Source organism: Podarcis filfolensis (genome assembly GCF_964270895.1).
Source record: "Podarcis filfolensis genome assembly, chromosome: 4".
NCBI lineage: Eukaryota > Metazoa > Chordata > Lepidosauria > Squamata > Lacertidae > Podarcis > Podarcis filfolensis.
In genome coordinates, this window is record NC_139607.1 from 84,764,576 (window position 1) to 84,836,255 (window position 71,680).

Genomic DNA, 71,680 nt, shown 5'->3' on the forward strand with positions numbered 1-71,680 from the left:
GTGTTGTGCATTTAGTGAACTTCTGACACATGAATGAAGGTTGGAAATTCCATGACTAGACTCCAGGACTTCCACTGTCAGGATTCTACCCTTCCCTTTAAAGCCCTCTAGTGCCTGGCCTCTTGTGCCTTCCAGTTCCTTGAGCTATTTCTTTCTAGGGTTGGGAGAGATAACTTGATTTAGTTCATATTTAAACGTGAATCTGCTGAATCCTTACTTTCTGAAGCAGTACGTGAATTGAAACAGCCACCCTTTGAAATTTGTGCTTCTCCGAATATGTTGCACTTTTCTGAGTGTGTGTGTGTGTAAAAATAACATACAAAAATGCATTCTATTGGGGAAATCACTTTGCAAAAATGTGTATATTAGGAAACCCACATTAAAATGCTGACAAATTTTCACGAGATTTCAAAATAATAAATAAATTGCATACAGTGGTACCTCGGGTTAGGTACTTAATTCGTTCCGGAGGTCCGTTCTTAACCTGAAACTGTTCTTAACCTGAAGCAGCACTTTAGCTAATGGGGCCTCCCGCTACTACTGCACGATTTCTGTTCTCATCCTGAAGCAAAGTTCTTAACCCGAGGTAATATTTCTGGGTTAGCGGAGTCTGTAACCTGAAGCGTCTGTAACCTGAAGCGTCTGTAACCTGAAGCGTATGTAACCCGAGGTACCACTGTACTAATATGGAAATGTGAAGAACTGAACTGATCCCTAATCACTTTGGGGATGAGACTAATGCTTAATTATGCTCTCTAAAACCCCAATTAAACATACGGTCAGGATGAGAAAGACAGAGAGCAGGAGGCACCATGGTAAAACATCTGCCTTTTGTCCCGGTAGTCTTGGGTTCAATCCCTGGCATCTGCAGATGGGCCTGGGAGAGACCTGATGTAAGTGGCCTAATTCAGTGTAAGAGAGCTTCCTATATTCCCAATCCCACTCAAAAACAGCCACAGCCAGGAAGCATCCTAATTCGTCAGAATTACATTTCAATTTTTCATTTAGCCTAAATCCAGGACAGCACTACATTCCATGTGGCTGTGGTAAACGCCAATGCTTTCTCAAGTTGCCCACTGCAATTCTTTATCTGTATTTAGGCAGTCAGTTGAATAAAAGGGAGCTGGGATATACTGTACACCATCCTGATTTTAAAAGGTCATCCCAACTGCTGGGTGGGATCACCCAGAGTTCTGGAGTGTGTTGCCAGCGATATGCTGATGATTCACGGCTCTGCTTCTCCTCTACATCTGCAGGTGTGGCAGTGGACGTGCTAGACCAAAGTCCTGCCTCAGTCATGGGCTGGATTACAGTCATTCAATTGAAGCTTATTCTAGATAAGGCTGAGATGCTGTTAGTAGGTGCTTTCCTTGGCTGGCTGGTGCGTGGCCTGCCTTGAATAGGGTTACCCACCCTCTGGAGGAGCAGGTGCCAGTGTAACTGGATATCCAAGCTGCTCCTTCCATCAGCTTCAGCTGGTGGTGCAGCTACTTCCCTGTTTGGCCAAGGATAGCCTAACTTCCATTGTCCATGCCCTGATAGGATAGATTACTGCGATGGCTTATATATGGGATTGCCTTCAAAGATAGTTCGGAAACTGCAGGTGGTGCAGAATTTGACAGTCAGTCTCCTGAACGGGGCAAAACAGTCCAAGCATAGAGAACCAATTCTGGCAGAACTGCGCCCAGTTCAAAGTGCTGGCTTTGACTTCTTCTTCTTTAGTTCTTTTCATCAGTTTGTTTGTTTATACATTTTATTTTCTGTTTTTTCATTTTACAATTGACATAGTCGTGACAGTTTTTGTCTTTTACAAACTAAAGAGAGAGAAAAGAAGAGAAAAAGAACCCCTCCCTTCTGTGGTTTCATGTAATATATCTTATTCCTACTGCACCTCCAAGTTTACCCAATTTATCATTTACTCTTTCAATTTTATAAAAAATTAATTCACTGCGAATGTTCGCGTCAGTCCTGCTAATGTTTTTAGTTGTGTACAACAGATTTTCAATTGTTCAATAAAGCATTTCCATTCCAAATCAAAACGTCTCTTTTCTTGATTTCTCAACCTTCTCATAAGTTTTGCCATTTCTGCATATTCCAATAGTTTCTGTTGCCAGTCTTCTTTTGTTGGGTTTGTTTCTTCTTTCCATTTCTGGGCAAACACCATTTGAGCAGCCGTGGTCACGTATGTAAATAAAACCTTTTTTTCCCTCTGTCAAAAGAAAGCTTCTGGCTTCTTTACCAAAGTTATTTTAAACATTTTTTTCAACTCATAAACCATTTCCCAGAATGCTTTCTTCCTCTTACATAGGAAAAAATGTATCTTCTTTCTCCTTACATTTCCAACAAGTATCTGATTGCGATTTATAATTTTTTGCTAGCTTACTAGATGTCAGGTATCATCTATACATCATCTTCATATAATTTTCCTTTATTCCAAAACAAGCTGTAAATTTTAAGTCTACATTCCACAATCACTCCTATGCTGACAATTCTATATAGTGTCCAATATCCATTGCCCAATGTATCATTGTTGACTTTTGTTTGCCATAGCATTTTATACATTTTTGACATTACCTTCTTATTGTTATCTAGTAGATCTCTTTCTCTGTGTGTGTTTTTAACTTATAAAGCCTCCCCCTTTTTTTCTTTTTTTTTACTGGTGGCACTGGTGCTATGGAATTCACTCCCAACTGGAATATGAGAATATTCCGTCTGTACTGGCATTCTGCCAGCTTTTAATGCCGTCTGTACTGGCATTCTGCCAGCTTTTAAGCTTAAATGCACATGTATTCCCTTAATCAATCAAGTTGAGTCTCCTGTTTTAATTGCTTTGTTGTTTTAATGGGATTGTTTTATTGCATCTTTTACTTCTAGAGCTTTATATTTTAAGATTTTAATGGGACAGTTTTATTGTGCTTTCTAATTATGGATGTTTATAATTTAATGCTTGTCTGATTGATTTTTTACACATTTAAGAACTCTCTCTCTCTATGTCAGGATGCTGTCCCAGCTGGTTGCCCAGAAAAGTATAAAGACAAGAAAAAGTTTCTTACCACCCTTTTTAATCCAATAATTACAGAGAGAGGCTATAGAACCCAGCCTCTTGGACAATGGCATTGTCCCAAGTGACTCTCCAGCCGCCCGTCTCTCCCACTTCCTCATTCGCCAATCTCAGCGTCTCTCCTATGGTTGCTGCTATGTGCCCTCTGCCTTTGAGTTCTTTGCTCTCCTACTTTTAAGGCTTGCCAGGTTCTGGGAGATGAAGGGTCTGGAATGCTTTCTAAAGACACTATGTTAGTCAGCTGCTGTTCTAGTCCTGCCTCCTCTTCTCCAATTATTTCCCAACTTTCCCCCTCATCTGCCTCTGATCTGTGACCTCCCTCAAACCCCTGATGTAAATCTATACTGTCTTCCTCTTCCTCCTCCCTGGAAGGGTCAGGATGGGGAGGCAGTCTCCACCATGCCTCCTCTGCCCAGTCCCTTACAATATATATAATTTATTATATGGGGTTCTGGTTTGAATGGAGTGCACCTCTTAACCCAGCTTAGCCAGGAATAAGCCCCACTTAGTTCCTTCTAGGCACAGTTGGAATTTCATTGTAAATCTCCCCACCCTGCTCTAATCAACCTTCTCTTCTTTCTCTTGACTGGCCTTCTTATCATCTTCACTGTGCCAATACATTTCTCGTCACTAAACCTATCATAGTTACTTATTCAACGGTCCTGGAAAAACCAGCACATCCTGTTTTTTCATGTGAGAGGACAGTGGCCATTTTGGGTGCCTCAATCTCTCGTGATTTTGCACCATGACACCCCCCTCCCCCGGAAAAAGTGATTTTTTTCAGGGCTGCAATCTTGCACAACATCCCAAAATGTGCATTTTAAGGCACCGTGACAATCAGGTGAAATTTACATGAGACTATGGCACCCCAAATGGCTGCTGTTACCTCGTGAAGAAAAAATGGGAAAATGTTGTCCCAAAAGATGGCGTCCTGATTTTTCCCTTCGGCGTGTTGGAGGATATATTCTAAGTTTCACACCTGCCCCAACCCCATTTTTTCAATTTTGCTGCCCTTTCTCTCTGGGGCTTACTGCTTCCCAGCATCCATACCTCTCTCTCCTGGCACTTGCCTAAACTGGCCAATATTTCTTCAATTTAATCTAATACCTACACAGATGTTACCTGTTGATGCATGTAAATATGATGATGATGGAGATGTTTCAAAGCTTTGGATATTTGGTTTAAATCAGCTATTGTTGTCTGCTAATCCACCTTGGGCACTGTGACCAAAATTTGAGCATGAGTTAAACTGAATTAACGAATTAATGGAACCAAACAAAACACACCACGATACCTGAGGCACATGGGTATTTCCAAGCATGGAATTATTTTAATGAATGAATGTTTCTGGGCCTTTTCTGGCATTTCCCAAACCCAGCATCATAGATCAGATGTCTTCTTTGGAAAGGATTTTGGCAGAAAAGACCCTGTCTGGCAACCCTTCTGGAACTTGACATGTTACTCAGATGCTGATGACAAAGATTGGTTCTCATTAATAACGGCTCGCTGGATGTCTAAAATTCTGTCGGTTACTAAATTGTCTGGATTTTTTATCCTGCAGCAATGACACAAATCATGTCTCCTTCACCTGGGTCCTACAGAAAATATTTTCCCTTTTCTCAGCTGGTAGAGCATGAGACTCTTCATCTCAGGGTCGTGGGTTTGAGCCCCACATTGGACAAAAAGATTCCTGCATCCATTGAAGGGAGAGTTGAACTACATGACTCTTGTGGTCTCTTCCAACTCTATGAAATAGAGTTGCCATCCAGCTCAGAGCTGGTGAAGCTGAATGCTGAAAGACCTAGGACTGGCAAGAGAAAGTACTTTTTGAACAGTGCATAAACAAGGGGTAGTGCTGATGGCCAACAGTTTGGAGGGCTTTAAAATAAGATTAGAAAATTTGTGGATGTGAAAGCTATCAATAGCTACAAGCCACAATGGCCTATTCTATCTCCATCACTAGAAGCGATGCGATTCTAAATACCAGTCACTGGAAAATGCAGGAGGGGAGGCTGGTGTGGCATTCAGATCCTGTTGCGTGTTGAGGTCCCCAAGACCCCTTCGCCCCTAGGAGTTGGCTCCTATGATGGCTATTGTATCTCCGCTCATCCTCTTTTGCAGACTAAACACACCCAGCTCCTTCAACTGTTCCTCAAGTCTTTAGGGGAGAGAAATAGACTTGAATTTCTTTAGTTACTTCAAGGAATTTCAGGGAGAAGCACCCAACTTCCAAGGCGCTGTTGTACGTGGTGAGATACTGTGCTTCAGTATTTATTTCTGTTGTCTTAGTAAGGTACCTCTCTCTGTACCTTTCTTTACATGACTACCGGCAGATTAAGATTGCCAGCTTCTGAAGGGGTGTGTGTGTGTGAGGAAGAGTCAAGGCTGCGTTTTCCAGTCCTCCACACCTTGCAAACTGCCTCACCTGCTCCCTCACCGACTCCCTCCTTGGCACCACAGGTGTGCCAGGAAGAGGCATGAGGGGATTTTTGGCCCTATCCGAGCCTCCTGAGCAGTCAGAAAGGGGTTCCTCTGAGTCAGTTCCTGCATGAAGAGGCCTGTGTTTACATGCTGCCATCTGTGAAATGTTGCAGGCGGCCACAACTATGCTGACTGTAAACTGCGAGGCTCTATGTGTGTATTTGTGTGTGCCGCTTCATGAGTATGTTGTCATCTTTAGGTGACCTTTTCATGTACGAAATGGATGTGTAGAGTGTGGGCATGCACTTCTGGTGTCCTCTTGGACTGCTGCTTGAAAGGCTTGCCAATTGTACATTATCTATTGGGGGGTAAATTACATTTGATAGGCTTCAGCTTGTACCCTTCTAGACAAAAACAAAGGGTGAGATCCAGAGCTTTGTCTCAGCTGGAACTCAGTTCTGGCACCTCTCAGGTGGGAGCCATTGCCATTAGAAGAGAACAAGGGAGGTGTTTGTGGTGAGTTCCGGCAACTCTTTTTCTAGAAAAATAGCACCGGCGAGGTCCAATGTCAAGCAAGTGCCTAAAGCAAGAGAGTTGGCGTTGTTGTGCAAACTACTTTCATTGTGCCAGCAGTGACACAAGAGGAAGTAGTGGAAGAGTACAAAACAGTACAGATGTTTACACTGGTTCAAGCTGTCCAATGGATTTGGCTGTTTCACCACACTAAGAGAAAAACTCCGGCTAGTATAATGGCTGTTGCATTAGTGGACTGTCCCAATTGGTTCTCCATTATTTCACAAGGTAAACGCACACAGAGAGACACAGACACACCTCATAAGGGGGCCTAATTTGACCCAAGGCTCAGCTCTAGAACGCAGGACGTATTTTTGTTTTTAAGTCTTCATCTGAGCATGTGCAGAGTGCATGCCCTTCCCCATTTTCTCATCTTCATGAATTTGGCATTAAGGGGCTTCTAGCTGGGTCCGAGTTCTGATATTTTTCTTTTTACCGATTCATCTTTGCTACACAATCTTTCTACAGCAATGTTTGGAAGGACATATGTAGGGAGACTAGCTGGGAATCACAGACAGCCACTATGCTCAGGTCCTGCTTGCCGGTTTCCCATAGGCATCTGGTTGGCGACTGTGAGAACTAGAGAGATGTTTGACCTGATTTAGTTCAGCTCTTTCTTGGGTTCTTATCTCCTAATCGGAAGTTTCTATACTGCCTGTGTCTGGAATTAGTCAGATCCTCTCCTGACACTCTTTACAAAGTGCAGCCGTGGGTGTTGCCAAAGCCTTTTCAACCTTGGGATGGGCGCATTCAGGTTACTGGATTGCTGGACATGAGGCATGAAAGTTCTCCAGAAACAGCCTGAGGGCAAAGTACATATTCCACAGAATGAGTTCATGGAAAGCAGCCAAAATGATAAATGGGTTGGAGCAGCACTCTTATCAGGAAATATTTGTGGCCTTTTAGTTTAGAGAAAAAGCAAGTAAGAGGGGACATGGTATGGATGCATAAAATTATGCCAAAGATTAAAGTGTGTGTGTGTGTGTGTGTGTGTGTGTGTGTGTGTGTGTGTGTAGTGATAGAGTCCAAAAGCAAAGAAAATATTTGCCCTCAAACTATGTCACGACTGTCTATAATACATTTCAAGACAACTGAGTATTCTTTTCATGAATCTGTAGTGGGTTGCCTCCAGACTAAGAGAGACAGTGTTGTGCCACAGTTAAGTTGTTGGACTAGTCCCTGTTAGACCAGGAGTCAAATCACCACATGAAGCTTACTTGGAACTCAGCTAGATTGGTACAGAAAAGGTGTTTATATGTGTTGTATATGCATTCTAACACTAGTCACACTTCCTCAGTCTAACCTAGGTTGTTGTGAGGATAATATGCAGAGGGGCAGAATCATGTATGCCACCTTGAGCTCTGTGGAGGAAAGCTGGGATATAATTGTAACAACATCAACAAGTCAGTTGGAATTCAGTCCCATTGAAACCCATGTGAAAAGTGAGTCATGATGTATGCTGAGGTCCATTAATTTCAATGGGAAATGAATATTTACAACTTCCACATAATGCAACTGATTTAGCCTGACCTCTCGCCACCAAGCTACTCTGTTACTTACTGGTAAAAGGGGGGAGTGAAGGAGGAATTGGCTTATTTGCAAAGCACACCTAACGTTTCTTGCCTTCCTCAGGTGAACCAGGTGTCTTATTGTGGTAAACGGCAAATCCTGTTCTGTACTGGAAAATGGTAAACAAGGCCACCTATTTGGCCTTCAGATCCATGGGTCAGTGTCAAAATTACTCTAACCATCTCTGCTTGTTTCCTAAGAAGATTGTGTAAAATTTCCAAAACCTGCTGCAACGGAAAGGCCTATGTTATTTATTTCAGCATATCTTATATTTACATATTAATGTTTTGTTCAGTTCTTCATACAATTGCTCTAATGATTTCTAATTTATATAGATCATAAGAATTCAGTCTGTCGGTCAAATGTGAGCCTGTCAAATACTAAATAGCAAATGGATGGGTAGTATTCAATCCTAGTTATGCTCAGAGTAGATCTATTGATGGATTTATTGATCTAACTAATTCCTTAATTTCAAATTTCAGTGGGTCTATTCTGAGTAGGACTTAGTTGAATGCAACCGAATGTCTAGGGAGGATTGATAATACAAATAAGCATAGTATTTGAGTCGTGGAAGGGTTTGTCCTTATACTTTGTTTATCTTTATAAAAAGAACTACTCCCCCTCCCTTTGGTGAAAAAGTCCCACTTGACGAATCTCAGCCACCTTCATAGTAATTGCCAAATCAGGGTTTTCACACTTGGCAGCTCCTGCTGTGTGTCACACTGCTAAAAGGAGCATTTTCTGTGTTTGGCTAGTCAACGGATGTTATAATGTTGTGAGTCATACTTCTGTTGATTTTATAGAACAAACACGGAGTATATATAGAGGTCAATTGGGAGCACACAGGCAGATCCATTGACAGAGGGACCGAAGTGTTCTAAGGCTCCAAGGCTGAGACGCAGAAGCGAACGAGACAATGAAGAGCTTCCTACTGGCGATTGCGCTCTGTGGAGCACTTTCTTGTGCTTTGCCCTTAACCCAGGAAGCTGATCAAGTTGCAGAAGCAGACCTGAATTTTGCCAAGGTAATGGTTGATGGTAGCATAGAGGAGAAACAGAATTCTGCTGGTAGATTGACTAGCAGAAAAAAGTAGACAGTTGCTAAATGCCTTGTGCAAAGTGGAATTCAATGTGATGCTTGTAGCCTGGGGAAATGTAGATTCAATCCTCTCCTCCTCAGGGCTACTGGATGGGTTAATTCTCCATGCATAAATACACCTTGGAGCAACTCCCATTCAGCTGAGGAGGCATGCCTAGGATTGCATTGTTAATGTCTGTGAGCTTCAGTTCCTTTGTCAGTAACATGGGTGCAATGGTGAATGACCTTCTTCGTTGCGAACGAAGGCAGAAAGTATGAATGGCTAATTTTAAAATGCGAATGGATATATGTGAAAATAGTTCTATAAGCAATCACATATATCTTTTCTTCCAATCAGAAATACATAGAAAACTACTATCCTGATTCTGCATCGACGCCTGTCATAAGAAGCAAAGGAAGTGACGATATTCCTGCTGACAAAATAAGGCTGATGCAGGAACGCTTTGGGCTGAAAGTGACAGGCAGATTGGATTCAAACACTTTGGCTTTAATGAGGAAGCCCAGGTGTGGGGTTCCTGATGTAGCAGAATACAGCACCTTTCCTGGGGATCCAGCATGGAAGAAAACAAAACTGACATATAGGTAAGGTTTCAGTACACTTAATTGATTGGAAGATGCCATTGGAAGATGCTAGAAATGTTGGCATTCCTCAATAAGAACAGTAATGGTCTTTCCTCAAAGTTGTTTAGTCCATCATGATTGATCTTTCTGCATAATGAAGAGTTGGGGCACAATTAATTACAGTGCTCCCTTGGTTCTCAAATGACTTGGAACTCAAACACCTTGGTTCTCAAATGCCGAAAACCCGGAAGTAAGTGTTCCGGTTTTCAAACGTTTTTCAGAAGTCGAACATGGCTGTAGCTATTGTTTCCAGGGCACCTGCACCAATCAGAAGCTGTGCCTTGGTTTTTGGACATTTTGGAAGTCAAATGGACTTCTAGAATGGATAAAGTTTGGTGGTTTTGTTTTTGCTACTTAATTTGCTTTTTTATTTTTGAAGCTTTTTTGGTTAATTTGCTTTTGCAACTGTGTGGAACCCAGTTCAGCAAGTGATTGATTGATTGATTGATTGATTGTGTGACTGTGGAAATGGATAAAAGCCCCCCATCCAAACAATGACTACCATCAGTGCAGGTAAGAAAAAATAATAATTTTAATTTTAATAATCTACAATACTATCTTATTTATTTTATAGTACAGGACATTGTTGATTGCTTTCATTTTATGGATCAATGGTCTCGTTAGATAGTAAAATTCATGTTAAATTGCTGTTTTAGGTGTTGTTTTTAAAAGTCTGGAATGGATTATTCCATTTTGCATTACTTTCTATGAGGAAAGCGCTCCTTGGTTTTGGAACGCTTTGGTTTGGGAACAGACTTCTGGAAGGGATTAAGTTTGAGAACCAATGTACCACTGTAGTTCATAATTTGCAAGAAGCATAAAAGCCTGCTCATCATTTCATCGCTTTGATGCACCTAGAAATACATGGATTTTGTGTCAGATGTGCTGATATGTAGAAAGCTGTCTCTCTTTCACCAGAGACTTCGAAAGCTGTGTGGTGCCATTTCTTTCATACGTCCATTTTCTTTACAACTCTGTGTTTCACAGCGTTCTGAATTACACGCCAGACATGGACCGCGCTGATGTGGATGTTGCGATCGAGAGAGCTTGGAAAGTTTGGAGTGATGTGACTCCCCTGACCTTCACCAGGGTTTATGGGAAACCTGCAGATATTGAGATCTCTTTTGCTGCTAGATGTAAGTAAACCACACGCAAATAGATATAGGTAGTTTTACTCAGGTTCCTGGCCGGGCGACTTATCCACATGTTCTTTGATTTATTTATTTTTAAAGCTCATGGTGACTATATCCCGTTCGATGGACCAGGTGGGCAATTGGCTCATGCATTTTCACCTGCTTACGGTGGAAATGCCCATTTCGATGAGGATGAATCCTGGGTGCGGGATTTAACAGGTAATTTGTTTACTTTTGTCTCAATATATTCAGCTGTACACTTGCTTGTAATGGCTTTCGGTGTGACTCTTAGTTACATATGCTGCAAAGTAGTGAGACACGGATACCATTCTAATCCTAGGGTATAAAAATGCTTACCGTATTTTTCTGTGTATAAGATGCCCCCATGTATAAGACGACCCCTATTTTTTTTAACCCAAAATTAAGAAATTAAGTTGTTTAGCTTTTTGGGGGGTGGGGAGGTCACTTCTGCCAATCGCTCACCCACCTGCCCGCCACTGCCAATCGTTTGCCACAGCCACTGCCGATCACACACCTCACTGCAGCCGCCAATTGTCTGCCCTCTTGCCGCCACAAACAGCCCACCCGCCCACTTGCCGCAACCGCCAATCGCCTGCCCGCCTTGCCACAGCCAATCACCAGCAGGCCTTGCCGCAGCCACCAATCACCCACCCAATCGCCGCTGCCAATCTCCTGCTTGCTGTCGCCATTAATCACACGGCCCCCCTCTGCATTCACTATCTGAGTATAAGACAGCACCCATTTTTTGCCTGATTTTTTTTAGCAAAAAGCATCACCTTATACATGGGAAAATATGGTGTGTGTTTAGGGGCCTTCCTCTATGTTTCTGACATACAAAAGCAACCTGTCTTCAGATGGCCAAGTTATGGGAGTCACTGCTACAAGATGCTGCAATGGCCCCCGTGTGGGTGGCCTTAAAGGGGATTAGACAAATTCATGGGGGATGAGCCTATTAACGGCTTCTAGTGCATCCCAACTTCATGACTCTAATAGCAGTTGCTAAGAATTGCAAGTGGAAAAGGCACTGTTGCTCTCAGATCACGTTTGAGGATTCTGAAGACTGGTCCATTAGGACAAATGGAGTGCTGCCTCCTTCAGGGCCAACCTTCCTTCCTTTTGACTTGCGACCATTTGACGGGTGGCCCTGCCTTTCAGCTTCCCACTCCTTAATCTCAGTGCCTTGCAGAACTCAGCAGGGAGGTGGATGGGGACAACCCTGGAATTAGTGAGCTCTGACTGTCGTTGGCGCTGGCCGCGTCTGCTGCTTGCCCTTCTGACTCCCACTTTACCAGTCCCAATGAGTGACAGTCACCACTGCCACTGTGAGCACAGCATGTGAGTTTAGATGGGTCTTGGGTGCTTATCTAGCAGGACTCTTCTGGTCTTCATGGTGTTTATTACTTCAAAAACTATGTCTGATAGGAGCTTTTTCTTCAGAAGCCTAATCTGTAAGGATGGAGAAATGTATTCTGGTCCATGTCACTTACACATTTGTTCACTCATGGGGCTGTTCCATCCAATATTTCTGTTCTTCTCAAAAAATATTAAAGCTACAAATACACACACACATACACACACACACACACACACACACACTTAAATGCATATATTTGAATGCGCTGGTAGCAGTTTAGTTATGATGGCCACATGCCCCGGAAAGCTGTCTGCGAACAAACGCCAGCTCCCTGGGCCTGAAAGCAAGATAAGCACCGCAACCCCACAGTCACCTTTGACTGGACTTAACCGTCCAGGGGTCCTTTACCTTTACCTTACCCCTGTGGGACGCAGGTGGCGCTGTGGGTTAAACCACAGAGCCTAGGGCTTGCCGATCAGAAGGTCGGCGGTTCGAATCCCTGTGACGGGGTGAGCTCCCGTTGCTCAGTCCCTGCTCCTGCCCACCTAGCAGTTCAAAAGCACGTCAAAGTGCAAGTAGATAAATAGGTACCGCTCCGGCGGGAAGGTAAACAGCGTTTCCGTGCGCTGCTCTGGTTCGCCAGAAGTGGCTTAGTCATGCTGGCCACATGACCCGGAAGCTGTACGCTGGCTCCCTCGGCCAATAAAGCGAGATGAGCACTGCAACCCCAGAGTCGGTCACGACTGGACCAAATGGTCAGGGGTCCCTTTACCTTTAAATATATGTTGCAGAACATATTACCTCTCAATAAAACACAATTTAAAATGCAGAAAGGCATCACATTAGAAACACAAAATCTGCTGACTAGATACATTCTGCCACACATTAAACCAGAAGAGGGTGAACTGGGTCATTCCCTAGTGGAATTTGCCAAAATCAAATCCCTAAAGTCCCCCGAGTGATATATATTTCCCTATCTTATACCCAGGTGAGTGTCACAAGTACTCACAATCTTCCTGTTTCCTTTTAGGAGTCAACCTTTTCCTTGTTGCTGCTCATGAGTTTGGCCACTCACTGGGTCTCAGGCATTCTGGCATTTGGGGGGCTCTGATGTTTCCAACTTACCAAGCTACAGATCCGCAAAACTTCCAGCTTCACCGAGATGACATTGAAGGCATCCAGTCCCTTTATGGTAAGTACAGACTCCCAGATGATTGTGTGGATTTATTCCATGCAAGAAGAGCACTGGCCTGGACCCTTAGCCTAAGGACATTCCCAGAAGGGAAATTGCCCATCACTTTCTCCTGCCTGCTGTTCCAGCAAAAGAAACTCTGGAGAGTGGCCTTCTGAACAATATGGTATGGAGAGACTGTGGAAGACAGTGGCAGGAAACTTGACTTCCATGAAATTCCTTGAAGTAACTCCTCTTCCTCCCAGCACCCCCCACATGCTCTTTCTCATTTATTTATTTTTAGGAAGGCCCTTTAAACCTCAAGAGAGGCTTTTCAGGGGCACTGGTGGCTGGGCAAGAGAAGGGATTGGGAACTCTCCTTCTGTGAATTTCCTTAGTTTAGGATTCTAGTTCAGCTCACCACCTGATGTGAATCGGCGAAGCCAACCTGTTATTTCATCCATTATCAGGTTTGGCCATCATCCAGTGAAGCCTCTTGCTCTGAGCTGCATCTTGCAAACCTTGCGTGTTCTTCAGCTCTTCTCTTTAACCCCTTTTCAAGGACCCCCTGAAGGTGGTGAGGATGGTGATGGTGATGACAGTTCGTCAGGAAACCCAGAGCCAGCAACAGAGGCACCATCCACAGACTTGTGTGACCCTCGCCTGGCTTTTGATGCTGTTTGCTCTCTCCGAGGGGAAACCATGTTCTTTAAAAACAAGTAAGTTATCTCCAAGGGATAAGTTATCTCCAAGGGACGCGGGTGGCGCGGTGGGTTACACCACAGAGCCTAGGACTTGCCAATCAGAAGGTGGGCGGTTCGAATCCCTGCGACGGGGTGAGCTCCTGTTGCTCGGTCCCTGCTCCTGCCAACCTAGCAGTTCAAAAGCACATCAAAGTGCAAGTAGATAAATAGGTACCGATCCGGTGGGAAGGTAAACGGCATTTCCGTGCGCTGCTCTAGTTCGCCAGAAGCGGCTTAGTCATGCTGGCCACATGAGCTGGAAGCTGTACGCCGGCTCCCTCGGCCAGTAAAGTGAGGTGAGCGCCACAACCCCAGAGTCAGCCACAACTGGAACTAATGGTCAGGGTTAAGTTACCTACAAAGCACTAGCATCTTTCATTTCTAATTCAAAGTCACGCCCAACCCCTCCAGCTGCATTTCAACCCAAAGCACTGGAAGATGATATCTGGATGTTCCCTTTCGTTTTGTTGGACTTTACTGCTACTTCAGATGGGTTTAATTGTTGGCCTGTCATCTTGGTTTGCCATTCCTTGTCTTCTTTCAATCTCCGGGCTACTAGCATCCGGGCGGCTGTTGTTCCGTACATAAAAAGTCTATGCCGAAATGACAAAACTGACTGGAAAACTCAGAAACCAAGAGGATAAAAACTTTATGAAAGAACGGGGGGGGGGGGGGGATTATAAGTTATCTAGGAGACCACTGTAAGCAGATGGAAACACTGGCAGGATTTTAATTTCACTTGTAGTGTAACAATTACTATGGATAATATGGATTGATATAACACTTAGAGTTTGGAAGAATATGCAGTTTTAAATGTTTAACATGGGACCCCATGGGGGAGGGGTTCCAAAATTCGGAGTAATCTCTGTTTATGGATATATATTTGAATTTTTTAAAAATATATAATTTTGTATTTGTAAAATCAAATAAAAATGATTTCAAAATAACAATAAAAAATTAAAAAAATTGTTGACCTGTCAGTAGCCCAGTGAATTTTATATATTTGTAGAGCTTGTTACAAATATGTGTAATAAACAGAGAAAACCACCTTATACTGAGTCAGACCACTGGGTGACCTAGTTCAGTATTGTCTACACTGCTGAGTAAAAGCTTTCCTGGGTTTGAGACTGGGCAACTCTCCCAGACCTATCTGGTGATGGCAGGGATTGGATCTGGGACCTCCTGCATGCTAAGCTGGTGATCTACCATTGAGGTTATTGCGTTGCACGGGGTCAGACTAGATGACCCTCAGGATCTCTTCCAGCGCTGCAGTTCTATGATTCTGTGTTTCTAAACATCCACATTGTCTCCCCAAGCTTTTTCTGGAGAAAGAATCCCCAGAGAAGAGATGTTGAAAAGGTTCCTATTTCTGCTTTCTGGCCAACTTTGAGCAAGGGCATAGACGCTGCGTATGAAGTTAAGGCTGATGACACAGTGTTTCTCTTCAAAGGTAAATGTTGTGAGTATGAGTGAATGGCAAGTAAAGAAGCTAAGAAGGAGTTGAGTGGAGGGTGTCATGTTATTAAGCAGAAATAGCTGTGCAAGAGGCTACAGAATGTTACTTACCGAATCCTAAGCTACAAAGTGTGGCTGTTAGAATGCCGTATTAAGACCTTGGGAGGCTAGGGCTGAAGTCCTAACTCAGTCCTAACCTATTTTACAGGATTACTGTCAGGGTTTTAAAACTCTTTGAAGGAAAAGGTGGGATATAAGCACAATAATACTGTATATAAATAAAATAAAATTCTGGGCTGCTGTTAGTGAAACTACTTCATGTTTCTTAGGAAATCAGTCCAAGACCTCCTTAATATATTATTATTATTATTATTATTATTATTATTATTTGTACCACACCTATCTGACTGGGTCACCCCAGCCATTTATTTATTTACTAAAACCACATCAATGCTATTTTTGACATACCCATCATGAGGTTTTAAAGAAACATTACGTCAATATGACCTCAATATGTAACTTGCAAAATAAATAGATGAGCAGCCAACATTAGGCCAAAAGAGACGTATTATTATAGTCAAGTGGTATCAATATCCTGGAAAGGCCTAAGGAAATCAATAAGTTTCTTTCAAGGTACACAAATACCACCTGTATTGGTGCCTGCCTTGATTCAGAGGAAGGATGATTCCAAACAGGAAATTTCTTGTGTAAGCCAATAAAGGCTAGTAGATGATAACAAAGGGAATTATTATTATTATTATTATTATTATTATTATTATTATTATTATTATTAAAACTTGTATACCACCCTATACTCATAGATACTTCACAACATACAGAAATCCTGGGCTTTCTCATTCAGATTTGTTCCATCTTCATGCAAAGTTCTCTCAATCCTTTTTCTTTTCTTTCTGTCTTTTGCTTAACAGGACACAAGTATTGGGCCACCAAGGGAAATATTATACAGAGAGGCTTCCCCAAGAATATTCACAGCCTGGGCCTCCCGAAAAGTGTTAAGAGCATTGATGCAGCTGCTCATGACCGCAACTCAAAGAAGACATATTTCTTCTCTGGAAACAGTTACTGGAGGTAAGGGGAACTAACCTAGCTCACGTGGAGCAATCCGGAAAGTTCATTGAGAAGCTCTTTAATTCAGAAATGAGGAACTGGTGGTCCTCAAGATGCCATTGGACTCCAAAACCCATCAGCCCCAGCAAAAGTTGCCAATGGGCAATGCTGAGAGCTGTAGTCTCAGTAACATCTGGAGGACCAACCCTCCTTTAAATCCTTTGGAACTGAAATGCAAATAATGTATCACGTGGTTCTTGCTGCTTTGCCACACATCCCAGAACCATGCAAGACACCTTTGTTTAAAAACCCCCAGTGAAGGAAAGTCCTTACACTTTACATATGTAGGTTCACATATAAGGAGTTTTCAATGTAGCTGTTTCTGCTGGTGCAAAGAGCAATGAATTCTCAACCCATTCATTTCTTTAGATATGATGAAGCCCAGAAGTCCATGGAAAAAGGCTACCCAAGAAAGATATCAGCTGACTTCCATCAGGTTGGCTCCAAGGTGGATGCTGCTTTTCTGAACCATGGTGAGCAGATGGGGCTAGCCTATTAAACAATATTTTCTTCAGTGTGGTGGTGAGATCATAGGAGGACTTGACCACATCTGTGAATGTGGCAAGTTGCTCAATGACCTGAGCATCTCAGGACTGCTCCCTTGGCCGTGGTCCATGTCAGGATCTAAAAAGCAGGTCTTAGCTCAGAGCCAGGTTGGTAGCTGAGTACCAAAGTTCCTAGGGTCAATCCCTAGTGTCTCCTGTTCAGCCTGGGAAAACCTCCTGTCTGAGACTGTTTTCTTGCCCACAAAGATAATTTTCAACGTAACAGGAAAGAAATGGAAGGGGGGGAACATTCTTTTTTAAGACCATTTCACAGATCCCCTGAAGCCCACCCATGGACCCTCTGGAGGTCCACAAAACACAGGTTAAGAACCACTGTCATAGATGACTCTGTGCAGACTACAGTGCTTGCTTGGCATGTGTGCTAGTGCAACTGAGTTTGAAAGTTCCCCAGAGGCAGTACGTTTCCGAGCACAATTCAAAGGATTGGTGCTGACCTTTAAAGCCCTAAATGGCCTTGGCTCAGTATACCTGAAGGAGCGTCTCCACCCCCATCGTTCAGCCCAGACACTGAGGTCCAGCGTTGAGGGCCTTCTGGCAGTTCCCTCACTATGAGAAGTGAAGCTAAAGGGAACCAGCAGAGGGCCTTCTCGGTAGTGGCACCCACCCTGTGGAACGCCCTCCTGTCAGATGTCAAGGAAATAAACAACTATCTGAGTTTTAGAAGACATCTGAAGGCTACCCTGTTTAGGGAAGTTTTTAATGACTGATGTTTTAATGTATTTTTAATCTTTTGTTGGAAGCCACCCAGAGTGGCTGGGGAAACCCAGCCAGAGGGGCGGGGTATAAATAATAAATTATTATAAAATTATTATTATTATTTTGAAAAACGACTGATCAGGCACTGACTCCACTCAGTGGATCTGAATCCTCTTGGTCCTACAATTGGAAGCTACTTTGCTGTTTATGTTGGTATCCATTGACGAAGAAATAATCAATAGCAGAAAGCCACTGAGAATATTGCTGCTGGGTATGGTTCCAAAGGGAGGTATTTCCAAGCTCAGGGGAAACTCAAGGTTTGTAGAAGTACGAAGGAATTGTTGGAGGAGGATGCAGAACAGCCCAAGGCTGACATAGGAAAGAAGGAGAAAAGGAAATTGGCAGGGGGAGGTTGGGTCGGAATGGAGCATTGTGGTGGAGGAGAGCAGTCGGGAAGCAAGTCTTACTGGAAAAGTGAGTACAGTGGTACCTCGGGTTACATATGCTTCAGGTTACAGACTCCGCTAACCCAGAAATAGTACCTCGGGTTAAGAACTTTGCTTCAGGATGAGAACAGAAATCGGGCTCCGGCAGCGCGGCAGCAGTGTGAGGCCCCATTAGCTAAAGTGGTGCTTCAGGTTAAGAACAGTTTCAGGTTAAGAACGGACTTCTGGAATGAATTAAGTACTTAACCCGTGGTACCACTGTAGGCTCATTCTACACTGAGGTGTTTTGTAGGGTTTTGAGAGTTTCCATCATCTACTAGATCCACAGTTTTCACTCTCCCTCATTTTTCTTTTCAGGTCATTTCTATTTATTCATTGGCTCAGAGCAATATCAGTTTGACAGCGGAACCAAAAGATTTATCGGCATCAAGAAGAGCAACAGCTGGTTTGGGTGCCAATGACATGGGACAAAGAGTGATACAACCCAGAAAAAGGGAATCTCCTGGGCATTGTGCTTGTTGGCCTGTCCTGTGGTTGCATGAGCCACGGAACAAGCTGCGTTTTGAATAAGGAGCTTCTAAAATGGAAATTCCCCACTGTTTTTAAACTTACAATTGATCTTAATTTTTTTTAAAAAAATGATAATACTCCTGTTTCTATCTTTGTCTTTTATTTCAACGTTCATTTTACTTTTTGTAAACTGTTTATAGGGTTTTTTTTAAATCAAGCAGTATATAACTTTTGTTACATAAATTAATAGATATTTAATATAAATTATTGCAGCAAAGAATATGTATGTTGTACGCTACTCTGTAATAAAGTGAATTTTTATTATTATTGTTGTTGTTGGTATATGATTACTATTATTATCGTTAATCGTGGTTCATCATGAGGTCTTAGGGCAAATTACAAGTATTTAAAAATACAATTTGAAAATCAGTTAAAATGATTTCATTTGTGAGAATAGGGTGGATTCTAAAATACGTATCCCATGTGTAAAGGGTCAGGGTAAGGTGGGTCTTCAGCAAAAGACAAACTACATAATGAAGGTGTCAGGAAGAGTTCCGCCCAAATGGCCAGCGCTGGCTCTCCTCAATCTCTTCATGGGATCCAAAACTAACTCAGATTTCTAATCTTAAATTTAGTCCTCCACATTCCTCATATTAACTTGACTGTGTGACTTCTCCTTCCCTGTAGGGTCGTGGATGAGCTTTTCCTGAATCATCACTTTATCTTTTTGCCAAAAGAGGAAACTTTCTTTTCAAGAAAAAAAAAGGAAATGTCTTTAAGTTAAAGAAGTAACCCATGAGACCATACCATTTATGGATGTATGAAATATATTACACAGAACAGCCCATAGGCTGTACCAACAGCTACCAGTTACACATATTTTTTACATTGGAGAAAAAGGTGTTTTTCATAATAAAATTTCATTAATTTCATTTCATGCAGATGCTCTACCACAGAGCTATAAGCAGCTAGGAAAAATGGATTAAAACTACGTCAACTTTCTAAACAGCTGGTTAGGCTTATTTAGAGCATAATATTTTTCTCAAGTGCCGACAAGAGGTGCCTGCTTGATCTCAATAAGCAGGGAGTTCCAAAGTCTGGGCACTGCGACACTAAGCGATCAAGCTCTTACAATGCAGAACGGGTATTATTTGGCACCAACTCTACCGATCAAAGTGATCAAGAGTGGCACATGGGGGGTTAAGCCTTGCTTTCCGGACCAGTGACAACACATGGCTACCCCACTTACCAACCTAGCAGCCCCACAATACAGTAATTCAGATGGGAGGTCGCCATAACATGAACAGCTGAGGCTGGGCATCAGCATTTGTGCATATATGTTTCTATTCTTTATGTTTTCATAGTTTTTTTTAAAAAATCATTATTCCAATATTTATTACATGAGCAGAAAATGTGTATATATAATGTGGACTATGGGGTGGTGCTGTGGGTTAAACCACAGAGCCTAGGACTTGCCAGTCAGAAGGTTGGCAGTTCGAATCCCCACAATGGGGTGAGCTCCTGTTGCTCAGTCCCTGCTCCTGCCAACCTAGCAGTTCGAAAGCACGTCAAAGTGCAAGATAAATAGGTACTGCTCTGGCGGGAAGGTAAATGGTTTTCCGTGTGCTGCTCTCAGTGCCGTAGCGTGAGTTGTCAGAACCCGGGGCAAGGAAAGTAATTTGCACCCCTAACCCGTGGATTTGCGCCCCCTAACCCGTGGATTTGCGCTCCCTAACCCTAACCCCCAGATGTTGCGCCCGGTGCGGCCGGGCCCCCCTGCACCCCCCACGCTACGCCACTGGCTGCTCTGGTTCGCCAGAAGCGGCTTAGTCATGCTGGCCACATGATCCGGAAGCTGTATGCCGGCTCCCTCGGCCAATATAGCGAGATGAGCGTCGCAACCCCAGAGTTGGCCATGACTGGACCTAATGGTCAGGGGTCACCTTTACCTTTACCTTTTAGTATTGACAAAATAACCAGTAAAATAGAAAATAGAAGAAAAGAAAACCAGTGCCTCTACCTAGTCCTCTGCTACGTCACTTGCTGGAGTCAATCCTTCTTCCCAAGGAGGCCCTTGCTCCTCAGAAGACCCCTGTCAATAGTGCTGTGTAGCAGCCAACACAGTGCTCCACCTGCAACTTTGGACTTCCTGTCTGGTCCACCACCATCTTTGATTCCTGAGCCTTGGGCATCATGGGGGGGAATCAGGGATCAAAGCAAGGCTTAAGATGGGGTCACTGGAGGAGAGGCTTCTCTAAAATGAAGTTCCTCAGCCTTTGGACCAGTGTGGGTTTCTCCAAGTCTTCAGTGGGAGTTGGGTGTTGTGTGAAGCCCCAAGTCTCTCTCTCTGAAGAGGTCTCTCCAAGGTCTGGGTCACTACAATGCATTAAATGTAAGTCTGCCTTTTCAAGACAGTTTGGAAACTTCAGTTAACACAAAATATGCCTCGAAAGTCAGAGATGATACCCATCTTCAAATATCTAAAGGGCTGTCACATGGAGGATGGAACAGGCTTGTTTTCTCCTGCTCCAGAGTGTGGGATTTGAACCAATGGATCCAAGTTACAAGAAAGTAGATTTTTGACTAAACATCAGGAAGAACTTTCTGACAGTAAGAGCTGTTGGGCAGTGGAACAGACTCCCACAAGAGGTGGTGGACTCTCCTTTCTTGGGGGTTTTTAAAGCAGAGGTTGGAAGGCCACCTGTCATGTATGATTTAGTTGAGAATTCTGCATTGCAAGGGGTGGACTAGATGACTCTTAGGGTCCCTTGCAACTCTACAATTTTATATTTATTTGAAGCCCCTCTTCTCAGGGCACCCTAAGTCAGTGCCATTTTTTTCAAAGTTGGACCTTGTTGTCTGTCAGTATTGCTGAGGCAACTTCCAAGTGTATACGCCTCCCTGGTATACCCTGGGCCTGGTATTGCCATTATACACTCAGTCTCATAACCTAGGGCTACAAGGTTGTTAACAAAGAACCATTATGTTTTCATTGTTCAGTCACATTCGTCTATCTTGTAGGAAGTGATTCATTAACAAATTAAAGTAAACTTCTGCATCCTTTCATTACATCATATTCTTCTAGTTTACTATGAGTCTGAATTTGTCCTTGTTTCTGTTGAGTTTTTCTTCAATTAAAATTGCTACAGAATTTTTATTTATTATTATTTTTTTGTCATCCCACCCCCAGCTTCTGTTTTTAGGAGGGATCATTCCAAATCATCCATTCTTGGCAACTGCAAAGTTTCCTGCTGGACATGGTGTTTTACCCACCGACAGACTCATTTTCTGTATTCAAATAACAGATGAATGAACTAGGAACCAAATTAGGTTGTTTCCCTGCAGTAAAGCATTTATGCGTATCTTTTTGTGTGTACAGAGGGAAAGCCATAAATTGTAAGTGTTTGAAACTTGAGAACATTGTTTACTCCTGTGCTGTTGACAAAATCCCAGAAGAGCCGCATTATAATAATAATAATAATATTATAATAATAATTTATTATTTATACCCCACCCATCTGGCTGAGTTTCCCCAGCCACTCTGGGCGGCTTCCAATCAAGTGTTAAAAACAGTACAGCGTTAAATATTAAAAACTTCCCTGAACAGGGCTGCCTTCAGATGTCTTTTAAAGATAGGATAGCTGCTTATTATAGGTCTACTTCTGTGTAAATTTTGCAAAGGAAAGAACCCCAGGCAAAGGTGGACTTTGGGCTTTAAAATTTCAGCTGCACCCTGTGAGACCCCAAAATTTCTTTCCTTATACTGTAGTGGGAGAAGGCAAATACTGTTCTGTACCCAAAAATGATAAACCAGGTCACTTCTAGGAATTAGATGTGCTGATCAATGTCAGAATTATTCTAACAATTTCTGCTGATTTCCTAGTAAAATTGTCTAGAATTTCCAGAACTTGCTGCATTGAAAAGATCTGCGTTATTTATTTCATCATATCATATGGTTAATGTTTCATTCAGATAATGCCACAATTGCTATAATTATTTCTAATTTATATAGATAATAAGATTTCAGTCTATTAATTGACATGATCCTAATATAATGGGATTCCTTCAACTAAAAAGAAAAAGTTCAGTGGTGTTCACCGCCAGTCCTACACAGAGTAAACACTTAAAGGATATAGCTAATTTGGGCTCATTAATTTTAGGGAGTCATTCTAATTAATTAATTACTTGCAGGCAAAACCCTATGCAATGAACCCCACTCACCTTCTTAGTAATTGCCAAATTAGGGCTTTTGAACTTAACAGACTCTGCCGCGTGTGTCACTCTGCTGAAAAGGACACCAGGCTCCACCTCTATTGAATAAACTGAGAATGATGCCATTCTAATTATTTAATTATTTGGAGGAAATGTCCAAGTCACTTTCTTGGTAGTGGCCAAATCAGGGCTTTTGAACTTAACAAACTTTGTGTGTGTCACTCTGCTAAAAGGGACATTTTCTGTGTTTGGCAACTCAACGGATGTTATAATGTTGTGAGTCATGCTTCTGTTGATTCTATAGAAAACCATGAAGTACCGGTATATATAGAGGTCCATTGGGAGCACATAGACACATCCATTGACAGAGAGACTGAACAGTTCTGGGACTCTAAGACTGGGACGCAGAAGCGAAAGAGACAATGAAGAGTTTCCTACTGACGATTGCGCTCTATGGAGCACTTTCTTGTGCTTTGCCCCTAATCCACGAAGCTGATCAAGTTGGAGAAGCGGACCTGAATTTTGCAAAGGTAATGTTCGATGGTAGCACAGAGGGGAAGCAGAATTCCACTAGCAGAAAAAGTAGTCAGTCACTAATTGCCTTGTGCAAAGTGGCACTCAGTGTAATGTTGTGCATGCTTATAGACTGGGAAAATGCAGATTCCGACCTCTGCTCCTCCATAGCTGTGCTGAATGGGTTTGGGTAAAATAGACTGCAATTCTACATACAACCCTACATCCATACATCTTGGAGTAAGTCCCGCTGAACTGAGAAGACGTGCATAGGATTCACTGTTAATGTCCGTTAGCTTCAGTTCTTATGTCTGTAAAATGGGTGCAATTAGACAAATGACCTTCCTCACTGGGGGGAAAAGGTAGAAAGATCAAAATCCTACAATGTGAAATATTATATGTGAAAATACTTCTGCAACACTCAAATGCATCTGTTCTTCCCCTTCAGACGTACATAGAAAACTACTACCCTGATTCCACATCAACGCCAGTCGCAAGAAGCAAAAGGAGTGATGAGATTCCTGTTGACAAGTTACAACAAATGCAGAAACACTTTGGGCTGAGAGTGACGGGCAGACTGGATTCACACACCTTGGCTGCAATGAAGAATCCCAGGTGTGGGGTTCCTGATGTAGCAGAATACAGCACCTTTCCCGAGTCACCAAAATGGGGACGAAAAAACCTGACATATAGGTAAAGTTTCAAAACACTTGCCTGAATCGAAGATGTAACTTGATAATGCTTATTATTGGCTCCTGGCTGAGGAAGAAAACTTCTGTCTGGGGAGATAATGGAATGGATGATCTTAAAGAGGGTATGTCTGTCTGGCCAGCTGTCTGGAAGCCTGATCAGGAACACACCAGACTGCAGATTTTGGGGTAGTACAGATCCCACTTGCACGCTACTGTTTTCAACTTCTTTTCATAGGAATGCTAGGATTCCTTTGTCAGATCAGTAATGGTCTTTCCTAAAAGTTGGCTGTTGTTGTTGTTTAGTCGTTTAGTCGTGTCCGACTCTTCATGACCCCATGGACAAGAGCACGCCAGGCACTTCTGTCTTCCACTGTCTCCCACAGTTTGGTCAGACTCATGTTTGTAGCTTCGAGAATACTGTCCAACCATCTCGTCCTCTGTCGTCCCCTTCTCCTTGTGCCCTCCATCTTTCCCAACATCAGGGTCTTTCCCAGGGAGTCTTCTCTTCTCATGAGGTGGCCAAAGTATTGGAGCCTCAACTTCACGATTTGTCCTTCCAGTGAGCACTCAGGGCTAATTTCCTTAAGAATGGATGCATTTGATCTTCTTGCAGTCCATGGGACTCTCAATAGTCTCCTCCAGCACCATAATTCAAAAGCATCAATTCTTCGGCGATCAGCCTTCTTTATGGTCCAGCTCTCACTTCCATACATCACTACTGGGAAAACCATGGCTTTAACTATACGGACCTTTGTTGGCAAGGTGATGTCTCTGCTTTTTAAGATGCTGTCTAGGTTTGCCATCGCCTTTCTCCCAAGGAGCAGGCGTCTTTTAATTTCGTGACTGCTGTCACCATCTGCAGTGATCATGGAGCCCAAGAAAGTAAAATCTCTCACTGCCTCCATTTCTTCCCCTTCTATTTGCCAGGAGGTGATGGGCCCAGTGGCCATGATCTTCGTTTTTTGATGCTGAGCTTCAGACCAGTCTACCATTATTGATTTTCCTGTGCAACACAGAGCTTAATTCTAGTCATCGTTGCATAATTTTAACACACTTAGAAATACAAGGGGCAGGGATGTGGAGATACTCTGAGACGTAAAATGATGTCTCCTCTTGCACACACACTTTGAAAGCTCTGTGAACATTCTTTCAAATGTGCATTTCATCTTCTACCGTGTGTTTCACAGTGTTCTGAATTACACGCCAGACATGGACCGCGCTGATGTGGATGTTGCGATCGAGAGAGCTTGGAAAGTTTGGAGTGATGTGACTCCCCTGACCTTCACCAGGGTTTATGGGAAACCTGCAGATATCAAGATCTCTTTTGCTGCTAGGTGTAAGTAAATCACACGCAAGGAATTATAGTCGGTTTACCCAAGTTCCTGGCTGGGTGATTTATATATATGTTCTTTGATTTTTTTAAAGCTCATGGTGACTATATACCCTTTGATGGACCAGGTGGGCAGTTGGCTCATGCATTTTCACCTGCCTTCGGTGGAAGCGTCCATTTTGATGAGAATGAACCCTGGGCACGGGATTTAAAAGGTATTTTCATTGTTTTGTCTCAATATATTCTATTCACTTGCTTGTAACGACTGTCAAGGAAGCTTAATTACTTTTGCTGACAAACATTGAGACCCCAGCATCATTCATGTCCCAGGGGACTTACTCTGGAGTTTTAAAATAGTATTATTGTTATTAAGAATGACATGAAAAAATACAAACAACAAATAACAAGTGTTGGCCACCAGGTACAAAGCAAAGTATAGTCATGATGTTATAAGGCAGAAAATAATAGCAGCATGTTTACTAAAACAACCAAGCCAAAAATATGCATGAGGTACTGGGGGCCTAGGTTCCTCCCGATGACAGTTAATAAAAGAAATAAATATAAACTAATCCACATAAAATATCTTTTTAAAAAATTTCTCCATGCATCGCTCTACAGTGTTGCTAAAGTTTATCTGGCACACAAAGCAAGTCTTTGTGAAAAACACAGCTCAGCTGTAGAATTTACTGCCGCAAAATGCCACAATGGTCATCAGCGTGGCTGGGAAATTCATGGGTGTTAGATGCTTGGTGGCTACTAGTCTTCATGACTATGTTGCATCCCAACTTCAAGGCTCTAATAGCAGTTGCTGGGAATCACAAGTGCCAAAGGCACCGTTGCTCTTGAGTCATTCTTGGGGCGTCTGATAGACATCTGGAGGCTGATCTATTAGGGCAACTGGAGGGCTGCCTCTTCCAGGGCCAACATGCCTTTGACTTACAACCAGGCCAGTGGGCGCCCCTGCTTTTCAGCTTCCTGCTCCTTAATCTCAGTGCCCTTGTAGAACTCAGCAGGGAGGTGGATGGGGACAACCCTAGAATTAGTTGGCTATGCCTGCCATTGGCCCTAGATCCTTCTACTCTTGGCCTTTCTGCCTTCCAACCCACCACTGGGAGCATAGGATGTGGGTCTTCGGTCCTTATCCAATAGGACACTTCTTGTGTTCATCACATTCATTTATTACACTCCACTTGCATATCATATTGCTCTCTGTCACATTACTGGTCTATTTGATTGTGGTTCTTGTATTTGCATTCTTTCTAAGAGCTGCTTGGAGCACTGTTTGGTGGGATACAAACCTAACAAATAATCAGGACTTGCATTGAAAGCAGTCGTTGCTATAATGAAATCAGTGATAATGATTACGTTTGCTAGGACCACTTATGACGAGGAGAGTGATCTTTCAGTCCCTTCTGACTGCAAAGAATAGGAATGTGGCTGATGAAATTTAATTATGAAAAGCACCATTTTTGTCAACGTTAAAATAATAATAACAACACCCCACAATGTTCATTGGTACATCCTATGGACTGTTCTGTACATCCATAAATGGTATTAGTAAACTCACTCAGGTTATTCATAAGATTAGACTACATTTCCTTGTTTCTGGCGAAAGGGCAAGTGTGCTCTTTTTTTAGAAGAAGAAGAAGAAGAAGAAGAAGAAGAGTTTGGATTTGATATCCCGCTTTATCACTACCCTAGGGCGTCTCAAAGCGGCTGACATTCTCCTTTCCCTTCCTCCCCCACCACAAACACTCTGTGAGGTGAGTGGGGCTGAGAGACTTCAGAGAAGTGTGACTAGCCCAAGGTCACCCAGCAGCTGCATGTGGAGGAGTGGAGACACGAACCCGGTTCCCCAGATTACGAGTCTATCACTCTTAACCACTACACCACACTGGCATGTAGTTGAAATGGTTTGACACAGAAGGTTCCATGTGGAATCCCCAGCATCTCCAGAAAGGGATTGCAAATACCCATCTGAAATCCCAAAGAGTTGCTGTCCTTCTTCTTCTTCTTCTTCTTCTTCTTCTTCTTCTTCTTCTTCTTCTTCTGCGATCACTCATAGCTGAGTAAGATTGTCTTCCATGAACACAGTTTTAACAATGAGTCCGTAAGTGACTGTGGAGGCCAATTCTGGATCCACACATCCTTCCACAGTGGGGACATTGGTTTCTGGGTGGGAGTTGATCATGGTGTGGATTTGCCAAGCATGCCTTCCTCTTAGCATGTTTCTCCTTTGCATCCTGAGTTCGGGTTTCTTCAAAGCCCATGACACCTTTGATAAAGGCTGTTCTCCAACTGGAGCACTTGCAGGCCAGTGTTTCCCAGTTGTCAGTGTTCATACTACATTTTTTTAGATTTGCTAAACCCATTCCTGTTTCCTTTATAGGCACCAACCTTTTTCTTGTAGCTGCTCATGAGTTTGGCCATGTACTGGGCCTCAGGCATTCCAGCAATCCAGAGGCTTTGATGTTTCCAACCTACAGAAATAGAGACCTTAAAAATTTTGGTCTTCACACGGATGACATTGAGGGCATCCAGCAGCTTTATGGTAAGTACAGACTCCCAGATGATTATATGGAATGAGGCCATGTAAGAGCACTGGCTTGGATCCTAAGGTCAGTTAGCTTAAGAATGTTCACAGAGAAGACTCAAATAGATTCTCTGGAGGATTTGGGTCAACCTTCAGAACAAGGTAGGATGGAGTAACAGGAAACTTTATTTCCATGAACTCCCTAAAGTAGTCTTAGATTCTGAGGGGAATTCCAGCCCTTCCTGCTGGAATGCCTCCCATGCCCCATCTGTTTTGGATGCCCCCTCAACCCTCCAGAGAGATTTTTCAGGGGGTACCATGGCTGTGGAATGGGTGGGTGAGAAAAACAACTGAAAATCTTTCTGTGAACTTTCTTATTTGGGGAGCAAATGATCGTCCAGACCACCTGATGTGAATTCGCAGAGCCAATCTATTATTCCATCTATTGTTGTATTTCACTGTCTTCCAATAAATTATTACTCATTTTTATTATTACTATTTATTACCTGGCCTTCACCCTAAAATCCCAGAATGGGTTTCAACAATTAATACACAACATCAATAGTAAAACACAATATTACATGATACTTTTTTAAAAAAGTTTAAAGCAAATTAAAATGAAGTCTCCTGCAATGCCTCTGAACTGCATATTCCAAATCCTGCTTGTTCTTCAGTTCTTCTCTTTACCTCTTTTTCAAGGACCCCCTGAAGGTGGTGATGACAATGAAGCCGGTGGTTCATCAATTAACCTCACATCCACAACAGAGGCACCATCCACAAAATGGTGTGACCCTCACCTGGCTTTTGATGCTGTTACCTCTCTCCGAGGGGAAATCCTGTTCTTTAAAGACAGGTAAATAATATCTAAACACTGAACTTTTTACGTTCTAACTCAAAGTCATGCCCCACCTCCAAGAACATTTCTACTCAAAGAGTACTCTGCAAACACAATGAATCAGCAATGACGTTTCCCTTACGATGCAAGTAACCATCCATACTAAGCTCAACATACTGCTCATTAAATTCATTCAACATGCCCTCCTTGGTGCGTAAGGTAAGAACAATTGCAAATAGTACTAGTCAGTATTGACTAGGCACCCTGTAGTTTTTTGTGGTGTTTCTGGAGATGGCTTTGTCTAGGGTGGCTCCCAGGTTATTGAATGCTCTCCTTTCCATGGTGCATTTGACTCCATTTTTGGCTCTCTTTCCACAGTGGGTCGAGATGCATCCTTTTTTACCCAGGTCTTTGAGGCTGGAAGATGATCTCTAGATGCTCCCTCTTCTTTTGCTGGTCTTTCTTTTTTTCTATTTAAAATAGTTTTAATGGCTGTCTTAGTCATAATAAGCATTGTATGGCTTCTTGTGGGTAACCTTCCCTGGGACTGTTAAAAATATGCATAATAAATAAATAGGCCCACAGGTAGGACTTAAACCTTATACACAAAACATTACCAAGAAAGAATTTTGATACAGTGAAAATAAGGAAACAGAGGGAATTGTCTTACACTGATTCCAGCCATTGGTCCACATAGCTCAGTATTGTCTACATTGACCAGCAACTGCTCTCCTGGGTTTTATACTTGGGGAGGGTCTTTTCCAGCCCCACTTGCATGCAAAGCTGATGATCTACCATGGAGCCACAGCCCTTCTTCTGTAAACATTCATATTGTCTCCCCCAGTTTTTTCTGGAGAAAGAATCCCCAGAGAAGAGATGTTGAAAAGGTTCCTATTTCTGCTTTCTGGCCAGCTTTGAGCAAAGGCATAGATGCTGCGTATGAAGTTAAGGCTGATGACACAGTATTTCTCTTCAAAGGTAAATATTCCAAACGTGAATAAACAGCAAGTAAAGGAGCTAAGAATGATGGAAGGAGCATCTTGCTATTAAGCAGAACGACCTGTGCAAGAGGCTGGAGTTACAGAATGTTAATGACCAAATCCTAGCTGTTCAATAAGTTACACAGTATAGCTACAAAGACTTTATTATTATTATTATTGGTGGTGGTGGTGTAAAATTGAGAAATGAAGCTACAAGGGGGGGGGGGTGAAACTGGACAGATTCTCTCATCTCTATCCAAGCAGATTTTTTATTTTCTTTATCTATTTTTTCTTCCATCATAGAACTCAAGGTTCTTTAAATAAGGTTGTCAGGTAGTTCCCCATCAAGGCACTGACCAGTCCTCAACTTGCTTAGCAGCAGCAAAGGAATCACATCATGTGCTCTCAACGTGCAGGATATTGCTTCCAAATCCCTATTGCCCTGAGCAGAAGGAATAAGATGGATTAGGAACAGCCCTGCCTAATAATAATAATAATAATAATAATAATAATAATAATAATAATAATTTATTTATACCCGCCCATCTGGCTGAGTTTCCCCAGCCACTCTCTGCAATTGTCTCTGCAGGGCCTGGGCTTTCTCATTCAGGTTTGTTCCATCTTCATGAAAGGCTCTTTCAATCTCTTTCCCCCCTTTTTTTCATTTTTACTGTCTTTTGCTTAACAGGAAGCAAGTATTGGGCCACCAAAGGAAATACAATACAGATTGGTTTTCCCAAGAAAATTCACAGCCTGGGCCTCCCGAAAAGTGTTAAGAGCATTGATGCAGCTGCTCATGACAGCAACTCAAAGAAGACATATTTCTTCTCTGGAAACCACTACTGGAAGTAAGGGGAGCTTACCTATCTCATGTGGGACAATTCTGAACGTTCATTGAAAAGCTCTTTAAATCAATGCATTCTCAACCCATTCATTTCTCTAGATATGATGAAGCCAAGAAATCCATGGAAAAAGGCTACCCAAGAAAGATAGCAGCCGACTTCCAGAAAATTAGCTCCAAGGTGAACGCTGCTTTTCTGCATCATGGTAGGTGGATAACCATCTTCATTAAACAATCCCCCTAATCCAGTAGGACCATATATAGTTGTAATGGTGAGATAGAAGGACTTGACCACAGATGTGAATGTGGCAGGTTGCTCAACCACCTGAGCATCTCAGGACTGTTACCATAGCCATGGTCCATGCCAGGATCAAAAATGCAGAAGATGGAACAAACCTTAACCCCTATAGCCCCATAGCTCTGTTCAGAGAACATAAAGATTTGCAGAAGCAGAGAGGAAAATGTGAGGGAGGGGGTGCAGAACAGACCAATGTGGACTGAGCATGCTCAGTGGCTTACTTCAGCAGTTGAGGAATAGGATATCTGGTGTGGGTGGGTGTGGAATGAACCATTGTGGGGGAGCAGGGGTGTTTGACTTAATGGAATGGTGACTAAGAGCATTCCACACTGAGGTACTGTATTTTTTGCTCTATAAGACTCACTTTTTCCCTCCTAAAAAGTAAGGGGAAATGTGTGTGCGTCTTATGGAGCGAATGCAGGCTGCTCAGCTATCCTAGAATCCAGAACAGCAAGAGGGATTGCTGCTTTCACTGCACAGTGATCCCTCTTGCTGTTCTGGCTTCTGACATTCAGAATATTTTTTTTCTTGTTTTCCTCCTCCAAAATCTAGGTGCGTCTTGTGGTCTTATAGAGCGAAAAATATGGTATTTTGTAGGTGTTTGAGTTTCCTTCATGCATTCGATTCACAATTTTTACTCTTTTTTTATATAAAATATTTATTAGAGTTTTACAAAAAGCAGGAATTTACAAAGTAAAAAGAAAACAAGAAAAAAAGAAAAAAAAGGAAAATACAAAAAATACAAAAATGCATAGAAAAAAAGAAAATACAAAATACAAAAACAAAAGAAAAAATTAAGTAAAAAAAAATCCTTTTTTTTCATATCTTTAAGCTCATTTGCTTGTTTCCATGACCTCCTCACACCTCCCTTTTTTGTATTCCCGTTCACATAGTCTGTTCAACAAATCCTTACCCTCTTTCATTTATCTTAACTCTATATCTTAACATATTATAACTATATATTTTCATCCATTATCAATCCATTTTTACATATTCTTATTAGCCTGTTTGCTAATGCCACTTAATTTCAATCCAACATCATTTTAACATTCATTAATTTTACAATATTTCTGCAAATAGTCTTTAAATTTCTTCCAATCTTCTTCCACCAACTCTTCTCCCTGGTCTCGGATTCTGCCAGTCATTTCCGCCAGTTCCATATAGTCCATCACCTTCATCTGCCACTCTTCCAGGGTGGGTAGATCTTGTGTCTTCCAATACTTTGCAATGAGTATTCTTGCTGCTGTTGTAGCATACATAAAGAAAGTTCTATCCTTCTTTGGCACCAATTGGCCGACTATGCCCAGGAGAAAGCCCTCTGGTTTCTTCAGGAAGGTATATTTAAATACCTTTTTCATTTCATTATAGATCATCTCCCAGAAAGCCTTAATCTTTGGGCACGTCCACCAAAGGTGAAAGAATGTACCTTCATTTTCTTTACATTTCCAACTTTTATTATCGGGCAGATGATAGATTTTTGCAAGCTTGACTGGTGTCATGTACCACCTGTATATCATTTTCATAATATTCACTCTTAGGGCATTACATGCCGTAAATTTCATACTTGTGGTCCACAACTGTTCCCAGTCAGCAAACATAATGTTATGTCCAACACCTTGTGCCCATTTAATCATAGCAGATTTAACCGTTTCATCCTGCGTATTCCATTTCAACAGCAAGTTATACATTCTTGAAAGTATCTTAGTTTTGGGATCTAACAGCTCTGTTTCCAATTTTGATTTTTCCACCTGGAAGCCATTTTTTTTGTCCAAATTATAAGCCTCCCTTATTTGATAATAGTGAAGGCAGTCTCGCACTTTGTCTTTTAATTTCTCAAAACTCTGCAATTTCAATTTGTCTCCTTCTTGCTCCAAAATTTCCCAATATTTCGGCCATTTGGCCTCCATATTGAGCTTTTTCTGAGCCTTTGCTTCCATCGGTGACAACCACCTTGGGGTTTTATTTTCAAGTAAGTCTTTATATCTTATCCAGACATTAAACAATGCTTTCCTGACAATATGGTTTTTAAATGCTTTATGTGCTTTAACCTTGTCGTACCACAAATATGCATGCCACCCAAAAACGTTATTAAAACCTTCTAGATCCAAAATGTCTGTGTTCTCAAGAAGCAGCCATTCTTTCAACCAGCAGAATGCTGCTGATTCATAATAAAGTTTAAGGTCTGGCAGGGCAAATCCACCTCTTTCCTTTGCATCAGTTAGTATTTTAAATTTTATTCTGGGCTTCTTGCCCTGCCAGACAAATCTAGAAATGTCTCTCTGCCACTTCTTGAAACAGTCCATTTTGTCCAAAATTTGCAATGATTGAAACAAAAATAACATTCTTGGCAATACATTCATCTTTATAACAGCAATTCGACCCAACAAGGAAAGCTTCAAATTTGACCATATTTCTAAGTCCTTTTTCACTTCTGACCAACATTTCTCATAGTTGTCTTTAAATAAGTTTAAGTTCTTAGCAGTCATATTAACCCCCAGGTATTTTACTTTCTTAACCACTGTTAACACAATTTTTACTCTTACTCCCTATTCTTTTTAGGACATTTCTATCTATTCAGTGGATCAAATCAATATGAGTTTGACAGCAAAACCAAAAAATTCCTTATCATCAAGAAGAGTGACAGCTGGTTTGGGTGCCAGTGACACAAGACAAAGGAAAAAATGAGGAAGCCCAGAGGAAGGGAATCTCTTTTGGTCTGGGCATCAGGCAACGCTCACTGGCACCATCTTTGTTGGCATGACTTGGTCTCTCCTGTGGTTTCATGAGCCATGGAACAAGCATTTTGAATAAGGAAGTTCTAGTATATATTTGTTTTTAACCTATGGTAGATTGCAACTATTCAATGATTCTATGATTCTATTTTTTATATTTTAAATTATTTTAAATATAACTTTTAACTTTGCCTTTATTTACAGTCTTAACGTTTGCTTTACTTTTTTGTAAACTACTTGAGTATTTTATTTAAAACTGAGCAGGACACCATTTTTTAAAACAAGAAAATAAATAGATATATTTAATATAAATTATTAAAGAAAACCATATATTTTTGTACAATACTGTGCAATAAAGTGATTTATTACTATTATGGTCAAGGTTGCTGTTGCTATTATTGTTGTTGCTACCATTATCCACACTTCACCATGAGGCCCCAGGACAGGTTGCAACCGTTTAAAAATACAATATTTAAATCAGTAAAAACAAACGACAATCAAGGAAATAGGGTGGTTCCTGAAATATATCCTGTGTAAAATATATATCTCATAGGCAAAAGACCTGGGTAAAGTGTGCTTTGAGCATATGAGAAAACTACATAACGAAGGTGTCAGATGCACCTCCATGGGGGAACACAATTTGTGGGAGAAAACTCCACAATTTAGGGGCCACCACAGAGAATGCCCTCTCCCTGGCTGCCATCCTGTGAACTTCTGAGGGCTGTGGAACTGCCAAGAGGGTACCTGATGCTGATCTTAACACCTGAGAGGATCCAAAGGGAAGGAGGCAGTTTTTCAGATGGGGCTCCAACTCCAGGGGGCTGGTTGCTTTTTGGGGGGCCCTCCATAATTTTGGGGGGAGGGTTCCCCAGTGTTCCTTACCATCAGTGAGTGGAGGAGGCTGAGTGTGGAGCTGCCAAGCACAAGAAAGGAGGGCCCCCTACCCACAGCATTCGACTTCATCCCTGACTCCTCCCGAAATGTCATGTGACATCGCATGCTGCACACATGACATCACCCGGTCACCTCACTCTTCGGCGCAAGTTGGCGCTTTCAGATATGTGGGGCCGAAGTCATTTAGGCCTTCAAACAAGAACATGAGCACCTTGAGTCGTGCCCAGAAATGACAATCAAACACTGTAACTGTTTTAGAGCAGGTATTATATGAGTTCTAGATGGAACCCAAGGCAGCAATCTGGCCGCTGAATTTTGGGCAAGTCATCTCAAGGGTGTTTGTAAAGTGTTTGTAGCAATAATCCCGTATGGAAGTTACTAGAGTACAATGGCAGCTATACAGTGATACCTTGGTTTACAACCATGATCCGTTCCGGAGGTCCGGTTGTAAACCAAAGCAGGTTGTAACCCACGGTGCGCTTTCATCAATGGGGCCTCCCCCCCCAAAAATAAATGTGTTGTAATCCAAAAAAAGGGGGACACACTTCAGGGTTTGACGTGGTTGTAATCCAAAATGGTTGCAAACCAAGGTACTGTTACGAAAAAGGAGCAATGCTGCTGAGTGCTCCAGATGGCTGGAAAGCCAAACAGGATGTTTATGTTATGGGACTGTACCGTGGGAACCAGGGACAGTCTATTATGTGCACTGAGCACCGGATGTTAGCTCAGAGTGTCACATGACCCTGTACTGGAAGTACATGGGTGGAGTTTTTCTCTCTCTGCAGCTGGGTATCAGAGAGTGCAGACATGTTGTTCTCTGCACTGAGGAAAGACAGAAATAAAGGCATGTAAATACATTTCTGTCTGTCTCTTTCCCCTCCCTGGGGATGGCAGGGAGTGAGGGAGGAGGAGAGTGGCTGTGTTCTTCTTTCACGTTTGAAGAAGGATCGGCCGATAAAGACCTCGCCTTGTCTTGCCGGGAGTCGCTGACGGGGAGGTCAACATGGAATCAAGCCGGGCACCCGGAGAGTGGCCAAATTCCTCTGAAGATATGGCTTGATCCAACATATGGTAGCAGAGGATGGTTATCTGATCCATGGGAATCAGCATGAGAGGTGAGAGGTTGATGGATCGTGTGCCATCCTCTGCACCAAGGAAAGAAGATAACGTCTGCAATTGCAGCCAGAAGCTGAACAGACGGCTGGACACCAAGAGGGGGTGTTTTCCAAGCGACGGAGCCCCAAAAAGGTATGCTGAATATCGGGCTAAAAGTGTGAATGCAGATTGATTTATTCTCTGGTTCACGAGAGAGCTGCGTTTGGAAAAACAAGCTCTGAAAGAAAGGCTTGCATACCAGAAATTCCTGTGGTTAGATAAGGATTCCCGTCCCGGGGAAGGTTGCTAAGCAACGACAGTCGGCAGTGGAAAACTACTGACACCTGGGGCTGGCTCAGTCAGAGCCGGGAAAGCGAAAGTTGTTTTGTCTTTCAGACAGCTTGGAGATTGCCTGCCTGGGAGAGAGGCAGAAAAACAGCTCAAAAGAGCTTTTGGATTTTTACTAGCTCGAGAGTGGAGAGCTGAGACTTGAGTTCAGCATGGATGCCAAGAAGGGGGGAGTGCCCCTGAGTGCCGTGGTTCAGGATGAACACAGCTGGCATGCTGCACTGGAAGTACAGGACAGGGGGAGGGAAGAACGGAGTTCTAATTCCCCCACTGATGAGGCTACTGGAAAGGATGCTGTAGCTTTGAACGTTGTACAGTGCTACAATTGTGGACAGGCTGGGCATCTTCAGCGGAACTGCAAGAAGCCATGCCAGCCGAAAGGAGCGAAGGGCCGCTCAGCAAAGCCTGAGGCAGCAGGCAAAGGTCATACCAAGTCTATGGTGGAACCTGCAAGGGCTCTGATGGCGAAAGGAACCACGCCAGATGTTGGGAACTCGTTTGTAATCGACACTGCAGCGACGGTTCATATGTCCCCGCACAGAGGACTCTTTTCGACGTTTAAGAAGCAAAGCTTCGCTGTGGAACAAGCCAACGGTCAGAAGCTGGAGGCGACTGGGGTTGGATCTGTGTATCTTAAGAGTCTGAACTTGACAATACAAAATGTTTACTTGGTTCCTGAATTGAAGTTCAATCTGCTGAGTGTTTCGCAGATTGCAAAGAAAGGACTGAAACTGTCCTATGATGATAAGAGCTGCAAGATCTTCAAAGATGGAGAGTTATATCTTTCTGCCAGACAGAAAGGTGGACTATATTTGTTGGACTTTGACCAAAGTGATTACATGGAATGTAATTCTGAGTCTAACATGATTTCTCTTGCAGGTGTGACCAAAACAAGCGCCAAGAAGGTGGCCAGGGTCGACAGAGCGTTTCAGCGGGTGTATACTGATGTGATTGGTCCTCTAGAACCATCTAGAGGCAATGCAAGATTTTATCTTGTGTGTGTGGATCATTTCTCTAACTTTGTCTGGGTTTATGTGTTAAAGAAGCCACAGGAAGCCTTAGAAAGGTTTCAGGGGTTTTGTGACAAAGTTAAAGATATGCATGATGCTAACATTGATTGTCTTTTGACAGATGAGAAGCAGATTTTTCTTTTACAGGATTTCCAGAGGTTCCTGCAGAAGAAGGGGATTAGACACAAGGTTGCTGTTTCAGCGGAAGCGTGGAACAGGGGTGTTTGTGTAAAAGTGAACAAAGAATTGCAAAAGGGGATGAATGCGCAATTGCTTAGTTCACATCTGCCACATGAGTTCTGGGCGGAGTCACTCATGTCGTTTTGTCATGCATGGGTGAGAAAGGTTTCGAAAGAGTTGGGAAGTTCTCCTTTTGAGAAACTGTTCCAGAGAAAACCTTCTGTTGCCCATTTCAAGGTTTTTGGGTCTCATGTGAGGACAGAAGCTCCAGGTGGAGTAAAGAATGCCAGAGGCATTTTTGTGGGATATGAAAAGGGTCTCTACAGAGTAATTTTGTCTGAATCTGGTCAGGTGATTCTCACAAAATTTCTAGAGAGTGCTCCTGAAAAGGAGAGAGTGATAGTGCACACATTTCCCACAGAGGACGATTCAGATGATGATGATGATGATTTCACAGAGTACAGTGGTACTGAGAGTGACAGTGATAGCTCAGAGAGCTCAGTTGTCACAGTCATTGAGAGGAAATCTCACACAATGGATAGACCTTCACAGGTGAAGGATGAACCACTGTTTACTGTTGGAACTGGTTCTCCTAAGAGTCCTGAGGCTGAACCAGTGAGCAGAGAGGATCAGCACCTCATACGCAGGTCTGAGAGAGTCACAAAGGGTGAACCACCCAAAAGGTACTCAGAAGAGTATGCTAATTTAGCTGTTGCATGTGTTGCTGTTGTAAACAACCGAGGACAGGTTGGAGCTGTGTCTAAGTCAGAGACAAAGACACAACAGAGAGTTGCTAGCCAAGGGAGTGCGGATGCACTCGTTCCTTGGAAACCAGACAACCAGAGAGGTACACTGGGGAAACCAGTGGCGGGGAGTTCCAAGGGTGGAACTGAAACAACAGGGGAGTGTTATGTGTATAACAACTGTTTGTTTTCTTCTCTGGATCACGCTTTGCATGCCGCAACACGCATTGATTCTTTTGGGGGAGGATGTTACGAAAAAGGAGCAATGCTGCTGAGTGCTCCAGATGGCTGGAAAGCCAAACAGGATGTTTATGTTATGGGACTGTACCGTGGGAACCAGGGACAGTCTATTATGTGCACTGAGCACCGGATGTTAGCTCAGAGTGTCACATGACCCTGTACTGGAAGTACATGGGTGGAGTTTTTCTCTCTCTGCAGCTGGGTATCAGAGAGTGCAGACATGTTGTTCTCTGCACTGAGGAAAGACAGAAATAAAGGCATGTAAATACATTTCTGTCTGTCTCTTTCCCCTCCCTGGGGATGGCAGGGAGTGAGGGAGGAGGAGAGTGGCTGTGTTCTTCTTTCACGTTTGAAGAAGGATCGGCCGATAAAGACCTCGCCTTGTCTTGCCGGGAGTCGCTGACGGGGAGGTCAACATGGAATCAAGCCGGGCACCCGGAGAGTGGCCAAATTCCTCTGAAGATATGGCTTGATCCAACAGGTACCACTGTAGTTGGAACTAGGCACTCCAAGACACCAAGACCACCTGAGTCTGGATCCAGGAGTTTTCCCAAGCTGTGAATCTGATCTTCCCAAGGGAGTGCAACTCATAATCCTCCCAGGGAAGTAGTATACCTCTACTGTACTGGGGGGGGGGGCAGTCCATTTAGCAAGCATGGATGGTGCTGTGGGTTAAACCACAGAGCCTAGGGCTTGCTGATCAGAAGGTCGGCGGTTCGAATCCCTGCGACGGGGTGAGCTCCCTTTGCTCAGTCCCTGCTCCTGCGAACCTAGCAGTTCAAAAGCACATCAAAGTGCAAGTAGATAAATAGGTATCACTCCGACGGGAAGGTAAATGGCGTTTCCATGTGCTGCTCTGGTTTCGCCAGAAGCAGCTTAGTCATGCTGGCCACATGACCCGGAAGCTGTACGCTGGCTCCCTCGGCCAATAAAGCAAGATGAGTGCCACAACCCCAGAGCCGTCCGCGATTGGACCTAACGGTCAGGGGTCCCTTTACCTTTACCTTTACACATTATCACACTGAGTAGTACTGAATTTGGCAATTGCTCACTTCATGTTCACAACCTACTATCAACATCTTCCACTGCGTCTGAAAGAACCCAACCATGGGGACATAAATGAAGAGTGTAAGCAAAAACAACTCTGGATTTTTTATTTTATTGTCAACAAGGATTCTGCAATCAAGTTCTTCCATGCCTGCTTTCTCTTATTTCACAGTTACCTTCTGGTTGCATTTTGGTCTCTGTTTACTGATCTTAGGTTAAAGTCTAACATATCATGCTTCAATGCATAGAATAATCAGTTGCTCCTGTAAGATAGGAGTATCATCCCGCATGAATGAGTTTCACCACTGGAAAGAAAGAACTACATCTGGTTTGGTTATGAGCAAAGGGAAAGGAAAGGAGTAGTCAAGAACAACAGGTTCTGTATTTTACTTTGCATCAAACATTGGTCCTTTTGTCCGTCCACAAAAAGCTAAAACTTTCAGGTGAAAATATTCTTTTGAACTATATACCTATTGTATAGAAGTCAACAACATGACAATGAAAATTGATTCTACGCATTCTAATGGTAGACAAGAGACTGATATTGATGAATTGGAAGAATAAAGATATGATCCCCTTTAATAAATGGACTGACCATATGATAACACACACAACTTATGAATGGACAGCTTACAGATGTAGACTTTGACGGGATAACTATGACAATATTTTGAATGAGTTTATACAAAATGTAGCAGGCTATCAATATTTACAAGTGTACTAGGATAATAATATGAAATTTATATGAGAATGTATGGGTTAGGGTATTTTTCGTATTTTGTACATCGTTTCTTTCCGCACATTTTGTGCCTTTTAATTCTTCTTTTCTTTCTCTTTTTTTTCTTTGCATGACTTCATTTCTTTAGAATTGAAACCTTTTGAATAAAATATAAATGGCAAAACAAGAACATTGGTCATTTTGTTGCCTCAAGGCATAACTGAGTTCCCTGAGTTCTCCTGAACTACAGGACAGCTGCATTGTACATTAGAGTGCATTGACATGATAGCTTAATGGATAGGTTAAAAACAAGATATGTAAATATATATAATGATTTATTTATTTTTGCTGTGTTTACTGTATAAATATTTAGAAGTGCACTTAGTCCTTCACAGACTGGAAATCTGAAGAGACATCTTTCTAAAGCTGTTTGGTGCTTGGCAGCTAAGGGATTGGTTATTGGTGGAAGGGCGGGGGCTTTGTCCTTCAAATTTGGTTCCCTGGTGAGCTGTCTGGCTCTGTGTAGTGCCTTCCACACTAAACATGCTTTTTATTGGTCTTAATTTTATTGGTCCTGTTCAGGCATTTGGGGTACGATGATACCCACACCTGCATCAGGGTTACGGGTTAGACCCTTTTATGTCATTCCACTGCAGGATCAACACTTTTAGTCAATTAATGCTCTTTTATCTTTTCACTATATAAGCAAGCATGATGCAGAATTTAAAATATAAGTCACTTTGAGATATTTAGTAGTAAGTGCCAAATAAATACTGCTACAGTGGTACCTCAGGTTAAGTACTTAATTCGTTCCGGAGGTCCGTTCTTAACCTGAAACTGTTCTTAACCTGAAGCACCACTTTAGCTAATGGGGCCTCCTGCTGCTGCCGCGCCGCCAGAGCCCGATTTCTGTTCTTATCCTGAAGCACAGTTCTTAACCTGAAGCATTATTTCTGGGTTAGCGGAGTCTGTAACCTGAAGCGTATGTAACCTGAAGCGTATGTAACCCGAGGTACCACTGTACTACTACTACTAATAATAATAATAATAATAATAATAATAATAATAATTTTTGACATTAGCAGGGATATAAAATCACTGGAATACCCAGATGTATGAACTATGGCTTCTTTGTTATCACATTGACCTATAATTGTTATTGTGACATCACCAATTAGAGACGGCCATGTGGATGGAAAATGCACCCCTTTGTGATTGGGCTACATGGAGCATGAGGCCTCGCACCATTCCTTGAGGATGGCAAGTCATTTTCATAGAGGGGGTCACATGCCCCTTCTTCAGAGAGGCCACAATAACCACCCACATGACTGCCTCTGATTGGAGAAGGGACTCACAGAGCTGATCCCAGGTCAGCAGAGGAATTCTGACTCTGGCACATGGGTTCAGGGATGGACTTTCTGGTGTCACAAGGTCCATGAATAATCCTTTAAGGGTGATGTTCCAGCAGTTGGATGTAAATGATCCCATTTCTCATATTCAGATTCTATCTCTTCTTCATGCTCTTCTGTGTATAAACAAATATCATTTATATGCTATACGCAATCTCTTGTCTTTTCTTCCCCTCACCCTTTTTTGTTGTTGTTGGCAAAATTAAATTACAAATAAATTCCAGTGGTGCAAGTCATTAACACCTTGATGCACCACAAACCTGGATGATATTCCTGTTTTAAATGAGAAAAATGGCTGTTCCATATCTGGAAGCATAAACCTTCCGTCTTTATCCCAAGATCAGTTACTTAGTCATAGAAGATAAAGATATACAACCTAAGGGTAATTGTATTGCAAAATACAAGGAAGCAGGTATGAAGCCAATGGTCTCCAGCCCTGCAGCTTATCTTCGCGTTAATTAAATCTGAGGTCCCTGACACACTTTTTAAAAACAAACCGCTGAGCCATGTGCTAACATTTCAGTCTGTTCTGGCGATGTATTTGATGCTCAGCTCGCCATTTTGCTTTGCCAGAAATCAGCACATAGCTCCTGGTTCCTACTATGAGAAGTGAGTCTGTTGTTTTTTCTGAACATTGACTTTCATGTGCATCCACTCAGCTGGTAAGTTGGCCTGGTCTGCTGGGTGACTGTTTTCAAGCCAGCTGTGGGATATGGGGGCCACAAGAGTCAGCCTGATGTGTAGTGTATGTGTAAATCTACCACATCCTGGATCCATGTAGCTCAGTATTGGGCTGACCCTCTACTGGTGTGGAGTCCAGGGGCACTGAGAACAGGGAAGGCGTGTCTGTGGCTCCCTCATGCAGTGCTTCTCTTTATAGCACTGAGCCTATTCAAAGTCTCCCTTTGATCAGGAACACTGATTGTACAGGAGAGCCAGTGTGGTGTAGCGGTTAAGAGCGGTAGACATAATCTGGTGAACCGGATTCTCTTCCCCGCTCCTCCACATGCAGCTGCTGGGTGACCTTGGGCTAGTCACACTTCTCTGAAGTCTCTCAGCCTCACTCATCTCACAGAGTGTTTGTTGTGAGGGAGGAAGGGAAAGGAGAATGTTAGCCGCTTTGAGACTCCTTAGGGTAGTGATAAAGCGGGATATCAAATCCAAACTCCTCCTCCTCCTCCTCCTCCTCCTCCTCTTCTTCTTCTTCTTGACTACGGGGAGCCCCTGCTCCTAAAAAGTTTGACCTCTCACCCTTTGAACGCCTGTGCAGGGAACACTCTGGGTTTTTTTAAGACCTTTCTTCTCTTACACATCAAATGAATGCTAGAGTCCTCTCCCAGCATTCACACACACTTGCACACACAAAAACCTTACATTGGCCAATGCTAGTTTTCACCAGCTATATTGTGCAAATACTTTCTGAAGAAGCAAATATGGAGGGCAGGTGAGGGAAAAGCACAAATCTGCTTAGTCATAGCCCAATTCACAAGGAGCAGTTGGGCCTGAGGCTGACCGTCTCTTTAGGGAACAGATATTCTTTTCAATGGCGGCCGAGGCAGAGATGAAAGCGTGTTTGGTTTAGTTTGGTTTGGTTGTTTGTTATGTCCTACCTCATCGTTTATAACCCTGGGATTTGTAACCGTACTGCAAAAAAACGGTGTTTAAAAATACTCTTGACTTTTTTATCCCAATATACGTCTAAGAAGTTCAAGGTAGCAAACCTGATCCCTCCAGGCATCCACAAATTCACTCATTTGATTACAAGGGATGAGTGGCCCCAGGCCTCTGGAAAACAGGGCAGCCACACAAGTCCCTACCCCCAGAAGGCTCATTTCCACTACTGTTTTCATGTCGGCAGAAAACAGCAGAGTCCCTTCTGAGAAATTCCTGTTGTTTCTTACCTTCTCTAAATCCTCCCATCAGATGTCAAGGAGATAAAGAACTACACAACTTTCAGAAGGTATCTGAAGGCAGGAAGTTTTCAATGTTTGACATTTTATTATGTTTTTATATGTACTGGAAGCTGCCCAGAGCACATATGGGCAGGGAATAAATTATTATCATCACCATCAACATTATCCGAGGAGAGAGGACTACTATCTCACTAGCAGGACCTCAAGTGCTTGCCAAGGATTTGAAGAACAAACTCAGTGGTGATGACCACAAATAATGGTTGGCTAGGAAGCCAACTCCTAGACCCCTGATTATTCCCCTTTTTCTCCACTCAACAACAACCCTTTGAGCTTTCGAGGATCCACACCAAAAGCACAGTCAACACACATTTAAAGAGCATAGCTTCCGCAAAGAATCCTGGGAACTGTAGTTCGTTAAGAGTGATAGGAATTGTAGCCCTGAGAGGGGGGATTGCAGTTCCCAGGATTGTTGGGGCGGCGGGGGGGGGGACGGGGACAATTGTATGCTTTAAATTAATGGATCTGCCCTTAGGTTAGTGCTGAGGAAGTGTGACTGACATGAAGTCACTCAGTAAGCTTTGTGGGGATATGGGGATATGTACCCAGATCTAAATCTGAACCTCAAATCAATACACAACAGTGCATCTGAGTTTTAAAAGAAATGCTTAACAATGCAGTATTAAAAACAAGGGGGGAAAACTGTCCAGTAGCACCCTCAAGACCAACTAAGTAGTTGGTCTCTAAGGTGCTACTGGATATATATATATATATATATATATATATATATATATATACTGCGTCAGACCAACATGGCTACCTACCTGAATCTAAAAACAAGGAGACAGCTAGTTCCAGCTACATACAAGCTATATCCTGCCTCGTGTGGATGTTGTTAAATATAAGCATCATAAAATGGGGTGCATAATACTTTCTCTACCACTCCCATCCTGCGTATGATTGCAGATGTGTACTTACATAGACTGGCCTCAGGGTCTGGCAGAAACAGTATACAAATTATCAGGTGATGCCAACCACTCTAAGGCAGAAATCATCCCTGGCAGTAATGTGTTCACATTCAGAAGTAACATATATATTATTCATTTTCCTCCTGAAAATTCTTCTGCATTTTACTGCAAATTTATCCTGATAAACACTTTTTTGCAGTTTCGACTGCAAAAATTTGCACATTTTTGCAAGCAATTTCATCTAATAAAATGCATTCCTGTTTGTTGTTTGTTGACTAACAGCATCATTCCGTATCATTTGATAAAGGCACCCTTGTAACCTTTTAAATGAGCTCTTTCTGAGCAAGAAGCCATCTGAGCAGGATCCCATCCTACCAAAGTAACAGAAATGCCTGCTCCATCTTTCCATCCCCCAAAACCAGGAAATGTCCAGAGGAGGTAAAAGCACAGACACTCCCTGTGACCTTGTAGGGTCAGGGTTTGTGAGTGTATGGACTGTCTCTGCTCTTTGACTTTCCCATAAGAATGTAAGAATTGCCCTGCTGACAAAGCCCCAAGGCCCAAGAAAAGTGGCAGCTATGTGAATCAGAGAAATGACAGGATGCAATCAGTACTTGAGACTTCGAAGGAATAATTTTGTAATCGAAAGCTGCCTCCCAGAAAAGTCTCTTGAAAACCATGGTGAAATAGCCTTTTGTAAACCACAAATTTCCTCTTTCTCTCGTGAGAAATGATGGGACATAGCAACGATGATAATACGATTCAATTTGTTTCCGACACTTGGAAGAAACAATTTTGTCACCAAGAGCAAGACACTTTCTAAATAAAATGTCCCACTTTATTTAAACAGTTAAAGGTAAAGGGACCCCGGACCATTAGGTCCAGTTGTGGCCGACTCTGGGGTTGCGGCGCTCATCTCGCTTTATTGGCCGAGGAAGCCGGCGTACAGCTTCCGGGTCATGTGGCCAGCATGACTAAGCCGCTTCTGGCGAACCAGAGCAGTGCACGGAAACGTCATTTACCTTCCTGCTGGAGTGGTACCTACTTATCTACTTGCACTTTGACGTGCTTTTGAACTGCTAGGTTGGCAGGAGCAGAGACCGAGCAACGGGAGCTAACCCCGTCGCGGGGATTCGAACCGCCAACCTTCTGGCCAAGTCCTAGGCTCTGTGGTTTAACCCACAGCGCCACCCACGTCCCATTTAAACAGTTATATGACACCTTTTTCCAACAAGGTCAAGACGGGCCTAACAGCATACAGTGGAAATGAAACAGTAATATAAGAAATGCAACAACCCTTTTTTAAAAGTAGCCTCAGCAGTTAAAGCATATTCAGAAAGAGAGCAAGCATTTAGGGCTTGAAAGGGTTCCTAACGTGGAAGGTTTTTGCCATCTCCTGGAAGGCCCTTAGAGAAATCCAGTGAATATATCCTCTTCCTAGTACTAACTAGCCATATTTCTTAAGACATTGGGACATAGAAGAGGACCTCAGTAGGACAGGTGCATTCAGGAGAAGGTGATATCCTTGTGATATCCTATTAAAATGGGCTTTGAGGGTCATTACCAGCCCCTTGAATTGAGCCTGGAAACAAAAACGAGTTTAATGATGTAGAATCATGAAGCAAGTTCTTCCTAGGTATGTTGTGTGTGTGTGTGTGTGTGTGTGTGTGTGTGTTTCTTTGCGTGTGTTGGGCAGTGCAGTCCTGTGCATGTTTACCTGCCGGATCAACCCAAAGGTCCATCTCATGTAACACTGTTTTCCACAGTGGTCAACCAGCTGCTTCCCAGCCCACATACAGGACATAAAGGAAATAGCCTTCTTCTCTTGCCATTCCATAGAAAATTGTGATGAGAAAGAAGGCCTTCTTGGTGGTGTCCCCCCAAAAAAACCTTTGGAATACTTTGGAAGCTTCTCTGGCTGTTGCAATGGGCAGATCTTGTCAATATCCATTTCTCTCTCTCATTTTCCCCGCGTCTTCAGTTCGACACAGCAAATGGTGCTTTTTAAAAAGTTTTAAGTTTGAATTTCAGTGCAACGTAAGAACATAAGAAGACCCTGATAGCCGTGTCCTCCATGAATTTATCTGATTCCCTTCTAAAAGCCATTCATTTTATTTTTATTTTTTTAAAAAAATCAATTTATTTCTTACACACCCTTTAGCAGGAAAGGTTTTATACAAATACAGAACAAATGAAACAGTTGCAACCATAAAACAAAAAAGTGAAAACAATTAGAAGCGGTTTGTTTATAAAAATATTTCTATACTTCTGTATTGTAGAAATGTATTCCAGTGGTTTGCAGCAACATAAAAACATAAAGTTCCATATATAAAACAGCTAAAGGCAATGTCATCCTTTAAAGACGCAACACATACACTTCTATATTTTTTTAAAAAAGAAACAGTTTAAAAATATTTCCAGTACAGGTGCAGACTGGGATAAAGATCTCCACTTAAAAGTCTTGGTGACTCCAGCGGGCGCCAGCAAGGAACAGAGATGCTACCTGTAAATATTGATCCTGCAAATATGTGGATTTATTTTTTTACTGTAGTGTTTGCAAGCTGCTTTGTAGAGGGATTTGCAATAAAATAAAATCAACAAAGGCAAAGATGAGGGAAAACAATTTACGTCAAGTTCACTGTAAATACACCAGGTATTATTAATGGTGCAAAGCAGAGTATGGAGGGGAGAAGTGGGGAGCAGAGATCAGAGAATTTCCCAAACAGACTGAAGAAAACAATTAAACAGGGTTGCCATGCAAGTAATAAAGAAACCATATAGAAACTTGGTACAGTGTTGTGTTGTGGTTACAGTGTCAGACTTGGAGCTGGAAGACCAGGCATGAAGCTCACTGGGTGAAACTGGGCCAGTCGCTGCCTCTCAGCCTAACCTACCTCACAGGGTTGTGGGGATTAAATGGGGAGGAAGAGAACCACGTAGGCCACCTTGAGTTCCTTGGAGAAAAAGATAGGATATAAATGGAATAAGTAATAAATAAACAATTACCGTATTTTTCACTCTATAAGACGTACCAGACCACAAGACGTACCTAGTTTTTGGAGGAGGAAAACAAGAAAAAAAATATTCTGAATCTCAGAAGCCAGAACAGCAAGAGGGATTGCTGTGCAGTGAAAGCAGCAATCCCTCTTGCTGTTCTGGCTTCTGGGATAGCTGCGCAGCCTGCATTTGCTCCATAAGATGCACACACATTTCCCCTTACTTTTTAGGAGGGAAAAAGTGAGTCTTATAGAGCAAAAAATACGGTAACTTGGAGGAAGAACAAACTCATGGCACATTTCGCACGGTACATTTATATCCCACTGGTCTTCCATCAAAGAACTCACAGAGTCCCAGTTGGGCTCTTATACAGGCACTGAGCAAACCCAAACCCAAACCAGCTTGGCTTGTGCAAGCATCACGAGCACTTCTGTCATGTTCCAGAGGGTTGGATTCAAGTTACCAGAAAGGAGATTCTGACTAAACATCAGGAGGTAAGAGCTGCTTGACATTGGAGGTTTTTAAGCAGAGGTGGGGTGGCCTTCTGTCATGGATGCTTTAGTTGAGATTCCTGCATTGCAAGGGGTTGGACAGAGGACCCTCAGGGTCCCTAGCTTCTGCCAACCTAGCAGTTTGAAAGCATGCCAGTGCAAGTAGATAAATAGGTACCGCTGTGGCGGGAAGGTAAACGGCGTTCCCGTGCGCTCTGGCACTCATCACGGTCTTCCTTGCGCCAGTAGCAGTTTACTCATTCTGGCCACATGACCCGGAAAGATGTCTGTGGCAAACTCTGGCTCCCTCGGCCTGAAAAGCAAGATGAGCAATGTGTTAGAATTCCTGCTCCATGATTGCAGTCATGGGATTTTTGTCTATCACATGACGTGGTATGTTTTGACTCCACAAAGTGGGAAGTGACAGAGACAGGATGTTTGTGTTACTGTGTTCTGTGAAGTGGGACTATTGTCCTTTGTTCTTTCTCTTTGCTGTCTGATGCTAGAGAGAGAGGGAGCCATGTTGCAGTGTTCAGTGTGTGTTTATATGTAAATGAAGTAGATTAACCAAAATGCTGAGTTGCTGAGGTCTGTCACGCAAGCTGCAAAGACTCTGCGGATCCCTAAGGGTGCCAATGTCTGTTGGCATCGGTCGCTGTGATGTTCAGGCAGAAGAAAGCTTTTGAAGCTCCCAAACGATCGACCAGGAGGGAGAGAACATGCCAGTCGGGCATGTGTCTCTGCCAGGGTCCTACTTGAGTGTAGGATGAGCTCCTGACACACTGCATCCCATTGTCACCTTTGACTGGAGGTCCTTCACCTTTACCTTTTTACCAGGGTCCCTTCCAAGTCTACAGTTCTATGATTCCACGCCACTGACAAAGCATGCAGTATGCCTTTACTGTGGAGGCTGGTTCATTAGAGAGAACAGGACACAGCCACCACCATCCTCAATCTGCCCACAGTTAAGTCCCCAACTACCTGTCTTCTTACTTGCATCCAGTAAGTGGTGACTCGTCTGTCATTGGCTCTGGCTCCACCTGCTGTCCCCTTTTCTGCTTTACAGCCTATCAGTCCCAATGGGTACCAGCCATAGCTGCATGCTAAAAATAATAATAAACATTTAAAAAATCCAACCCGTGCCCTCAAAGTGCTGAACACGTAATTAATTTTTACTTCAGCAATTTGATAGGTGTTGCTTGATGTTGCTCATCCAAACTCATTATCTGGAAGAACAGCTTGTGCCAGACGAATCAATCTTTAATTTATTGTTGGGTAGGTGGGTTGAATCAGAGAACATCAAAAGGTGTTACAAGAAGCTCGTGGCATGGAGCAGGTCCCTGCTTGCTAGTAATTATTAAGCATGCCCTGTTGTATAACTAAGCCACAAGTTCTTCGCTCTGTTGCAATTTTTGTAAGAAGGCATTAAAAAACTTTTTGGCACAAATGTCCCATGTGAATGAATAACAGATTTGCTTGGAATGTTCACAACGCTAAATGTTTGTTTTGGGGACATAGATGGGAACATCACCAAACTATGACATGCCGGTTATTTCCTGCCTCTGTCATGTAGGGGTCCACATTACTTGGAAATTCAGGAGTGATCAAGTTGCTAATTTTCATGATTGAAAGGAGAAATTCTATAATGAGTCACCCGAAGCCCCTCTTAGCTATGATTGTGCTATGAATCATGGCCATCGATGATGCTTCTCATGGATCACTGAGTCTCAGCAACATCTTCCTACTTCTTTTAAGCGGTAAGGAGAAATCGAAAGGAGCAAGCAAACAAAACAACAAAAACTTCTGAAGATGGCAAATCCATTTATAAGGAAACATTTCCTGAAGATTCATATTCTATCACATTCATTCTGCATCTATTCATCACATGATGATCCATGATAGGGAAGTGTCCTTTTTTTCTGGGGGGAAAGTGGGGGAGCTAACCGTGAAGTAAGTTTGTTTTTCGCAGGCCCAGTTGCAGTGCCACACACCATGGGTAGTGCCTAAATGTAATATGTGATTAATAAACTCAGGCAGACAATGATCTGGATTAGAAATGGCCACAACTTTATTTATTACAGATATAGGTGGGTTTTTGGCACAGGCATTGAGTATATATTCATTTCAGCCCGTCCACCTGCCCCCTGGCAGACAAATAGTAACAATAATTTCATTTTTTAAAGGTTTTAAAACCCTGTAGGTTGTCAGATCAGATGTTTACCCACCTCATATTTCGCCATTCAACAGAGAATTGAAGTCTCCAAAGAAGGCCAGAGGATTTAACGTAATATAGCTATTAAGTTATATAAGCAGAGCATGGTGCAGTGTCTAGAGTGTCAGACTTAAGACCCAGAAGGCCAGGGTTCAAATCCCCACTCACATAACCTCCAACATTTCTCCCATGAAAATAGGGACGTCCCATTCTATAATGGTAATTTTACTATTTATGCCCCACACATCTTATTGGGTTACCCAGCCACCCTGGACAGCTCCCAACCTATATAAAAAACATTAAACTTTTTTTAAAAAAAACTTCCCTATACAGGATTGCCTTCAGATAACTCCACACCCTCCAACATTTCTCCAATGAAAAGAGGAGCATCCTAAGGAAAAGCGGGACATTCTGGGATCAAATAAGAAACTGGGACGGCTTCTCTAAATCAGGGACGTCCCTGGAAAATAGGGACACTGGGGTGGGGGAGAGCGGGTCCTGCACTCATCCAGAAAACCCAGTCACTGTAATAAAAATAATAATAATACAGTGGTACCTCGGGTTAAGAACTTAATTCGTTCCGGAGGCCCGTTCTTAACCTGAAACTGTTCTTAACCTGAGGTACCACTTTAGCTAATGGGGCCTCCTACTGCCGCCACTGCACAATTTCTGTTCTCATCCTGAAGCAAAGTTCTTAACCTGAGGTACTATTTCTGGGTTAGCAGAGTCTGTAACCTGAAGCATCTGTAATCTGAAGCGTATATAACCCGAGGTACCACTGTAATGATATTTTTTTATTTATACCTCGCCTTTCTGGGTGGGTTTCCCCGGCCACTCTGGGTGGCTCCCAACAGAATATTAAAAACACAATAAAACATCAAACATTAGAAACTTCCCTAAAAACTTCTCTCAGCCTAACCTGCCTCACCGGACAAAACGGGGGAGGGGGAGTGTGCGCTTGAGCTCCTTTGCAAAAAAAAAGCAGGATATAAATGTCTGTATAAAAACACAAATAAATAAATATAAACAGACATTCCCACTGCAGTCAGAAGATTCCTCAGAGAGTAAGAAACAATCTTCCTGCCTCTCAATTCATCTCTCTTCTCTCTCTCACTCACTCTCTCTCTCTCTCTCACACAACTTTCTCTCACATACACAAAAACCCACGCACTGCCCATTCCAGCAGTCTCTCAGTCTGCTCTCACTCAAGTGCTTTGCCTCTGTATCGTTTATTATTTTTTTAAAAAATAGTCAGTTGGAGGAGGGTAGTAAAGTTGGACAGTTGCATGACCGAGGGAGGTTTTATTCTCTTGCCCCCACTGAGGTCCATTTGGAATTAATCGTCTTTGCCCCCTAGCTGTCTGCAACTTATCATGGGAGGAAAACTCTCCCCACCTCCACACCTGACACACAAATCTGCAAAGCGTTTGCCCAGATTCTACTCTGGTGGTTGAAGGGCTCGTTTAGAGCATGTGTAGGCAAACTAAGGTCCGGGGGCCGAATCTGGCCCATTCGCCTTCTCAATCCAGCCCGCGGATGGTCTGGAAATCAGCGTGTTTTTACATGAGTAGAATGTGTCCTTTTATTTAAAATGCATCTCTGGGTTATTTGTGGGGCATAGGAATTCGTCCCCCCCCCCCTCAAAATATAGTCCGGCCCCCACAAGGTCTGAGGGACAGTGGACCAGCCCCCTGCTGAAAAAGTTTGCTGACCCCTGGTTTAGAGAATGGGTAAAAAAAAAAATTTTTTTTTCATTCTGAGGGCCACCTTCCAAGGCCCTTATGGGCAGGAAGGCCAACGGGGCGGAGCAATGAATACAGATTTCCCCTTTGCACAGTGGACTAATTTCATCACACACTGACAGAACCCTCTCAATACTCTGTCCAGGGACAAATCCTGGCCACTCAAGGCAAAGCAAGGCCCATGAGGGGTGTGGCCTGGAGAGAGTTCCAAGGGCCATATAGCAAAGCTTGGAGGGCCACATGCAACCCCCCTGAGATTCCCCACTTTTTGTTTCAGTGAACTAAATCAGTAATCAGAGTAGTAGTCTATTCATACTTATTTGGGAATAAACACAAACTGAACCCAGTGAGACTTGCGTCTGTGTACAGGTACAGGAGTGGCCTGGAGAAAATCTCACCATTCTTTTTTCGAAACACTTTAAGGCAGAAGCACTATGCCCCATTCACAGGCACAGTAATCATGCAGCAAACATATAACACTATTTTCTCTCCCTCTCTCTCTCTCTCATTTCTGAATTCACTCGATATTTTGGTGTTATTTTGACAGTCCTTTTGAGCTGCAAATGCATTTGTTCCAGCAGTCTGGATTCATCTGATCATTTTAAAATAGCCAGTCGTTTCAAGCTAGGAATTGCTCCGAAATGAATAGAATCAAATAAATTTGTGGGCCTGTTTCTGGATTATAAACAAGAGCCACCTTGTCTGTGCCCCATGAAATAAAAGTCTCAGATAAAAAACGAAGACAGATTCGTCACCCTGAAGCATGCTGTCAGCGTCCTTGCGGCTAATTGACGGACAAACGTAGGCAACCATTTCCTAAAACAAAATTATTTAAGATTGCAACATCTGCCAAGGTGAAGAGTGAAGCAACTATCTCCAGGCCAAAACATAACTCTCTCTTTTTCCATGCCCTCTCCTCCTGCTGATTGGGTAATATTCTTAACTGAGTCAGAACGCAGCTTATTTTATGAAGCCCCAAAAGTGCTATATAAGCAGGGACGGATAGTAAACAGGAGCAAAGACTGAGCTTTGGAAACGGAAACGTGCGTAAAGGAACAACTGGATTCAGAATGAAAACCATCTGCTGTATGCTGCTGTGCCTGGCCGTGGCAAATGCAGCGCCAGTCAGTTCACAAGGAAGAGAAGAAGAAAACTTGCGGGTCGTTCAGGTAATGGTGGTTACGTGAAGGGTAGAAACAGTGCTTTTTTCTGGGGGTACCAGTGGCGTAGCGTGGGGGGTGCAGGGGGGGCCGGCCGCACCGGGCGCAACATCGGGGGGGCGCTCGCACTTGCAGCTCTCTGTCCCTACCTGGAGGGGGCGCAAATTACTTGCCTTGCCCCGGGTGCTGACAACCCACGCTACGCCACTGGGGGGTACACAGGGGTACTCATGCCCCTAAACATTTTGTGAATCTTTGTACTTTTGTCCATTTACTGTATTTATTTTTCCCGATCTGAACCAAAAAATGGTGGTTTTCTTAAGTCAAAATGAGAGTACCCCTAAACATTTTTTTTAGGAAAAAAGCACTGGAAAGAAGTCATTTGTCCATGAATAGCAAGGAGGCTCGAATGAAAAGTGATCACTGGTTCTGCAGCTTATTGGTTTGGTCTGCATTATTTGGAGACAAGTGAGTCTCCCCAGAATCCCATGCACTGTGCGCTCTGTTGGACTTAGGGTGCTTTTTAACAAAATTTTATTCAGAGCAAACCCACTGAAATTAATGAACATTGCCCCATTAATTTTAATATGTCTACTCTAAGTAAAACTTCATTGTTTATTGTTTAGCATTATGGATTTACTTTACAATCAACAACAAACTTTATAATGGTCGCAGACCAGCATAAGATACTTTAGAATCTAGACTGCAGAATTATAAGGGATTTTCTGCATTCTATGTGATTGAGCCGGGAAGAAAATAGCATGTAAAACCTAGCAATGGAGAAATATGTCAGTTTCAGATTTCTCTCAGTGCATTTCTTTCTTTCATTTTTTTCCAGTCTTAAATTGCCCTTCACATTTTCACAACAATTGATGACACTTTAAAAAAAAAAACCATCAAAATTTAACATTTCAGTGTGAATTTCACATACTATGGTACAGTCAAGCCTTGGTTGTCGAACGTAATTCATTCCAAAAGACCATTCAACTTCCGAAATGTTCGATAAACGTGGATCAAAGGGTGGTTAGCAATGGAGAGAAAAAAAGAAAACTCCCCGGAAGCCGTTCAACTCCCGAAAATCGTTTGAAAACCGGAGCAGTTACTTCTGGGTTTTCGGCATTTGGGAGCCGAAACGTTCCAAAAGAGAGGTGTTCGGGAGCCAAGGTTTGACTGTATACAAATCTTTGTTTTGAGCAATATGCACATCAATCAATTAGCAGCCAAAATTAGAAAGTCGCCCGGCATCATGTGTGGAACATCAATTTTATATCTGCAGAAGCTGTTTGTTCCTAGCATTTCTTGAAATGGTTTTTATTGTTTCTGTGTTTCATTCTGTGTATCTTGTACACCACACCAGTGGCTTTATGCTATGAAGCAGACTATACATTTAATAAATGTGCGTGTTTCTCTTTCTTTATCAGAAGTACTTGGAAAAATATTACAACTTCACATCAGATGGGCAGCCAGTTTTTAGACAGAAAGCCAACAGCCCTTTGGTTAAAAAAATCAAAGAAATGCAAAAATTCATGGGGCTCCAGGTGACGGGCAACCTGGATTCTAATACGCTGGAGGCGATTCAGAAACCCAGATGTGGAAACCCAGATGTTGGGGATTTTGGCTTCTTTCCGGGACAACCCAAATGGGAGAAGAAAGACCTGACCTACAGGTAATCTTTCAGCATCAGGTCTTAAGGGTGAAATCCACACATTTTATAGTGATTAACCACAGCCTGATAACCCGCTTCTGTTTTGATTTGTGCTGCCTTCTTTTTCGAAGGATCGTGAACCATACGCCAGATATGGACTCAAGCGATGTGTACGAAGAGATTGCGAAAGCGTTTAAAGTGTGGAGCCGGGTTACACCCTTGACATTCAAACGTGTTTCAGCCGGCGATGCAGATATTATGATCACTTTTGCTGAAAGAGGTAAAAAAAGGGGGGGGACACAGGTTGAACCATTAAATATATTAAAGGCAACCTAGAAACGCTGGACACATATGACATTACTACTACTACTACTACTACTACTACTACTAATAATAATAATAATAATAATAATTTATACCCTGCCAATCTGGGTGACTCCCAACAGAATATTAAAAACACGATAAAACATCCAACATTAAAAACTTCCCTAAACAGGGCTGCCTTCAGATGTCTTCTGAAAATCAGATAGTTGTTTATTTCCTTGACATCTGATGGGAGGGCATTCCACAGGGCGGGTGCCACTACCGAGAAGGCCCTCTGCTTGGTTCCCTGCAACCTCACTTCTCACAGTGAGGGAACTGCCAGAAGGCGCACGGCGCTAGACCTCAGTGTCCGGGTTGAACGATGGGGGTGGAGACGCTCCTTCAGGTATCCTGGGATGAGGCTGTTTAGAAAGGAAGCTGTCTGACCATTGGTCCATCTAGCTCAGTGCTGTCTACACTAACTGGCAGCTGCTCTCCAGGGTTTCAGGAAAGAGTTTTCCCCAGCCCTATCAGGAGCTGTCACAGATCTATTCTGCGAGCTTCTGCATGCAAACCAGCTGCTCTATTGCTGAGCTACGGCCCTTCCTCCTAAACCAATTGCTAACAGTACTTCTGAACAACTTGTGATGCCCAAACTGAAGAATTTTCCAGTGTAGCTTTTCTAACAATTGGCAGGAAGGCAGGAAAAACTGGAGATGCCTGGTGCTCCATTAGTGTTATGCGATATCTGGTTTCATGGGTTACATGTTTTTTTATGTATAATTTTTATTAAATTTTCTGTTTTACAATTTAGAGTATTCATTTAAACAACCTAAAAATATCAATGACTTCCCTTCTTCTCTTTCCGTGGTTCATTTTAAATAGCATAAATCCCTGCATATTTTATATAAACTAAATCATTCAGTATTCCATTATTACATCCATCAAAACCTATTTACACTATTGAATTTACCTTAATGCTGCCACACACACACCCCCCTATATTCAATAAACATTTCACAATCTTCTTTAAACGTATGTTCTTCTTGTTCTCTTATTCTATAAGTTAGGTCCGCAAGCTGCGCATATTCCATCAGTTTAAGTTGCCATTCTTCTTTAGCTGGGACCTCGCTCATTTTCCATTTTTGGGCTAACAAAACACGTGCCGCAGTAGTGACATACATAAATAACCTTTTCCGACATGTTTACTAGCATGCTAGAAATAATTACAGCATATTTCACACATTCTTGTTTTGTAAAAACTTGCTTCGTGTTTTGTGAAGCTTCAGCAGCATTTTATGAAGGAAGGGGAGAAAGCAGGGCTAGGTGTTATCAGTGTGTTGATGGTGTTGCAATTGGAAACTCTGGGATGAAGGCACAACTGCTGAGTAATATCTGTAAGTGCAGCTCAGCAACTATGGCCTGCAAATGGACAACCAACTGTTTCTTCTTGTGTACTTAGAGCATGGCGATTTCAATCCCTTTGATGGTCCTGGCGGGACTGTTGCCCACGCCTATGCTCCCAGCAGAGGTATTGGAGGAGATGCTCATTTTGACGAGGATGAAAAATGGACCAATGGCTTGGAAGGTAATTTTAAAGAATGGAAAACAAACAAAACCACAAAGATTTGCCATGTCATATTGGAGATCTAGTGTGATATCCCTATCTCCAGTTGCAAACACAAAAGTATGCATATACTTCTAGAGGGGGAATTACGTGGTGTCGGCTGACTCAGACATGTTCATTTGCTCCTAAGTAAGCGGGTGGCGCTGTGGGTTAAACCATAGAGCCTAGGACTTGCCGATCAGAAGGTCGGCGGTTCGAATCCCCGCAACGGGGTGAGCTCCCGTTGCTCGGTCCCTGCTCCTGCCAACCTAGCAGTTCGAAAGCATGTCAAAGTGCAAGTAGATAAATAGGTACCACTCCGGCGGGAAGGTAAACAGCATTTCCATGCGCTGCTCTGGTTCTCCAGAAGTGGCTTAGTCATGCTGGCCACATGACCCAGAAGCTGTACGCCAGCTCCCTTGGCCAATAAAGCGAGATGAGCGCTGCAACCCCAGAGTCGTCCATGACTGGACCTAATGGTCAGGGGTCCCTTTACCTTTAAGTTCATAAAGGAGAGAGAGTCCACTGTCTTATTTTCAAATCTCTGTGCACCAAACAAGGTCCAGAAGGCAGGCAATCAGTCTGCCTCTATGCTCTATACAGTGAGCTTATAGATAACTCTGTGGTTTGCATGGGGACGGGGGATTTTTATCACATCTTACTTTTGCCATCTGCTTGCAGAAATGCGAAGTTACTACAGTGGACAATATTCAGATCTGTATTTCCCTGAGAGCTCTCAGTTGTTATAAGATACCTTCTGAGTAACACTGCGAGACAGAGTTTGCTTAGACAGATGATAAAGCGTGTTCTCACTAAAGGAGAGCACGTGTTGCGGATGGGGCCTAGCAAGACACCCCATAGTTGCCAGGCAGTATAAGATAGAGGGGCCTGGCAAGGATTGGCTGTTTGAGTTGCTGGGATAAAATGGATGTTGCCAATTTGGGGGTGGGAACAGGTTATTTAAACAAGGTTCACAGCAAGCTGCTTTCTCTTTCAATGTGGGAACCGGATCACGTGGAGCACGTGGACTGTCTGGAGGACAGTGATGCAATCTTCTCATTGTCTGGTTACATTTCTTTATTTCCCCCTTCTTTTAATCCTCTTTAGTCCCTTAAATAATTTAATTCCCCTTTCCTATTCGATTTCCCACCCCATCCCTTACCCTGCCCTGTGGGAAGATTCTCCCTGTATCTGTGGCTTGCCTTTCCCAATAGGGAGAGAGTCCCCGTTAGGGGCTTTCTTTCGCAAAAAAAGGTTTCCCCCATTTCTCCTGTTGTAAATTGTGGGGCTAGTCAGGGCTGTTCCCAGCTTAGCTGGAATCGCTTTCGTTTATAGCACCCCCGAAGGTTGGCTTTATTTGAGTGTGTGCAGCGCTGTTGGCCAAATTTTAATCTAGCCTTGGGCAGGAGCACTATATTGAGTTCCTTTAATATTGCTATGAGACTAAGATTCTCAAGAGCAGAGGCAGGGAGGCCTATTTGGCCTACACATAACTTCCAAGCCTAAGTCTGCTACAGGTAGCAGTTAATTTTTAAGTCTCTGATGGAAACAGTCATGCCTGGCCTAGCACGTGATCCTAGGGCTTTGCCCTAGAATTCGATGGCCTGGAAGCGTTTCCGGCCTGAATAGTGTCCCCATGTGGTCCATGAAGCATTGGTTTCACCGGTTCCTTACATTGTTTAGTTTTTGCGGACTATGACAGGGCTTTTGCCGGTAATGCCTAGGTTGCAGGATTGGTCCCTATATGGGACAGCTGCATGCTCCCCCATTGCTCTACCTGGACACTTAGGTCCAGTGTCGAGGGTCTTTTGGTGGTTCCCTCACTGCGAGGGATGTAACAGGCGCCACGTTTGCAATATGCAAGCGGGAGAAAGCACCTTTGCGTGCCCGCATTGCAGTTTGCTCTGTGCGTTGCAGGGCACAGCGCTGCACGGGCTGCATTTGCATTGCATTGCATGAGAGATTTGCATTTGCATTGCACGGAGGTTGTGCGCATTGTATGGAGGGTGTGTGTGCATTGCACGGAGTGTAGTTGCATTGCACGGAGTGTGTTGTTGCATTGCACGGAGTGTGGGTGTGGGCGCATTGCAAGGAGTGTGTAGTTGCATTGCACAGAGTGTGTGTGCATTGCACAGAGTGTGTGTGCATTGCACGGAGGGTGTAGTTGCATTGCACAGTGTGTTTTTTGCATTGCACAGAGTGTGTGTGCATTGCACGGAGTGTGTAGTTGCATTGCACAGAGTGTGTAGTTGCATTGAACGGAGTGTGTAGTTGCATTGCACGGAGTGTGTAGTTGCATTGAATGGAGTATGTAGTTCCATTGCACGGAGCGTGTAGTTGCATTGCAGGGAGTATAGTTGCATTGCATGGAGGGTAGTTGCATTGCACAGAGTGCGTTTTTGCATTGCACGGAGTGTGTAGTTGCATTGAACGGAGTGTGTAGTTGCATTGCATGGAGTGTGTAGTTGCATTGAACGGAGTGTGTAGTTGTGTTGCATGGAGTGTGTAGTTGCATTGCACAGAGTGTGTGTCTGAAAAGGAAGCTGGCTCGGCAGCAGCTTTGTCGGGACTTCTTTAGGGGTTCTGGCCAGCGTCAGCCCTGTAAATTTACGTATTATGATGGCAGCACAAGATGCCCCCTGCCCAAGCAGGGGCTGGAAGCTGGCAAGCAATACCTCAATACCTTTTGCCCATATTCCCATTTTATTTAGGGATCCAGATGGATATCGTTTGCTAAAACATACCACTTGCCTATGGAGAAGCTGTCTGCCTTGAAGGAAGTTATTTTGTAATACTTCCTCTGTAGCAAGTGATGCTTCATCAGATCCGATCTTGCTGGGTCACTTAATTAATCTTGCATGCAGAGTGGTTGCCCCAGGCCGCCCCTTCCCTTTCCACTAGGCCAGGCTGCCTGCGGCCTGAGGTCCCCTTACCTTTCTCATACATGCAATGGGATCTCATGCAATGGTTGCAATTCCTAAATGTATGCAATAGTAGTTGGCCATGGCAGGATACCTGGAACTTGCACAGGGATTTTCAGGTTCATGCTGATGCTGCTGGATCTTTGCCCTTTGGTTTTTTATTTCAGGGGCTGCTGGTGTGCAAAGCCATGGCCTCAAGCCCGGTATGGTGAGGCAATCATGTGACCTAACTTTTCTTGAGTTTTCCCCATTGTAGTAGCAGTTCACATGTGGCCCGAGGAGTTCAGTGAACATCAGATCTGCTTTTGGTCTGATAACCAGGTAGTGGTGAGCGTCTTGGCAAAACAGTCCTCACGCTCCAGCAGAGTCTCCGCCCCTCCGCTCACGCTTTTGAGCTGCGCCGCTTAAGGTTTAATATTGTGCTTTCTGCTCTCCTGATTACGGGATCCTCTAATGATGTCACTGACACTCTATCCCATTTTCAGATGGAGTGCTTCGGATCCTGGGCTCCAAACACTCAGCTACTGCCAGACTTTTCCAGACCACCTGTGGCATTTTGACAACAATTAGTAATTACAGAGAGCAGCAGCTTCCATTTCCCTTTCTGCTTTTAGCTCTTATGGGAAGGCCTGGATGGATTTCTTAGCCCTAAGCTGGCAGTCCTTGGCCATTCAGATGAACTGGCCCCCATCCTCTGAGCAGATCCTGCAGTATTTGGTCCACCTGCTGCAGATTGGGCATGCTGTTATAACTATAAGAATTCAGTCCGCTGCAATGTCTGTTATACTGAAGCTTTAATTTTCAGAGACCCTTGTATAAAGTTTGTAGTGCGCAGGGCCTTGGAAGGTTGGAATAGGCTCCAACCTCATAGGACAGTGGGCAGGAAGTCGGTCAATTTTACCTATGCAGTATCTGCAACAAGCTAAAGCTTATCTGCTGGTAAAAGATCAAGGCGAGATTCCTTTCAGTATTCCATTGCATTTTGGTGCACTGAGGGTTGGGGAAATGGTTGTTGGAGCCAGCACGGGGCTGAGAGTCTGGAGGCTTATTGCTTCAGGACTTTTCCTTATCTGCTTTGGAGCTTGTCATTAGAGTTGGGAACTCTAAAACAGACTTAGTGGGCAGGAGTGCCACAATCAGGCTTCCCGTTACAGGTGAGGAGGGCCCTTGCCCAGTTATGGATACCAGAAATATTTGGCTTTTCATTCCCCTGGGGGCTGGCCCGCTCCTAGTGCATGAAAATGGGTTCCTGTTAGCCAGGCATCAATGTGCTTACGTCGTGCACCAGTTATTACGGCCTGCGGCTTGCCTACCGCTGAACACGCCTCATTCCTTCTGAATAGGGCTGCTGCAAAGGCTGCACACTGGGGGCCTGTCAGTAGACAGGATTGTGAATACGGGTCATTGGAAGTCTGACGCTGACAAGGGTTATATCAGGAAGTGTCACAATGATGTCTGTGCTGATGCTTGTCTGTTACTTCCTTTTTTCATAGGAGCAGCTGTGCGCATTTGGGCCATAGCATACACTCGGCTGGCAAGCGCGCTGACGAGTCTGGACTGGGGCGCCATCTCAGTCTTCCTGCCCATGTGAACATATACTGGATGTCCAGATGGGGAATGCTTTGGGAGGAGATCCTTCCTTTGGTGCGGTCAAGTGTGACCTGTGCAGGTCCTCCCGCAGTGCTGGTGGTACAGCTAGGCGAGAATGATTTGCCGTCTTCCTCCAGCATAAGTTTGCATTCCTGCATGCAAGAGGGCTTGGTTCGAGTTGATGGCAGCTCTCCCTGGACTCAAAATAATTTAAGGCATTGGTTCAAGGTGATCTGGAGGGGGGGTTTGAGCACCTGTCCCCTCCAATGTGCAAAGATATTCCATTAAAGGAATCCAAGGATTTGCCATGTTTTTGTCAACCCCTTTCGAGGGGTAGGGCCACGCAAGAGTCCCTGGGAGCATTTGGGGTGAGCTTGAGTCTGATCCTGGTTCATTGCTCCCCAACGATGTTTGCTTGTACTGACGATATGGTGGGGCCCAGTCGTCAGTGCTGCCCTGCTGAGGTCAGGTGCAGCTAGTCGGGAACCAATGCCTAAACAAACTACCACCGAGCAGGCCAGAAAGCATGTTAATATGGCGGTGGAAAATAAAATAAAATAAATAAAGTAAATAAAATAAAATAACAAATAAAATAAAATAGGTCCTTGCTTTAGGTGGCTCTGTGATATTGCACCCTGCTGTTTTTCTTCAAGGCTGTTGCCCTCTTTAGGGCAGATGGGGTGCATCTTTCCCCTATGGGGTACAACACCTGGCTGGATGCGGTTGCTTTGGGATTCATTGCTCCCCCACAATGTTTGCTTGTACTGACGATATGGTGGGGCCCAGTCGTCAGTGCTGCCCTGCTGAGGTCAGGTGCAGCTAGTCGGGAACCAATGCCTAGACAAACTACCACCGAAGTGGCCGGAAAGCATGTTAATAAGGCAGTGGAAAATAAAATAAAATAAAATAAAATAAATAATAAAGTAAAATAAAATAGGTCCTTGCTTCAGGTGGTTCCGTGATTTTGCACCCTGTGATTGCCTTCAAGGCTGCTGCCCCCTTTAGGGTACATCTTTCCCCTATGGGGAACGACACCTGGTTGGCTACGGTTGCTTTGGGATTGAAGGAAGGGTTGCATTTGTGAGTGGTTTGGCGGTGAGCTAAGGCTCTGTGGCGGTTAGGCATTGGTTTAAATTGGTTGGTGGAGGGGTATGGATTGGCTGTGCCTGCCCCTCCAATGCTGCTGCTGCATGGGAATTCTGTTAAAGGAATTCAGGGGCTTACCATCCTCTCGTCCAAACCCCTGGAATCGGGTGCGGGCCGCGTAAGCTCCTGGGAGCATGCGGGGAGAAGCTGAGGGTCTGTGTCGCAGCTCCAGTTATCCCTGATCTTGTTCCTCCACACTGGCTCTCGCTGGAATCCGGGAGTCAGTGCTGTCCCCCAAGGCGGGGGGGACAGCTAGTCATAACCAATGCCTAAGCAAGGCGGTTAGGCATTGGTTTAAATTCGTTGGTGGAGGGGTATGGATTGGCTGTGCCTGCCCCTCCAATGCTGCTGCTGCATGGGAATTCTGTTAAAGGAATTCAGGGGCTTACCATCCTCTCGTCCAAACCCCTGGAATCGGGTGCGGGCCGCGTAAGCTCCTGGGAGCATGCGGGGAGAAGCTGAGGGTCTGTGTCGCAGCTCCAGTTATCCCTGATCTTGTTCCCCCACACTGGCTCTCGCTGGAATCCGGGAGTCAGTGCTGTCCCCCAAGGGGGGGGGGACAGCTAGTCATAACCAATGCCTAAGCAACCACTCACAATTTGTATGTTTAATAAAGTTGTGGCCAAAACTATGCCAAAAACCTTAAACAAAAATTTATGAGTGATGTGTGAGTTATTGGGGTAGGGGTGTTTTGGGGGACCTCAGCACGCAAAGCGTGTTCTCACTAAAGGAGAGCACGTGTTGCGGATGGGGCCTAGCAAGACACCCCATAGTTGCCAGGCAGTATAAGATAGAGGGGCCTGGCAAGGATTGGCTGTTTGAGTTGCTGGGATAAAATGGATGTTGCCAATTTGGGGGTGGGAACAGGTTATTTAAACAAGGTTCACAGCAAGCTGCTTTCTCTTTCAATGTGGGAACCGGATCACCCGCCCGCCCTCCCTTTTGGGCTTGTGCTTTGACCTTGCTATGCCTATCATGGGGTCGTCCGCCTTGGTGCGGGGGCCTGGTAGGAATTTTTCCATTTGGCTGATTAGTGTGTGCCATTTGGTTTTTGCCTACTGCGTAGCAAATCGTCACAACTTGTAAGGTTGGCGGTTAGGCATTGGTTTAAATTGGTTGGTGGAGGGGTATGGATTGGCTGTGCCTGCCCCTCCAATGCTGCTGCTGCATGGGAATTCTGTTAAAGGAATTCAGGGGCTTACCATCCTCTCGTCCAAACCCCTGGAATCGGGTGCGGGCCGCGTAAGCTCCTGGGAGCATGCGGGGAGAAGCTGAGGGTCTGTGTCGCAGCTCCAGTTATCCCTGATCTTGTTCCTCCACACTGGCTCTCGCTGGAATCCGGGAGTCAGTGCTGTCCCCCAAGGCGGGGGGGACAGCTAGTCATAACCAATGCCTAAGCAAGGCGGTTAGGCATTGGTTTAAATTCGTTGGTGGAGGGGTATGGATTGGCTGTGCCTGCCCCTCCAATGCTGCTGCTGCATGGGAATTCTGTTAAAGGAATTCAGGGGCTTACCATCCTCTCGTCCAAACCCCTGGAATCGGGTGCGGGCCGCGTAAGCTCCTGGGAGCATGCGGGGAGAAGCTGAGGGTCTGTGTCGCAGCTCCAGTTATCCCTGATCTTGTTCCCCCACACTGGCTCTCGCTGGAATCCGGGAGTCAGTGCTGTCCCCCAAGGGGGGGGGGACAGCTAGTCATAACCAATGCCTAAGCAACCACTCACAATTTGTATGTTTAATAAAGTTGTGGCCAAAACTATGCCAAAAACCTTAAACAAAAATTTATGAGTGATGTGTGAGTTATTGGGGTAGGGGTGTTTTGGGGGACCTCAGCACGCAACTGTTAGAGGGTTGTTGTTGTTTTTTTAAAAAGCAACCATGTTTATTATTTTAACATTTTAATCTACAGAGGAGTGTTGATTGCTGCAGTAGGTGCTGTTGCTACCAGATCCTGTTTGCATGCTTCCCACAGGAACCTGATTGGCTACTGGGCGATGATGGGCTATGATGGGCCTTTGGCCTGCTGCAGCAGGACTTTCCTTATGTTAAACCTTGGAGATGCAAATTCATGACGTGATACATTTCTCTTCTGCCTTTCAGGTTCCAACCTGTTTTTTGTTGCTGCTCATGAATTTGGCCACTCGCTTGGGCTCTACCATTCCCAGGACCCCCAAGCCGTGATGTTCCCGGTGTATAGCTACCCCCAGCTCACTCAAGAAGTTCTCTCCCAGGACGATATCAAAGGCATTCAATTCCTCTATGGTAATTTATGTTCAGTTTATTCACTAATTAAGGAATTTGTAATACCTTCTTCGAAAGGCCACAGGATGATTGACAACGTAATAACCTTAAAACACACACACAAACTTCAAGCGATTATATCAGTACAACTAGTAAAAGCATCAACATCAAACTATTCATAAATTACGAATCACAGTTCCCTTCACTCAGCCTGCTGGAAAAGGTGCCTCTTTACCTGTTTCCTAACAGAAAACAATTATATGATTAGGTGTACCTCATTGAGGTGCAAGCATCACACACACACACAGGGCTGTGCCCTGCTCACTTCATGTGTGAACCTCATATATCCATTTCCACACCCTTTACACCTCACCAACTCCACCACCATAACCCTGTGGTTTGTATGGAAGACCCACCTGGTTGTGTCTCCATCCTCTGGTCCCCTCACCTTGCCTGAGCCTGCTGGTCCATCTTCTAAAACTCTCCTCCCCTTCTCTATTTGGTTGGGCTGCCTGCCCACCCACTGGCCCAGCAGCTCAACATGCTGTAGTTCTCGGTGCCACCTGTCTGTGGCTAAGCGAACTGCAATGTGACAGCATCCTTACAATTTCATATACGAGAGAGAGAGATAGAGAATCTAAAATAGTGTAATCTCTAATAACTTTTGGGAAATGAAAGTTGACTGATGTTTATGTTAGTCTTTGTAAAAGCCACTCTATAATGATATGTTACAAAGAAATACATTCTTCTTGGCCCTGCTAGTTACAAACTTTGTTTACACATGCTCTGTGTAAATTAATGTCAACATATAATTAAGGAAGTGTTCTTTGTGCTAATGTTTAAGTATTCTTATATTCAGAAAAAGAAGGCTGTGCTCTACTAATTTCAAACTATTCAATATCTTTAAGGATCAACAACTAACCCACCTGAGGAGGACCCAGTGGAAGATGACATACCAAGAACACCTGCCAGGCCAACCCAACCTGCAATACCAACTGCCTGTGATCCTCATTTGACGTTTGATGCTGTCACTAACTTTCGGGGAGAAATGTTGTTTTTTAAAGACAAGTAAGACAGTAATATTTAAGCCCCCTACCATCCAAACAAAGTAAGCTGTGCCCAAGTCCCATAGAAATGAATGGGGCTTAGGGCAGCCATAATGAACGTGGCCCATTAATTACAAATAAGATCTAAATGTAGATTTGTTGAGTTGGAAGGGTCGTCTCGTCCAACCCCCTGCAATGCAGGAACATGACTCATAGTTCAATCCTAGCCATGTCTCTCAGAAGTAAGTCATTGTGGCTCACTCCCAGATAAGTGTTGTTAGGAGTGCAGTCTAACAGTACAATCTTATACATGTCCACTCAGAAGTAATTTCAATGGGACTTACTCCCTGGCAACTGGGTTCTTCTGCCACACACACAAACCCCTTTCCTTTCCTCTCTTTAAGCCCCTCTCCTCACTTACCGGGGAAAAGTTGCCACCACCATCATGCTGTCTAGATGGTACAAGTACAAAAATAGCATGTCCCCAGGCACATTATATACAATAAATGTATATGCTTCTTACAGGTATTTCTGGCGAAAGCACCCCCGTTATGCACAGCTTGACTTTAGTTTAATTTCCACCTTCTGGCCATTTTTAACATCCGGAGTTGATGCAGTTTTTGAAAATAGTGATAAAGATGTGGCGTTTCTTTTTAAAGGTAAGGATGCAGAAAATAATGATGATGCTGTTACACTTTTACTATTTAGAGCTTTCAGCCCAGACCACTGTAAGCAGATGAAAACATTAGCAGGATTTTAATTGCACTTGTACTGTAAAAAAAATAAAAAAAAAATTCAATGGATAATATGGGTAGATATAAAACATAGACTATGATATAATACACAGTTGAAAATGTTGACATTAGGACCCACTGAGGGGATGGGGGGTGGAGTCATGAGATTCAGAGAAATCTATATATATGTAAATGTATTTGGTTTTGTTATAAAGCTATATTTGAAAAATCATGGCTGGATTTAGGTTTGATGAGGCCCTAAGCTACTGAAGGTAATGGGGCCCTTTATATGTCCAACTGTCCTTTGTCAACAACAAATTGTCACTGTTTTTTTGTTTTGAATATATGCTATATGGTAATTTATGGACCTAATAGGCACCCTATATATAGAAATGAGCAAACCAGTGATATTTTAGGGAGCAGGCTAGCAGGCGGGGTCCATTATTTACATCATAGGAGCCTACCCAACACAAAACACTGTTGTTGTATGTAGGTTTTATTTTATTTGTTTTTTATCTTATATTTTGGAAATGTACATCCAGGTTTTTTTCTTTAATTTTTTTTTTAAAGCTATAGCTTGTTTAGTTTATACGTAAATCTGGCACTGTATAGACGAAGTCTGACTCAGAATCTCCCTCTGGTTGTAATTACTTTTTCTACACAACTACTAAAGGTATGGGAGCCTTGTCTCCTTTGGCATCCGACCCCCCTATTTCTTTCACATATGTAAGTGGTATGAGCAATATCAGAGGGGTACAGGGGTGGGTGCTAATGCAGTCCCCCCCCCAGTCTGCCCACCCCATTGCTGAACCCCTGCAGTTATTGGAAGGAAAGGCACATCTCGCTCACGCACTGTCCCCCACCCTAAAAATCACTTTGCACCCCCTGTGCTGTCCCCAGCGTTGTTTTTCTTCTATTGCCGCCGCTGAGAAGCGTTGGCTAAAATATGTTCCCCCACCTGCTTTATCTCAGGCAACCAATTTTGGGCCGTGAAAGGAGACTCCAGGCTTCCTGGCTACCCCAAGCGCATCCATACCTTGGGCTTCCCGAAAGACGTCAAGAAAATCGATGCAGCGTTTTACAATAGCAATGAAAGAACGACATACTATTTTTCATCGGACAGATACTGGAGGTAAGAAATCATGTCAGATGCGATTGGTAAATACTTGCTGCTGGTTTGAAAAGAGCTCCAGAAGAACCACATAATCAAGAATGTTAGATGACAGATGATAGATGATGATAGATAGATATAGATAGATATAGATAGATAGATGATAGATGATATAGATAGATGATAGATAGATAGATAGATAGATAGATAGATAGATAGATAGATAGATATGATAGATAGATAGATAGATAGATAGATAGATAGATAGATAGATAGATAGATAGATAGATAGATATAGATAGATGATAGATGATAGATAGATAGATAGATAGATAGATAGATAGATAGATAGATAGATAGATAGATGATAGATAGATAGATGATAGATAGATAGATAGATAGATAGATGATAGATAGATAGATGATAGATAGATGATAGATAGATGATAGATAGATAGATAGATAGATAGATAGATAGATAGATATAGATAGATAGATAGATAGATGATAGATAGATAGATAGATGATAGATAGATAGATGATAGATGATAGATAGATAGATAGATGATAGATGATAGATGATAGATGATAGATAGATAGATAGATAGATAGATATAGATGATACATGATAGATTCAAATATATGGCTCTGTTTTATTGTTCAAATCCCATTCATTTTGGGAAGATTGATAGAATTGAATGTTCCCCACGGACCGTCCCCAGGATTAAGCTCCACACATTTATTTGAGCTGGTTTAGACCCTTGGGGTGCCTTCATGAGCTATGGCCTGTGGAGGAAGTAGCATTGAATGAGACCCACCCACAAATACAGACAGTGCTTTCTAGCAGTGATTTGCATGGTTGTGGCAGTCACTTGGCTTCTTCCCACATGGCTGTAAGAAGGAGCAGTTCTAAGATGGGTGTTGTTCAAGGATTCACAAATCCCCTCCCCTCAAAAAAAGAATATTAGTAGATGATGGGCAAAAAGCATTGCGATCTCAAATAGTGCTTTGTTCGTGTACAAATGCCTTCCTTATTATTATTATTTTTAACTCAGATATGATGAAGCTAGCCAAACTATAGACAAGAAGCCCACGAAAATAAGAGACGGCATCCCAGGTGTTAATGGGAAGGTTGATGCTGCCTTTCAACATAATGGTAAGTAGCCTCTGATATGAGGACATATGAAGTGATTCCAGCCTGGTGTGAACCTTGTGATGTGTACAAACAGGAAATTCCCATGGTCTGGGTCAAAGTACCCATATTTTATTATTCATTTTTTTAAAAGGGGGCAACCCCATCCAGGGGTGTAAGAAGCTGATTCAATGATATACCCATTGCATCTGGGCAACCCAGTCAGATGGGTGGGGTACAAATTAATTAACTCTGGGTGGCTTCCAACAGGATATTAAAAACACAGTAAAAGATCAAACATTAACAACTTCCCTAAACAGGTCTTCCTTCAGATGTCTTCTAAAAGTCAGATAGTTGTTTATTTCTTTGACATCTGGTGGGAGGGTGTTCCACAGGGCGGGTGCCACTATCGAGAAGGCCCTCTGCCTGGTTCCCTGTAACTTGGCTTCTCACAGTGAGGGAACTGCCAGAAGGCCTTCGGTGCTGGACCTGAGTGTCTGGGCTGAACGATGGGGATGGAGACGCTTCTTCAGGTATACTGTACCAAGGCTGTTTAGGGCTTTAAAGGTCAGCACCAACACTTTGAATTGTGCCGGAAACATACTGGGAGCCAATGTATTATTATTATTATTATTATTATTATTATTATTATTATTATTATTAAGCTAAATGTTCTTCACTCTCCCTGCTCTGTCTATATCCAAATCCAGAAGTTCCAAACCACTTATGGTTGTCTCTGTACCCCTTTATCTGATTTTGATGGGTACCGCATTCCCAAGAGATACTGTGACATTAAACACAATTAAAATTGAAACATCCCTGACCCTGATGGCCAGTCAAGTTTCCCATAACTCAAAAGTGGAGTATCTGTCTTGCATGCAAAAGATCCCAGGTCCAGAGGTTCATTCCCCAGCATAGGATTGGGGAAAACTCCTACTGAGCTGGATGGACCAAAGTTCTGACTCAGTATAAGGCAACTTCCTCTGTTCCCAACAAACCATAGAATAGGCCCGTAGTTGCTAATCAAGGTCTAAAGGGCACCATAATAATGAGTAACTCCCAAGGCTGGATCTTCAAAATACATGTATGAAATTTTAATACGTATCTAGATCATGATGTGACGTTTGCTGTGCATATAGTTGCAGCTTTAATTATGCCCCTTTCCACGAGATTAGCAGTGAAATATAAATGTTGTGCCTATAAGATAGTGCTTATCGATGACCATTGCGTGTCGAGGTCCCCAAGCCACCCCCCAATAACTCACACATCACACATCAATTTTGGTTTGGGTTTTTGGCACTATTTTGGCCACAACTTTATTTAAATACATCCAAGTGAGTGGTTGCTTAGGCATTGGTTCCGACTATCTGTCCTTGCCCAGGAGACAGGACTGACTTCCGGATTCCAACGGAAGCCAGTCAGGGAAACAAATTTTGGGGAGAAAATGAAGCTGGGCCTCAGTCCCTCACTTCTCACCCTCATGCTCCTGGTGGCTTGCACGGCCCAAGTCCGATGCCAGGGACAAGGACGAAAAGAATGGCAAGCCCCTGGATTCCTTTAACAGAATTCCCTTTCCGCACCACCATTGGAGGGGTAGGCACTTACGCCTCCACCAACCAATTTGAACCAATGCCTAACCGCCAACCTTACAAGTTGTGACGATTTGCTACGCAGTAGGCAAAACCAAATGGCACCAGCCAATCAGCCAAATGGACAAATTCCTACCAGGCCCCTGCCTCAAAGCAGACGACCCCATGACAGGCATAGCAAGGTCAAGCGAACAACCCCCCCCCCAATACAGGGAGGGTGGGTGGGTGATCCAGTGCAAGCAGCCAAGAGAACGCTCAAAGTTGGGCGACCAGTATTTAAAACCTCTGACCCCTCCTTCAAAATTGGCAACAAGCAGTTCTCCCCAGTGACCCGATTAACCAACTCACTGCCTGGGTCCCTCTACAAATCCGCCCAGCAACAATGGGGTGGCTTGTATCCCCCACCGCAACACGCGCTCTCTGCTAGGGAGAACACGTTTTGTCTTCCAGGAGGCTGCTCAGAGCTGTCACCCAGTGCTATGCAGACGTAGCAGTTAGTTTGACAGCAAACAGGGTCAATAGCAGGAAATTATCCCTTTCGCGTTCACCATCTCTCCAACCCCATGAAGCCAATGTCCCAGCCATTGCCTTTTGCACTAGCCAAAGTTTCCCAATACCTGAGCATGTTTTTCTTTTCATATTTTCTTGCTGCATGTAACTTATAGTAACTTGACTATGTTTCATTTTATAGGATTCTTTTACCTCTTCAGCGGAACAAATCAGCATGAGTTTGACCCTAATAGCAAGAGAGTTACTCGGATCACAAGGGCAAACAGCTGGTTTCCATGCAGAGGTTAAACCACTGACGGTACAGAAAACAACTGTTCAGAAATAACCATATTAGCACTGGTCCACTGAAACTGGTTATATGTTTATAACGCATACAAAAGGCAGCTACTTTTTATGACTACATGTGCAGGAGATCCAGACAGATGCAACCAGAGCTGTCCTTGAAATTTCAAACTTGGAAGCTGGCATACTAGTTAACTTGACCTCCGTTATCCATATTCTGGTTACTTCCAAGTGGTTTAGACTACTGTAAAGTGCTTTGTGTGGGGCTGCCTTTGAAGACTGCTTAGAAACTGCAGTTAGCACAGGCCATATTACTAACTCACAAATGTGTGTTAAGGTGATATTATGTCTGTATTGGGCCAATTGCACTGGCTCCCAGACTCCCAGTGCTGAAATGTATATCAGTGCTGTATTTTCTGTATTTTTGTGATGACCAGTGTTTTTTAGCAGATAAACTTGACTGACTGACTTTCACCTATGTTAAGTGCCACTTTTTGACGACTGCAGCATAAATGTTCAGTCTGTGAACTTTGTGCCTGACTTTGTGCATAACATTCTCATCTTTTTTATTCCATATGTTGACCGCTGGCGTTCACATATACACATATATAACCTTCATCACCTTGGCATAAATGACAGCTGGCTGGGGCTGATGGCAGTTGTGGTCCAAAAAAAGACTGATCTATACTAATAGCAATTTCAATTCTCTACATAGCCAGAACAGTACCATCCATACAGCAGAATGGTGAGGTTTTAAACAAGTTAGAGTTAACCAACTTGGAGATCCTTGGATGGGGAGCAGTCTATACATTAGTTGAGGTACTAAATAAAAGCAATAAACCCAAAGTTCTGCAAAAGGACAAAAAAGTTTTAGGGAGGAAAGTTGAAGGGGACAGAAACCCCCTAAATGAAGACTGAGCAAGTTCAGTAGCCACAAAATGGGGGAAATGGAAATCTGGGTTGAGATGGAAAACAGTAGCCTGGAACCAAGAGCAATCCATACTGCAACATTTTGTTGCAGGCCCAATTTCTTTGTTTATCAGTGGACATGTGGATTTAGCCCAGCAGTTTGTATGTACTTCTTTCTCACATGATGTTTGATAACTCATGAATAAAGTATTTTTTGTTTCCA

The 71,680-nt window shown here is 43.3% G+C and overlaps 2 protein-coding genes and 1 long non-coding RNA gene across 3 annotated transcripts in view; 2 read left to right on the forward strand and 1 right to left on the reverse strand.

The window, feature by feature from the left end:
• Positions 1-8,298: 8,298 nt before the first annotated feature.
• On the forward strand, positions 8,299-33,787 carry LOC310761869 (uncharacterized protein). Its single transcript, XM_083612066.1, has 20 exons — positions 8,299-8,648; positions 9,060-9,304; positions 10,331-10,479; positions 10,576-10,695; positions 12,882-13,043; positions 13,585-13,741; positions 15,082-15,215; positions 16,150-16,309; positions 16,718-16,821; positions 18,414-18,511; positions 23,174-23,308; positions 23,740-23,984; positions 25,171-25,319; positions 25,409-25,528; positions 27,703-27,864; positions 28,546-28,699; positions 29,526-29,659; positions 30,350-30,509; positions 30,605-30,708; positions 33,360-33,787. Exons 1-20 carry the CDS (start codon positions 8,541-8,543, stop codon positions 33,461-33,463), a joined length of 2,904 nt encoding a protein of 967 aa, XP_083468192.1. The 5' UTR covers positions 8,299-8,540; the 3' UTR covers positions 33,464-33,787.
• A 12,702-nt stretch (positions 33,788-46,489) lies between these two features.
• Positions 46,490-49,120, reverse strand: LOC310760990. The gene is made up of 2 exons (XR_014547158.1): positions 47,380-49,120; positions 46,490-47,113 (listed from the first exon to the last, which is right to left on the reverse strand). It is a non-coding gene; the product is annotated as an uncharacterized lncRNA (long non-coding RNA).
• Positions 49,121-51,164: 2,044 nt separating this feature from the next.
• Positions 51,165-71,680, forward strand: part of LOC310760800 (stromelysin-1-like) — a 20,518-nt gene continuing 2 nt past the window's right edge. The window contains exons 1-10 of the mRNA XM_083609969.1: positions 51,165-52,705; positions 54,118-54,362; positions 54,473-54,621; positions 56,107-56,232; positions 64,004-64,165; positions 65,053-65,212; positions 65,716-65,849; positions 66,897-67,056; positions 68,091-68,191; positions 70,448-71,680. The exon at positions 70,448-71,680 is cut by the window's right edge and continues 2 nt beyond it. Of these exons, the coding sequence (XP_083466095.1) occupies positions 52,607-52,705; positions 54,118-54,362; positions 54,473-54,621; positions 56,107-56,232; positions 64,004-64,165; positions 65,053-65,212; positions 65,716-65,849; positions 66,897-67,056; positions 68,091-68,191; positions 70,448-70,554 (1,443 nt within the window). The 5' untranslated portion in view covers positions 51,165-52,606 and the 3' untranslated portion in view covers positions 70,555-71,680. The remainder of the gene's footprint in view (positions 52,706-54,117; positions 54,363-54,472; positions 54,622-56,106; positions 56,233-64,003; positions 64,166-65,052; positions 65,213-65,715; positions 65,850-66,896; positions 67,057-68,090; positions 68,192-70,447) is intronic.

What these genes read in the sequence shown, in the direction of transcription:
- LOC310761869 (XM_083612066.1), top strand. Translation starts at nt 8,541, where the DNA reads ATGAAGAGCTTCCTACTGGCGATTGCGCTCTGTGGAGCACTTTCTTGT. An exon ending in CTGGGTGCGGGATTTAACAG is followed by an intron (nt 10,696 to 12,881) that starts GTAATTTGTTTA and finishes GTTTCCTTTTAG; the next exon opens with GAGTCAACCTTTTCCTTGTT. An exon ending in GGGCATCCAGCAGCTTTATG is followed by an intron (nt 27,865 to 28,545) that starts GTAAGTACAGAC and finishes CTCTTTTTCAAG; the next exon opens with GACCCCCTGAAGGTGGTGAT.